Genomic DNA, 67,237 nt, shown 5'->3' on the forward strand with positions numbered 1-67,237 from the left:
ATGACGCATACTGCCAAAAAGTATTTATTTGTATTTAGGTTTATCAATGAAATCTGTCCGTTTTACCACAAAAGCGAACTGGGATTCAACAACCTTCGTTTCGTAATAGCAAAAAGGGGAAATTTAAAATCCTAGCCTCTTTAGGCTGTCGAATTGACATTTCAGGATTGTCCTGTCAAAACAGGGCTAAAAAGAAAAATATTTAATTCTTTTTACTGTCAAACATTTGTTTTCAAGTCTTGCTATGGTACTGAGGCAAAGAAATTGATATCAGTACTTTTTTTTTTATTTCTGTTTTGGTTTTTTTGGATTAGCTTATTTTGCGAAGCAGGGTGGTTTTTACAACATTGTTGTTTTTTAGGGGATTTGTATGATAAAAAGTAAATGTATGAGAAGTGCAAAAATTATTAATTTAAGTTTTGGATTTTGGTGAGCAATTGGTGGCCACTTTACTGCCTATTTTCATCTGATTAAAGCTCTACATTAAATGACAAATCACCTCTGTTCATCCTAAAACGTAAAAATAAAAGCCATACTCTTCAGAAACACAAAGTTTCGTATAAGTATATACTTAAAAGTAAGCATATGAGGCAAAATACTCCTTCAAAGGTTGGAATAATCATTTCAGAAAAATAGATTTTCGAAAAATTGTTTATAAAAGAAGGCAAAAAATTATATGTTTATTCTTTTTTATCTAGCTGGTATAAATCGGTCTCTGAATTCTCAGTTTGCATCAGTGGAATAGCATTGATTTTTTTTCAAACATTTAAAAATAAAAATAAAATGGTAAAAAGGGGAAATTCACACAACTTGAGTTAACCACGGAAACAGAATACAACTGCAATATTACTTCAAAATTTCTTATCTTCTCAATACCAACCAGTCAAAAAATACAGTTATGTTTTTGTATAGGGGTTGCAAATATTTGTCCATAAAATTGTCTAAACTACTATATGTACCACTGAGGATTTTTATACTTGTTTTGATACATGTCATCCAATCATATTTCGAGGATTAGTTGTTTAAATATCAACATTTTTACAGGAAAATTCTCTTATTTACTCAAATTTCAAATTTTTATTTTGGTGCTCAACAGACATATCGAGATTTAGACGTTTGAAATTGAATATATAAAAAATCAAGATTTAAAAAAAGAATAATTCGAAATCTCCACAGCTTGAAACCCTGAGAATTTTAATCACCAACCTATACCTATCAGATACAAAGATACCAAACACATATTTATTTTCTTTTCAAGGAGTATTTCGGCTCATATAGAGATTATGCAGAAATTATGCAGAGATTGAAAGACCAAGAGATACAAGAGTGGGGTTGATTAGTACGTTTGTCGGAAACACTGAAGGAATTTAATAAAGTAAAAGAAATTTTTGGGGAAGAATATTATTTTAAGGTAAATTTACCTTTTAGATATTTAAAATCATGGATCCAGTTGAGGGGAAATTGCCTTCCAGTACATAAGGGACAGAAATTTAAAAAAAAGGGGTCAAATGGTAAGTGTGGGTATTGCTGAAAAGAGGATAATAATTTAGCCCATTTCCTCATGGAGTGCCAGGAGCTTGAAGGTCTTAGGGATGAAATTTGGAGGGACCATCGGTTGGTGCTGCTTTCTGATATCCTGAGGTCTTCGATGCCTGGAACCATATGCAAAATGGTACGATATGTGGAAAAGGCGGGAGAGGCTCAGTCGAGCCCGAGTGAATAAATATTGTTTTATATTGAGTGTGTGTTCTGTGCAGTGTTGTATTATTAAATCATGTTGTGCATGGCCGTAGGGCTCAAATAAAATTTCTTTCTTTCTTTCTTTCTATACTTAGTTTCAAGCACATACATGCATGCATACCTACACTTTTTTTAGAGTTTCTAATTTTCTGATGATTTTGGTCTTTGTTCGAGTAATTTAGAATGAATAGAAGAGGAAATAATAACGAAGAGCTCTAAACTGAAAGGACTCTAGACTGACAGGAATAGCTATTATAAACATTCACCGAAATATTGAGGTAGAAATAGAGAAATAGACTTTTCTTAGAAGAGCGTGAATTCTGTAATTTAAGCGAAATATATCGAACTTTAAAAAACGGAAAGATACGCTACGTTTTTATGAAAAGTAGAATTTTAATTAGTAAATTTTGAGATATTTTTAAAATTGACACTGTCTATTAAAACACTATTTTAAAAAAGAAACATTGATTAGTTAACGCTTTATTGCCCATACTTAATACCCTTGTTTTAAATGTCTTCTATACATTTCTGTTTCTTTGTTCTGTTTTTCTTGCTACACCCCTAAAAGAACTAGTATTTAATGTTTAATATATCTTTTACGAATATACATGTTGTGTCTTTATCCTTATTTCCCACTCTTCATTACTACCATAGTTACTAAGCGATGCCAATAAGTTAGGCAACACACTAAATGGTTTGACCTATACAAATTGTCACAAAGAGTGTAAAACCCCAAAAGATGGTTCAAGACCATATCTTTTCTTTTTTTTACAATAGAAACCTTAACTCACTCGCTATAGTGGTCATAAGTGCAAAGGCAAAAAATTATGCGGAAAATATTAAATATTATATTTTCTTATAGATGGTGAACAGCTTTTAATTTTTTTTTATGGCGGGGTGTTTTTTATAGTTTACTATTTGTATCAATATTTTTATACCAAATTTAATTTCAACAGATTTATTAGAACTTAAATCCTAGCCAGATTTTAGATTAAATTTACGACCATTTCCACAACCTACCTACAAAACACAATTGCCCAGGTTCCCTTTTAATCACGGTATTTCTTTGTTCGCAAAGTTTATCGAAGCAACCTATTAAGCGCCCCCCCCCCTAAAGAATATCCTGGATCCACTTTTGGTTGCTAAGTGATGAATACGCTTTGTCAGCTGTATCCTGAGGACGGTTTCAGGGATAAAGTTAAAACTTTCTGAACTCCAAGTCTATGTAATTAATAATATGAAAAAAACTTTGTTTTCTTAAAGAGTTAAAGAGGCTGCGTCCCAAAGTCGAACCTTAAAACATACAGGAATTTGGAGAGGCAGATGGGGGGCTGCCGCCCCCCAAACCCCCCACTTTTAAAGACTCTTTTGTACAGGTTTTTTGTTGTGGGGGGACTTCATTGTTACTAATTACTAGTTTCGGCGCAATGGTTCTCCTGTCCTCTTCTGTTTAACATGTTTCGAAGTTATTCCATTATTCATTCATTTCAATTTTTTGTTAATTAAAAGAGGGCCTTTCCGAATCAAGAGCGGGGGGTTAGGGGGGTGGCAGCCCCCCACAACAAAAAACCTGTACAAAAGAGTCTTTAAGAGCGGGGGGTTTGGGGGCGGCAGCCCCCAACTGCCTCTCCTAATTCCTGTACGTTTTAAGGTTCGACTTTGGGACGCAGCGTCTTTAACTCTTTAAGAAATCGAAGTTTTTTTCATATTATTTCTGTACGTTTTTCTATAATCCATGGTGGATGTAATTTAATAATAATTTTCCATGTTTATTTTCTGGCTTTCTGTATCAATAAATTCAAACTGACAAAATTATCTAATTTTGATAATTTTAATAGTTTAGCAGCTTAATTAAAAATTTAGCAGCTAGTGGTTTTTACCCACCCGCCTCCGGTTTATGGGCCCAGCGCGCTTCCGCTGCGCCAAGCTGCTGTTATGCTTGTTATCAAATAAGTTATTACAATAGAAAATTTCACCAACGGCTTCAATTAGGAAATCAATTTAAATGGTTCTTTTAACTTGCTTCCATCAAGCCTTACCCCCGCTTCAGTATAAATCCTTGTGAACATTCCAGTATGTAATTCTGATCACATGTTTCCATGTTTATTTTCTCCCTTTCTGTATCAATAAATTCAAACTGACAAAATTACCTAATTTTACAAATTTTAAAAAATTAGCAGCTAGCGGTTTCGATCCACCGACATCTGGGTTATGGGCCCAGCACGCTTCCGCTGCGCCAAGCTGCTGTTAGTGTAAGAATTTTTCAAACAAGTGATGTTATTACATGAAAAAATTTTACCTTCAATGGGGAAATGGGTTTTTCTAAGCTAGAAAATCGGGGGGTTAAGATTTTCCGACGAAACTTTCCAGGAAAATTACTCGGAGAATTCCACGTCGAATGAGTCTTCGTACACCCAGATCCGATGTCGCCTGTAACCTGTAGGCGTCTCAGAAAAAAAAAGAGAATAAGAACATTAAGTGGCTATGCGTGGTTTCTGGAAAACAGGGAAGACGGGGTTGACGGGTCGAAACTTTCGGCCAGCTTTTCCCCATGAAGGAAAAGTCGGAGGGGGATGAAATTTGGCAGGTTTCTTAGTTGGAGCTCGGGCTACGAAATGCATCCCTCCCAATCCCTCTACGACCACTGGAACTTTAAAGAGGCACGAGTGTGCCTCCTTAATTCATGTTTTAATTAAATATAAACTGAACCGTTCACCATTGAACCAAAATCAAGTAAATTGAAAATTTTGATTTATATCTAGCTTTGATTTTAATGCAACAACGACGCCAAAGAACCAAGCCAAAGAAACAAATTGAGCTTAGACTTTGCAACCCTTTTTTTTTCAGCATTAACTTATCTTTTAGTGAAAAGAAAAAGTCAAAGAAAAAAAGGGAAAAGAGATGAATCTATTCAAGAAATAACAATTACCAAATTTGATTAGAAATGCCTCTACGAGTATACAGCCTATAGGGAGTAAAAACTGATTACCATTCACTTTTAAGACTAACCAATCAAATTGGCCGCAAGACGACTTTCTAATGCTAGCTTGATGACCAATCAAACAGTTCGTGGTAACGAACTGTAGTAAGGAGTGACACAGCTCAATAGTAAACGAAACTCTAAAAAACGGAATTTTGATGCTAAAAGATTTATAAAAAGAATCGGATTTTCATGCTGATTTTAAATATATTAAATACAAAAACAAGTTTTTTGAAATGAAAGTAAGGAGCGACATTAAAACTTAAAACGAACAGAAATTACTCCGTATATGAAAGGGGCTTTTCCTCCTCGACGCCCCGCTCTTTACGCTAAAGTTTTTTATTGTTTTAAAAAGTAAAGTTGCGAGAAAGAATCAAACTTTAGCGCAAGGAGCGGAGTTTCGAGGAGGAAAAGCCCCTTTCAAATACGGAGTAATTTCTATTCGTTTTAAGTTTTAATGTCGCTCCTTACTTTCATTTCAAAAAACTTGTTTTTTTTTATTTAATTCCTGAAAGTTTTTGAATTAATGCATGTCTGATTTTGGCTCTCCGCACATAAATTATTAAAATGAAATTTGCATATTAATTTTTTTTTCGCTAAATGGCTTTCTCTTAGTTTTGATCAGATGATTTTGAGAAATAAGGGGTGGGGAAGGAGGCCTAGTTGCCCTGCAATTTTTCGGTTACTTAAAAAGGTAACTAGAACTTTTAATTTTTAAAGAACGTTTTTATTAGTAAATATATACGTAACTTAAGAATTAACTTACGTAACAAACTTTTATATTCTTACATTTTTGATTATATATATGAGGGGTTTGTCCCCTCATTAATACCTCGCTCTTCACACTAAATCTTAAGTTTTGTCCCAATTCTTTAAGAATGACCCCTGAATCAGAAAGGCCGTAGAATAAATAGATGGAATTACTAAAAATAATTTAGCATAAAGAGCGAAGTATTTATCTCCTCCTAAATACCTCGCTCTTTATGCTAGAGTATTTCTAGAACCCCTTATATGCGTAATAATCTCTGTTCGTTTTAAGTTTTAATGCTTCTCCTTACTTTCAATTGAAAAAACTTTTTCATGTTTATATTTTCATTTTTTTTTAATAGTAATGCCAGAAAATCCTGCGCCCTTTTCATTGAATTTCTCTTCCCCCATGAAATATTCCTCCTAGGAAAGATCCTCCCATATAGCCCCCTCCCCTGAACCCCACACCAAAAAAAAATATCCCTGAAAACGTCGGTACCCGTCGGGTTTAAGTAACCAAAAAAATTGGAGGGCACCTAGGCCCCCTCCCACGCTCATTTTTTCCTAAAGTCAACGGATCAAAATTTTGAGATAGCCATTTTGTTCCGAATAGTCTAAAACCATAATAACTATGTCTTTGGGGATGACTTACTCCCCCACAGTCCCTGGGGGATGGGCTGCAAGTTACAAACTTTGACCAATGTTTACATACAGTAATGGTTATTGGGAAGTGTACAGATGTTTTCAGGTGGCTTTATTTGGTTTGGGGGATTGGGTGGAGGGGAAGGGGCTATGTGGGAGGATCTCTCCTTAGAGGAACATGTCATGGGAGAAGAAAAATTCAATGAAAATGGCGCGGGATTTTCTAGCACTACTATAAAAAAAAACAATGAAAAAATAAACTTGAAACAGTTTATTCAATTGAAAGTAAGGAGTAGCATTAAAACTTAAAACGAACAGAGATTATTACGCATATGAGGGGTTCTAAAAATACTTTAGCGCAAAGAGCGAGGTATTTAGGAGGAAATAAATACTTCGCTCTTTATGCTAAAGTATTTTTAGTTGTTTCAACTATTTATTCTACGGCCTTTCTGAATTAGGGGTCATTCTTAAACAATTGCGACATAACTTAAAATTTAGTGTAATGAGCGAGGTATTAACGAGGGTCTAACCCCCTCTTATACATAATAAAAAAATAAAATTATAAAAGTTTGTTACGTAAGTTAATTTTTAAGTTATGTATATTTTTTACTAATAAAAACGTTCGTTAAAAATTTAAAGTTCTACTTGCCTTTTTAAGTAACCAAAAAATTGGAGGACAACTAGGCCTCCTTCCCCACCCCTTGTTTCTCCGAATGGTCTGATCAAAACTAAGAGAAAGCCATTAGCCAAACAAAAAAAAAAAAAATATGCAAATTTCATTTTAATAATTTATGTGCGGAGAGCCAAAATCAAACATGTATTAATTCAAAAATATTCACAAATTAAATAAAAAAAACTAGTTTTTTTAACTGAATGTAAGGAGCAACATTCAAACTTAAAACGAACAGAAACTACTCCGTATATGAAATGGGTTGTGCCCTCCGCAATCCCTCGCTCTTTACTCTAAAGTTTTTTACTGTTTTTAAAAAGTAGAGTTGAAAGAAAGAGTCAAACTTTAGCGTAAAGAACGGGGCATTGAGGAGAGAACAGCCCCTTTCATATACGGAGTAATTTCTGTTCGTTTTAAGTTTTAATGTTGCTCCCAACTTTTAGTTGAAAAAACTTGACTCTGACTAACATACAGCTGAGTTTCATCAACATATATAAGCTATTGTCATTGACGGCTCATCCACCATATCTACCTTCAAATTACTTCCCCTCTAAGCAAGGAAGCTAACCCAAAGAAGCTCTCAATTCTCAAATTGTTGGTCCCTGGAATATTTAGCCAGCCACAGATACAGAACCAAGTAGTCGAATCATAAAAAGATAGACCCTTATCGTTCAGCCTATGAAATGAGCAGGTTTTCAGTATATATTTAAAAAAGTATGTTTATTGAATAAAATACTACCTACTAGAATAATAGACAACACTTTAAAATATCTCAATTTAGAAAAAACATTCACCGCTTATCACAAAAAGTTATTCTCAAGGTTTTTGGTAATTTTCATTAATTTTTAATTTCAAACTTATATTTTTCCTTTTATCTTCTCGACAGCTTCAGAAGTATATCAGAGCTCTCACTTTTCTTCAGAAATTAGTTTCTCCTTTTCGATCGATTTTCCATCATATCTCATTTTAAGCTCATCCATAATCTTGATGAATATGCACTGATCGTTAATATTTACTTTCAAAAAACTGAGTAGTAAATAATCACCATAATCAACGTTCATTTTTAATTCTGGTATACTTAGCCGCCTCAAACTCTGTGAAATGATCAAACTAAGTCTATACAGAAAATAAATGCTGGTTAAAATAAGTAAAAGGAAAAACCAAAAGAATAAAAATACGTATATTTTTTCATTAATTATATTAATTGCTAATAAGCATAAGGAATCATGAATCTGGAGTGTGCCACTTGGACCATATCTCCTGAATGTGCATTTTGTCATCCGAGGAAAGGTTATATATAATGGATCTGTACGAACCTCTGGATCCATGTTAAGGTAGTTTATGGCCCTAAATCCAAGTGTTAAGAAACCCCCACCCAAAAACAAATTATTAATCATAATTTGGAAAAATAAATTTATGAGATACAAAGATTCACAAATTATATATTTTATTCCCAAAAATTTGTGGCCTGATCGTGAATTGTATAAGTAATCCACAAGATGCGAAATTTTTTCCTCTGTTTTACTGTCAATGCTAGATATGGACAAAGAGGTTAATCCATTTACAAGACTTTTTACTTTTCCATTTTCAAAAATCTTCCAAAGATAGTGTGGCATATAAAAAAATGCAGCTTGAAACAACAACATAAATGGCACCCATTGATAATAATTATGGAATACTGGGTCAGCATCCTCCATAGTCCCAACTCCTAAGTGAGGTATGCTCTGTCCAACTTTTGATTGAAGGAAGTGATTGGGTAGCGAGAAGGTAGAAGAAACGTAGCAAAACTGGTCTAAGGCCTGCTGTCGGACTTCAAATTTATCTTGCATGCACTGAATTGCTTTACCTGGAATAACTCTTTTTTTAGTGAGGCAAGTCAAAATACAAACACATAAGAGATTAGTGACCACCTACTGGCCTATTTTTAAATTTGTATTTATATCTATTTGTTTATTTTTGTGAAGTCACTCGTTGCTTTTGTTTTTAGTTTGTCACAATATTTTTTTAGTGTATGTCATAAAGAAAAGCCGAATACCCCCCCCCCCCTCCATAAACGTTGTCGTATTCACCTTTCGCTGTTGTGCTAAATTTTAAGTCGTTACAAGACAATTTATTGCCTGATTAGCGCGCTCATATAGGACTTCTAGAAAGAAAAAGAGCTAAAAATTATTTAATGCGGGACTTGGAATTTGAAATGCAGACCCGGAAGAAAGTAGTAAAGGACATCTGCTTCCGGGGAAACCTATAGCCGCTACTGTTTTTTCCTTTAATGACTTAAGATGAAAACAAAGTATACCGGTGACCACCTCAGGGCAAGACGCTGGTGTTTATTACATAATAGGGTATTTTTTGCTTTGGGATTTCTTTGGTTGCTACGTAATAAGAAGTGTTCATCACACAAAGTTTTCTTCAAGACCTTCTTCAAGAGGTTTCAAGACATTTCAAGACATTTTTAAGACATGTTGTTCATGACGTTTTTCAAGAGATTTCAAGACGTTTTTTAAGACAATTTTCTTCAAGACGTTTTTAAGACACTTTCAACCCGTTTCAAGACATTCCAAGACGTTTTTGAAGACACTTTTCTTCTTCAAAAAAATTGTTCAAGAAGATTTGCAAGACGTTCCAAGATATTTCAAGACGTTTTTAAGATATTTCTCTTCAAGACATTTTTCAAGACGTTTGAAGACATTTTAAGACATTTTTTTAGACATTTTTCTTTAAGACGTTTTTCAAGACGTTTTAAGACGTTTTCGTGATTTGTCTGGTTGTTACGAGATAGGGTCTGTTTACTTATTTTAAGGATGATGCAATCTCGCGTGACAAGCCAGACTTTAGGGTCCCTGTGGAGGATCCCCACTTGTAACTAAGAAGGACACACATGTGGGATGCTACGTAATGACGACGTACACGTGGGTGTTACCTAATACCTTCGAAGATTGCTTTTCTTTCAAGCCATATTTTTCTTCGAGCTCTGGTTTTCTTTAAAGGCGTTTCTTTTCTCAGGGAACTTTTATAATCAAAAGATTTTTGTCTGTATTAAGATTTGAAATATATTTTCCCTCAGCAGAATGGAGCACTAGACAGCGGGACAATAAATACCTTCCTAATATTATTAATAGGATAATACTTTCAACATGATAACATATTCTACACAGGGAGTATTCCCTGTCTCACTTACTTACTATTTACTTACTATTGATTTCTCACTTACAGGGGAGAAATCAATTACTAAAAATTGGTTATATTTGATGTACACCTACTTCTCAAAATGTTGTTGGTTTTCTAACGTGACCTAAGCAGGGTAGGTTACATGGCAAATGTTACATAGTTTTGGCTTTAGATATTTCTTTGGGTAAATGATTATGTATTGAAGATTCCTTCAGAACAAAAAATCTACAGGACACAGACTTTTTTAGATATAAATTTTATAAATTAAAAATAATACAAAATCAGGAAGTCACAGAAAGATAATTAAAGCTCAACAAACGAAAAAAAATAAACGCGAAAAAATCTGATATAAGATAAAATAAAAGGAAAAAAATATGCGGGAATTAAAGAAAGACAGGAGTCATAGCAACCAGTTCCGGGGAGGAAGGGGTGGAGATTTTTATTAGAGGTGTATTTAACTCATATTAAGAGATATTTCTGGGAGATCTTAGAAAAAACACAAAGTTTCTATTTGCTCTATTAGATGCACTTGTCTGTTACATTCCATTGATTTAAATTTTGATATTAGCAAACTCACATTTTGAAAAAAGAAACTGCCAAACGAAGAAAAATGATACATGCTTTTATATTCAGTTATTTCTGAGAGGTATTATTGAAAATTTCGTTTTTCTTTGAGCCAAGACTACGTAAATTCAAACCACCGTGACAAACTATGGATAGCAAACGGCACCCTCTGATACCCTTAGTCATTCCAAAGGCATTTTTCACATATTTTCATGATAAAAATATGCTTTAAACCATTGATTCTTGGTTTAGCAATCCACATCCCCCAACGCAATAACAATCTAAACCACCATGGCACACTAAGACTGCCCCTCTGGCACCATCTGGCACCCCCATATTTCCTAAAGCATTTTACAGCTATTCTATTGTTCAAAATCATACTTTAAACCCATTGGTTTGTGTTTTTGCAAGCCATCCTAAACGTGATATACCATGTCAATTCACGCCACCATGCCACACTATGACAGATCGTTTGGCACCCTCTCCCACCCCTTTATCATTTCTAAGACAAGTTTTCGGATATTTTCTTTAAAAAATCATGCATCGAAACCATTGATTCATGTTTTCACAAACCAGCCCTCCGTCATATACTCTGTCAATTCACACTACCTTGCCACACTGTTACTAGCCCTCAGTCATCCTCTGTCACACTTTCATCATGCCTAAGATATTTTTGAAATATTTTCCCGTTAAAAATATGCTTCAAATTCAAGGGTTCATGTTTTTGCAAGCCACCTTCAACGTGATACATCACATCAATTTGCAACCTGTGCCAACCTGTACATTTTTGTGAATAAAGTGATATCCAATTCCACTTCCAACACTCCAGGCTCCGTCAATTCTAGCCCCAGTCCAAATTCCACCAATTCTGGTTCCGTCAGTTCCAGTTCCACCAATTCTACCCCCGATTCCACAGTTCCGATTTCACGAAGTCTACTCTAAGTCCCACCAATTCCAGGATTTTTTGTGCGGCTTCTTGCATTGCAATTTATGGTGGGTCATCGACAGTAGCTCATTTATTTTACGCTTTCGATCAGTATCACTTGTAAATTGGAAGGACAAACACTCAAATCCTATTTTAAAAGATGGTGATGAAAAATTCCAAGAAAGTTTGCGCATATGATAAAGTTATTATTGCGTTGAATGCTGACAATGAGGAATATTGGATCTATGAAAGAAGCATTAATGGGAATCTTATTGGAAATGTATGCGTGCACTGTCATAACAGTGAAGTTTTAAATTTCTTTGGTATACCGCAAAATTCATAATATGTGATGATGGATATGCTAGAGTGAAATTTCCAGATATGATAGTGCTCAAAGAGATTGCAAGTCCAAGACACTTAGTTGAAGACGAAGGTCAAATTCTAGCTACTGTTAGTGGTAACACAATACCAGTTGATGGATCCTATGATTATCTTTCTGCCACTATCATTTAAAAGAAAACAAGAAGAAGACAAGCCAACTATAACACCACCAATGTCAAAAGAATATCTTAGCCAAGTGACAAAATTACAAGCTATGAAAAAATAATGTCGTAATAGAGAGTGAAACTGCAAGTAAAATAAAAAGAGCAGTGACAGACAATATCACACAGGAATGCAAAGATGAATTGATGAAAAAAAGCACCGGCAAACGTTACGAGTACCATCATGGAAAAGGTAAAGGTAAAGTATTTTAAGAAAGTGCGTGTTCATGACTAAACTATCATATTTATAATGTCTAAACTATGAAACAAGCACTGATAGGGATCTCATTAAAAATGTATGCTTGCGTTGTCATGAAAGTGAGGTTTTAAATTCTTTTGGAGTGCCCAAGAATTTCTACCATCAAACTAGTGGGTATGCGAGATTAACGTTTTCAGAGATGATAATGCTCAAAGAGCACTTAAGTCTAAAACATTTAGTTGATGACCAAGGCCAAATTCTTGCTAGAATTGCTGGTAACGCATGGTCTGTTGATAGATCTTATCAGTAACCTTCTGCCATTACCATTAAAAAGTGGACAAGAAGAAGAAAAGATTATTACAGCACCAAAGTCACAATGCATGTCTGTTCCAGGTACCAAACTGCAACCTATGTAAAAATAATGTCGTAATAGACAGTGAAACCACAAGCGATATAAAAAGGGCACTGACAGCCAATATCACCAAGGAATACAAATACGAATGGATGGAAAACAAAGCACTGGCAAACGATACTTGTGACATCATGGGTTTACCAAGAGATACAGTCCATCAACCTGATAATATCAGTGATGAAATATGTGGTGAGGCTGTTAAAATTTGTGTATGACCCCAAAATGGAATATGTGACATCTCAAGAGAAACCAAAATGAAGTATTATACGAGATGGATCCAAAGCAATCATTTTTTTATGATGGTATTCCACATACCTTTATTTCAATAAAGATATTTTTGGTGAATTACTTCATTTTGTTTTCATTATTTATAGGTTGTGATAACAACTGCACCGTTTAGAATGTTTATTTAAAAGTCAGAGAGACAAGAAAATGAAATTTTGAGAGACATAGGTACTACTACTGGGCTTACAGGGAGTCTACTAGAGTCTGAGATGGACTAACAGGATTTTTTACCGAAGTCGGAGAGAGATAAGCTAGATTGTTTCAGAGTACACACAGATACGCACACACAAAAACACACACACGCACGCTCACATAAACACACACACGCACAAACACTCACACACACACACACACAACACACACACACACACACACATACACACACACACACATACACATATGCAAACATTGCACACAAACATACAAAATCCACACAGACACAAACACGCAAACACACATACTCACACATACACACTCATACACACATACACACAAGCACATACACCCAAGCGCACACACACACACACACGTACGCACGCCCGCGCGTACACGAACACACGCACACACACAAGTACAGAGGCACACAAAAACAAACACATATTTAGATTCAGTTTACTTCCTTTTATATCGTTTTGCTTAGTCTCTAGTCATAACCGATTACATCACTCAACTTTTAGCCCTTAAAAAGGTTCTTTGTTAATTTTTTGTCCAATGGTGAAGGGTAGATTCTCTTAAGCCTTCGCCACTTTTTTAGTCTTTTTTTATAGGAAGAGCTAAAGATTGTGTCTTCGGAAATCTGATGCATTTTTCTTTATCTGGTATCTTCTCAGGCACCTATTGAAAGAAATATCGAGCTTCATCTTAGGGTTTGTGAATATAATCTAGGTATTTCTCATATCTGAAGTTTTCCAAGTTGATTAATGAAATGTGCTTATCACATTTCATTATTAATTTTATATAATTGTCACATTATAGAGCTTATCAGTAGGGACGTTTCCCTTAAGATAAAGAGTTTGCACACGAAAAAAACTGCATATTTCTCGAATTTCCTCTTTAACCTTTTTTTTATCTTATACCCATTTTCATTGAATTGTCTTATGATATTACCGTAATAGCCATTTCTGTTTATAAATTTTAATATTGCACACCATCTTTGTTTATTATACTTAAAGATATTGTATTTGGTATTCCATTTATAGCTATAAACTTCACAACATTGTTCATCTAACCATAGGAATGCCGCTTTAAAAATGAAGTCACACGAAAAATATTTCTGTCCGACATATTTTGAGTCAATCTGCGTTATTATAACTTATGAAAAAATCAATATTGACACAGTGAACTCATTTTTAATACTGAAGCACGTGAATCGTAAAATCTATCAACTCACGTGTCGTTGATGTTCAAAACCTGTTTTGCGGGATTATAAAGGGCCCTGAATCGAAAGCAAGTCACACGAGGCTACCTCATCTTGACATGTAAATATTGAACCAAGATCAATTGTCCTTTTTTGCAACGGGGAAGGGGGGTCCTATTATCTATCAAGTCACGTGTCGTTGACCTTCAAACCTGTTTTGATAGATTATAAAGGTCAACCGAAAAAAAACAAATCATGCGAAGTTACGTTAACCACTTGTCAACTTCTTTTAAGTAAGGTTATCTTAGGTTAGGTTAGCGTTGCCGGCCACTCTTACCTAACCTAAGTGAACCTACCTTAAAAGTAGTTAAAGAGTGGTTAGCAAAATGTCAACTGAAGTTGATGGGAACTTCATCCTGAAGATGACCTTAAATATGTCGCTCAATAGTTGCTTGAGATAATACCAGATAAAGAAGAATGCATCAGATATCCAGAGAGCCAAACTATTGCTCCTTCTCTAAAAAAGACTGGAAAAGCCTTAAAGGCTTAAGTGAACCTAACCTGGACCATTGGATAAAAATTACTCAAGAATCCTTTTAAGGTGTCTTCACCTTTTCCATGGTGGTACTAGTAATGTTTGCCGGTGCTTTGTTTTTTATCAATTGATCTTTATATTCCTTGGTAATATTGTCCAATGCCTTTTTATTTTACTTCCAGTTTCACTGTCTATTAAGACATTACTTTTACATAGATCGCAGTCTAGGTCCTTGGATAAGATATATATTATGGTGTTTGTGCTTTAGTAGACTTGTCTTCTTCTTATATCCTTTTGAATGTGAATGGCAGAGATATGATGACAAGATCTATCAACGGGTAATGTGTTCCCACAAACAGAAGCAAGAATTCGGCATTTGTCATCATCTAAAAGTCTTGGACTTGCATTCTCTTTGAGCACTATCATCTCGGGAAATGCTACTCTCGCCTATCCACCATCACACATTTTGAATTTATCCAATATTCCAATAGAATTTAATTCTTCACTGCCAAGACAACGCACGCATTCACTTCCAATAAAATCCCATTAATGCTTGTTTCATAGTTCAAATAGTTCTCATTATGAGCATTAAACGCAACGAAAACCTTATCATGTGCATAAACTTGCCTGGAATGTTCCATCTTTACCTTTTAAATTATGTTGTGAGTGTTTATCCCTCCAATGTACAAGTTATATTAATCGAAAATGTAAAATATACTAGCTATTGTCGATAGCCAGCTACAGATTACCACGGAAACAGCCGCAGAACAGTTTCGGGAATCGGTGGAACTTAGATTGGACATATTAGAATCAGAACTGTGGAATTCGGGGCAGAAGTGGTGGAACCGGAAGTGACAAAACCAGAATCGGTAGAATGGGGGATGAGATCGAAACTGATGAAGCTTCGAGCGGTGGAACCGAAATTGTATATTACTCTTTTAAAAAATATGTAAAAAATGTCTCAAGAATGATGAGTGGTGTCATAAATGCCAGAGGGGCAGTCACAGTGTGGCACAGGTTGGGAATCGACATTGTGTATCACGTTGAGGCTGGTTTGCAAAAACTCGAACCATTGGATTTAAAGCATATTTTTAAAAAATCTGGCAAAAGCTTTAGGAATAACAAGAGGGAGCCAGAGGGTGGCAAAGAGCCAGTAATAGTGTGGCACGGTAGCATGAATTAACTTTGTGTATGATGGAGTGTTGGCTTGTGAAAACATGACCCATCGGATTTAATGTATGATTCTTAAGATTCAAATACCTGAATTTTTTTAGGAATTAAGAGGAGGTCAATCACAGTGTACCATGGTGGCGTGAATTGAAATAATGAATCATGGAGGGTTTGCTTATGAAAACTCGAACCAATGGATTTAATGCATAATTTTTAAGAATAAAATATTTGGAAAATGTCCTAGGAATGATGAGGTGGTACTAAAGGGGCCAGAGGGTCAGTCATAGTTTGGTAGGCTGGCATGAATAGACTCGGTGCATTACGTTTAGGATGGCTTGCAAAAACAGGAGCAAATGTCTTTAAACCATAATTTTTAGCAAGGAAATAGCTGTACAATTCCTCAGGAATGACAAGAGGTACCAGAGGGTGCCAGAGGTTCAGTCGTAGTGTACTAAGGTGTTGTGGATCGGCATCACACTCGGGGTGGATTGCTAAAACACTAATCAATTTATTTAAAGCGTATTTTATCATGAAAATAGCTGAAAAAGCCTTTTTTATAATGAAAGGTGTCAGAGGGTGCTTTTTTCTATCCATAGTTTGCTGCGGTGGTGTGAATATGCATATCTTGGCTCAAAAATGGTGAAAGTTTAATTTAGAACGTATCAGAAATAACTGAGTACAAAAAAATGTCTACTTTTTCTTGGTTGGCCAGTCTCATTATTCAAAATGTGGTTTTGCAAATATCAAGAATTAAATTACTGGAATGTAACAGGCAAGTGCATCTAATAGATAACAGAAACTTTATATTTTCATTCAGACCTCCCAGAAATATTTCTTGATATGAGTTAAGTTTACCCCTAATAACAATCCTCCGCCCCTCCCTCCCGGGAATTGGTTCCTACGGCCAACGCCTTTCTTTAATTCACGCGTGTTTTTCTTATACTATATCCATTATCAGGATATTTTTACGTTTTGTTTTTCTGTTTCTTCGGTTTTGATTGCTTTTTTTGGTTTCATGATCTTATACTTTTTTCTATTAATCTACAAAGTCCGTGTCGTTTAGATTTTTTGTCGAAATTTAATCTTCAATGCGCAATCATTTACACAATGAAATATCTAAAGATAGTGCTATGTAACATCTACTATGTTAATTAATCTGTGTACGTCATGTTAAAAAGTTAATAAAAATGTAAGAATCAGGTGCTCATCAAATATAATTAATTTCTAGTAATCGAATTTCCCCCCTGAATGTCAGTTATTGCAACTATATGGAAACACGCAATCCATTTAATCATTGTAATAAGTTGGAACGGAATTCTCCTTGCTTAGAATGGGCTATGACTTAGAAGGTATTATCTCAATAAAAATATTAGAGAGGCACTCACAGTCCAGCTGTCTAGTGCTTGACTCCTTTGAGAGGAAATATGTTTCAAATTATAATGCGGACATAATCCCTGGATCATAATGGTTCCCAGAGAAAAAATGACTTGAATTAAAATGAAGTCTCAATGGAAAAAAACACCTTGAAAGAAAAAATATCTTAAAGTATGTAATCCCAAGCCTACACCGTCAGTATGTAACATCTCCTTAGTTATAAGTGGGACTTATAACTTACAATATCTCCTTAGTTATAAGGAGGACCTAGGTATAAGTCCTCCTTAGTTTTAAGTGGGAGTCCTCCATGGAACCCCTGAAGTCTAGCTTGTCACGCCAGATTGCGTCTTCCTTAACATATGTAAACAGATACTTTTACGTAACAACCAAAGAAATTCTGAGAAATCTCTTTGGGAAAACTGTCCTAAAAACGTCTTGAAATGTCTTGAAAAAGGTCATGAAGGAAAGTGTCTTAAAAACGTCATGAATTGTCTCGAAACGTCTTGAAAGTCATTTTGAATAAAAATGTCTTAAGAACTTCTTCAAATGTCTTGAAACATCTTGAAAAGTGCCTTGAGGAAAAGTGTCTTAAAAACATCTTTAAGTGTCTTGAAACATCTTGAAATTTGTCTGCAAAAAAAATATCTTAAATACGTCTTGAAACGTCTGGAAGAAAATTGTCGTCTTTAAAAATCTCGAAAAATGTCTTGAAGTAAATGTATTAAAAAACGCCTTGAAATGTCATGAAACATCTTGAAAAATGTCTTAAGGAAAAGTTTGGTACAAAACGTCTTGAAGTGTATTTGAATGTCATGAAAAATGTCTGCAAGAAAAATTTCTTAAATACGTCTTGAAACGTCTTGACAAAAAAGTCTTTAAAAATGTCTTGGAATGTCTTGAAACATATTGAAAAACGCCTTGAAGAAAAATATCTTAAAAATGTCTTCAAATGTCTTGAAAAGTATCGAAAAATATCTTGAAGAAAATATCTTAAAAACATCTTGGAATGTCTTAAAACATTAAAAAACGTCTTGAAGAAAAATATCTTGGTTTAAACACTCCCTATTACGTAACAACCAAAGATATCCTGAAGTAAACAATAATCTATTACGTAACAAGCAACTGCATCTTGAAGTAAACAATACTCTATTACGTGAAAGACACCTCAATCTCTTAGAAAACATTCTCTATTATGTAATACCTGCGTCTTACCCTGAAGGGATCACTGTTAAACTTCTTACTCATTTTAAGTCATTAAAAGAAGAAAAGAATAGTAGCTATGGGTTCCCCTAGAAGCAGAGGGCTGTCACTACTGAAGATGAAAACAAAAATATTTGATTCGCAACACTTTCTTAGCAGAAAACTCCTCGTTTCTATCCAATATAAAATTCATATGTTTCAACTTCCACGAGCTTACCCGTTTTTTTTCGGCAGAGGAAACTTTCACGCATAGCTTACGATCTTTTATCTGCTTATCAATGTTTCGTCCGATTGTTTCGTTGATTATACATTTTATAAAGTTTTTTCTTATTGTTACTCTACCACCATACTTTTTTTTGTATATGTTCATTGCTTGTATATGTTGACATTAGAAATAAATAAATTAAATAGTGTAGGTTTTTGCCAGGTTTCATTTTTTATTGGTAACGGTTTCGGGTCATTTCAAATTAAATTATCACAGGAATTAATTTCTGCTAGTTTTCTAGGTTTTCATATAGCCCTTTACTTTTTTGAAAATGATCTTCGTCCAAAATTTTATTTTAAATTTTTTATTATTTTCAGAACATTGACCCTCAGTATTCAGTATTCCATTTTACCTTAAGTTTATAGTATTATTCCCAAGATGGGTTAGAGAAGACCCATTCCCACTACACTTTTTTCCTTTAATTATTTAGGTTGAACGGTGACCCCAACAAGACGCAGTTGTTATTAGTTTTCTATGAGATGTAGGTGTCTGTTATGTCATAGAGAATGTTTTTTAGGATTTCTTTGCTTTTTACGTAACAGGGTTTGTTTACTTTTGGTTGCTACGTAATAGAGTTTGGGGTGTTACGTGCTAGTGATTGTTAGAGTCTTCCAGTCAAGCGGGGGCATTTTTTAAAACATTTTTCTTCTAGACGTTTCAAGACATTCCAAAATGTTTTTAAGACATTTTATTCAAGACATTTTTCAAGACGTTAAAACAAACTGATTGCCATTGTTGGAACAGAGGTGGTTCAGAGAATCGTAGCGGAAGTTAATAAAGCTCACTTCTTTAGAGTGTTTGCAGACGGAACATTAGCCACGAAGAACGTTTAGCTGTATGTGTCTGATACTCGAAGGAGCCGCTAAAGAGTGCTTACTCACCGTCGTTGATTCTGAGTCCAAGAAAGGAGTAGATCTTTCCGAAGAAGTTCTGCAAGTTATGAGGAAGCTTGGTATCAATGGAGAAAAACTGGCATTTCAATGCTATGATTTTGCCAGCAGCATGAGTGGCCATTTTGAGGGAGCATAGGCTCACACTTCCAAAAAGCTCAGAAGAAATGTTCCATACCTCAGATGTATCACCCACAGAGGGATTATTATAGTGGAGTATTGCTGTAAATCAAGCTCCTTGACACGCAACATGTTTGGTGTCTTACAGCAAACCTATAATTTTTTCACCAGGGGATCCAAGCGCTTCAATCTGTACCAAAAGGCTGTAGAAGAAGTTGAAGGCAAGCTTCATCTAAAGGGATTGTCAGAAACAAGGTGGTCAGTGAGATCGGAGTCACATGAAACGTTTTTGAGTGTTCTGCCAGTAGTTGCTGGACTGCTGAGAGGAATCACCAATTCAGACACCCTTGATGCAGACACCAAGTCGAAGTTCAACGGGCCTCTCAGTGCCATTACTAGATTCAAATTCATAGCACAGCTGACGCTCATTAGAACATTACTTTCTCTACCAAACGTCCTGATTCGTGAACTTCAAGCAGTAGAGCTGGATATCGTCAGTGCATGCAACTTGATGAAAGCCACGGTGACTGTCATAAAACAGTACATGAGCAACGAGAGCGAACTCGCTTGTCAAATAACGGCATCTGTCAGTATGGCCAAGCAATCAATTTGCAGAGAAGAGGATGATGATTGTCCCTTGACTGACGAATAATTCCACTTTTGGTTGGAGGGGGAACATAGACGATACCATTGTCAGTGGCGGTTTCCTAGAAGATACGCTAATGGCAACAGAATAAGTGAAATGTTGCGGATGTCGCTCGCCACATTTTATGTTACTGAATTTAATAAATTTTTAACAGTCTTAGGGGAAAAGTTGTCACTAGCATTCGAAGAAACAAAGGAGCTGGTACTTCCTGTCTTTGATTTCCTCGTGAACCTTGGACTTTGTAGTGTCAAGCTTTCAGTGCAGTGTTCCCAATAGCAGATATGCCTGTCCAAGCCTTCCAGTCCGAAATGGAAATTTTTGCAGAAGTTTGCAAGCGTGAAAACGACAGAGTTTCTGGAAGTGTAGTTGAGTTTGCCCAGCTATTCTCTCTAGCGAAGAAGAATAGAAGAGGATTGCCCTTAGTGTACAGAGCATTCATATTCGTAAAAACAATTCCTGTAACATCAGCCGAAGGTGAGCGAATATTCAGTAAAATGAAGATCGTGAAGAACAGATTGAGGTCAACAATGGGAGACAAAAAAGACATGGTGACCAAGATTGACCTCAATCCTCTTTTAGGCAAGTGGAGAGTTGTAAAGCAGCGCTGCCTTAAAGTTTAGCTGATTCATTTGCACAGGTTTGATCATGTGTCTCGTCTTTTTTAATTGTTTTAAACTATAATATATGACACGTTTTTTTTTCGAGTTTATATTTCAACAAAGGGTACCGAGATTTGGAGATTTTTTTTCGTCGGCACTTGCATAAAATTCGTCAGCACATCTCAGGCGCCTTCCCCCAAAGGCGAAAGTTTAGCGATGCCCCTGACTAGGCCTCCTCCCCCGCTCCTTTTTCTCAAAATCATTCGATCAAAACTACGAGAAAGCCATTTAGCCAAAAAAATTATTATGCAAATTTCGTTTTAATTATTCATCTTCGGAGAGCCAAAATCAAAACATGCATTATTCAAAAAAAGTTCAGAAATTAAACAAAAAAAAGTCTGTTGAGGAGGGCTGCTCCCTCCTCAACACCCCGCTCTTTACGCTAAAGTTTTTTACTGTTTTAAAAAGTAGAGTTTAGAGAAAATTCAAACTTTAGCGTAAAGAAGGGGGCGTTGAGGAGGGAGCATCCCTTTCATATACGAAGGAATTTCTGTTCGTTTTAAGTTCTAATGTCGTTCCTTATTTTCAGTTTAAAAAAAACTTGTTTTTTTGTTTAATTATTAAAATATCTCAGAAATAGCCCTTAATAGGCCTTAAATTTACCTCTAACGAGACTATGTGAAATTTTAAGAGAAAATATGATTCAGATGCACGCTTGTCAGCACTGGGTGCATACTCTTGGCCCAATAAAACGCACCATTTTCGTTAAAATCTCTCAGAATAGCTCTTAATAGGGCTTAAATTCACCTCTGACGAAATTATGTAAAATTTGAAAAGAAAGAGTTTTTCCGACTGAGGAGGGATTGAAATTTAACGTTCAGTCGAATAAACGGGGAACTTTCAATAAAAGTCCTCAACACTATCTCAATTTGGCTTAAATGTACCAACGAGATTATGTGAAATTCGAGAGAGAAAATACTATTCGAATATGCCCTTGAAAACTGGGGGCACAAAGTCTTGGCTCTAAGGAACGAGTTATTTTCTTTAAAATCACTCAAAAATATCTTAATGTTTCTTAAATTTACCCCTAACGAAATTATGTGGAATTTGAAAACAAAATATTATTCAAGAGTGCGCTTGTCTACCCGGGGTGCATAGTCTTGGCTCAAAGAAACGCAGCATTTTTATTAAAAGCTACAGAAACGGCTCTTAGTAGCGCTTAAATTTACCTCTAATATCAACCTTCCTCTCCTAAATTGGTCACTAAGACCCCCACCTTTCATTAATTCATGGTTCTTTTTGTTTATATATTATCCTACGTCAGATTTTTTTCACATTTTGTTTTTTCCATTGTTGATTTTTAACTCCTTTTTTGCGTTTTAGTAATGCTATTGATTTTTCTTTGTCAATAAAATGTGCATGTAAAAAAGTTTGTATCCTTTAGATTTATTGATCCACGATAAAACTTATATACAATATATTTCACTAATGCAATTTCAAGAATGCCCTTAATATAAGTGTAAAATTCTGTGTAGTAAAGAGGATTAAATAAAAAAAAACAAATTTTTTTAACTGAAAGTAAGGAGCAAAATTAAAACTTAAAACGAACAGAAATTACTTCGTATATGAAAGGGGCTGCTTCCTCACCAACATCCCGCTCTTGACGCCAAAGTTTGACTCTTTCTCTCAACTCTTCTTTTTAAAACAGTAAAAAACTTTAACGTAAAGAGCGGGATGTTGGTGAGGAAGCAGCCCCTTTCATATACGAAGTAATTTCTGTTCGTTTTAAGTTTTAATTTTGCTCCTTACTTTCAGTTAAAAAAACTTGTTTTTTTATTTAATTTCTGAACGTTTTTCAATCAATGCATGTTTTGATTTTGGCTCTCCGCAGAGGAATAATTCAGCCTAACGAAAATATACCCTACGAACATATAGTTTCTGAGGTTCACTAAAAAACTGCCAAACCGGACAAAGAGAAAGGAGATGAGGTACAACTAGGCTATTATAAATTTTCGCAAGATTTAATTTATCAATGTGTTTAATATTAGATACTTTTTTGCTAAATGACTTTCTCATAATTTTGATTGAATGGTTTTGAGAAAAAAGAGCGGGGGAGGAAGCCTAGTTGCCCTTCGATTTTTTGGTTAATTAAGATAAAGGCAACTAGAACTTTTAATTTTTTACGAATCTTTTTTTTAGTAAAAGATATACGTAACTTATAAATTACCTTACGTAAAGAAGTTTTGTATTCTCATGTTTTTATTACATATATGAGGGGGTTCACCCCCTCGTCAGTACCTCGCTCTTTACATTAAAGCTTAGATTTTGCCCAATTCATTAAGAATGACCCCTGAATCACCAAAGCCGTAAAATAAATAGTTGAAACTACTAAAAATACTTTAGCGTAAAGATCGGGGTATTAGCAGGAGGTGAGCTCCTCATGTGGATAATAATTTCCGTTCGTTTTAAGTTTTAATGCTGCTCTTTACTTCCAGCTGAAAAAAAACTTTTTCATATTTCTTTTTTCATTGTTTTTTTTAATAATGCCAGTAAATCCTGCGCTCCCTTCATGGAAATTTTCTTCTACCATGACAAATTCCTCGATGGAAAGCTCCCCCAGCCTATCCCCCTATTCTCAACCCCTCCTCCCAACAAAAAAAAATCCTACTGAAAACGCCTACACACTTCCCAATAACCATTACTATATGTAAGCACTGGTCAAATTTTGTAACTTGTAGCCCCTCCCCCAGGGACTGTGGGGGAGTAAGTCATCCCAAAGACATAGTTTTTATGGTTTTTGACTATGCTGAACAAAATGGCTATCTCAAAATTTTGATCCGTTGACTTTAGGAAAAACATAAGCGTGGGAGGGGGCCTAGATTCCCTCCAATTTTTTTGGTCACTTAAAAAGGGCACTAGAACTTTTCATTTCCGTTAGAATGAGCCCTCTTGCGACATTCTAGGACCACTTGGTCGATACGATGACCCCTGGAAAAAAAAAACAAAACAAAACAAAACAAATAAACACGCACCCGTGATTTGTCTTCTGGCAAAAAATACGAAATTCCACATTTTTGTAGATAGGAGCTTAAACTTTTACAGTAGGGTTCTCTGAGACGCTGAAAATGATGGTGTCATTTTCTTTAAGATCGTACGACTTTTAGGGGGTGTTTCCCCTATTTTCCTAAATAAGACAAATTTTGTCAGGCTCGTAACTTTTGATGGGTAAGACTAAACTTGATGAAACTTATATATTTAAAATCAGCATCAAAATGCGATTCTTTTGATGTAGCTATTGATATCCAAATTCAATTTTTTAGAGTTTTGGTTACTATTGAGCCGGATCGCTCCTTACTACAGTTCGTTACCACGAACTGTTTGAAAAGGATGAACTTTTGATCATGTATGAAGGTATATATAATCAAGCCATAATGGTACTTTCGCTTTTATTTCATCTCTGATAGCAATAAACTTTAAAAAACAAATTTATTAAACTTAAAGTAAGGAGTGACATTAAAACTTAAAACAAACAGATATAAAAGGAGCTCTCCCCTCCTCAACGCCCCGCTCTTTACGCCGAAGTTTTTTATCGTTTTAGTTCCGAGAAAGAGTCAAACTTTAGCGTAAAGAGTGGAACGTTGAGGAGGGGACAGCCCCTTTCGCATAGAGAATAATTTCTCTTCGTTTTAAGTTTTAATGCTGCTCCTTACTTTCAGTTTTAAAAAAACTTAATTTTTACTTTATTTTTGAAGTTTTTGACTTAATGCAGGTTTTGATTTTGGCTCACCATGCATGAATAATTAAAAGAAATTTGCATAGTAATTTAAGTCTTTTTTGGCTAAAAGGCTTTCTCAAAGTTTGGACTGGATGACTTTGAGAAAAAAGGGTTGGGGAGGGGGTCTGATTGCCCTCTAACTTTTTTGGCTAGTTAAAAAACCACTAGAACTTTTAATTTTATTTGCGAGCGTTTTATTAGTAATAAATATACATAACTTAAAAATTAACTTATTTAACGAACTTTTATATTCGCATATTTTTATTACATGAAAGGGTTCACCCCCTCGGCAATGCCTCGCTCTTTACACTAAAGTTCGAATTATGTGCCAATTCTTTAAGAGTGAACCCTAAATCACAAAGGCTGTTTAATTAGAATAAATAGCTCTTTTACAGTTGGTAGAAATACTTTAACGTAAAGAGCTAGGTACTTAGAAGGTGAAGAACCTCCTCGTATACGTGTAATAATATTTGTTTACTTTAAGTTCTAATGTTGCTCCTTACATTCAGCTAAGACAACTGTTTGTTTTTTTTTCTCAAAGTTTTTGAATTAATGCAGGTTTTGATTTTGGCTCACCGTACATGAATAATTAAAACGAAATTTGCATATTAATATTATTTTTTGGCTAAATGGCTTTTTCAAAGTTTTGATCAGATGATTTTGAGAAAAAGGGATGAGGAAGGGGCCTAGTTGCCCTCCAATGTTTTTGGTTACTTAAAAAGGCCGCTAAAACTTTCGATTTTACTAACGAACGTTTTTGTGAGTAATAGAACACGTAACTTGTAAATTGTCTTACGTAGCAAATATGAAGGGGTTCGCCCCCTTGTCAATACCTTGCTCTTTACACTAAAGTTTAAATTTTGTTCCAATTCTTTAAGAATGACCCCTGAATCACAAAGGCCGTTTAATTAGAATAAGTAGATCTTTTGAAATTACTAAAAATACTTTAATATAAAGAGTAGGCTATTGAGGAGGACATGAACCTCCTCATATACGTAATAATTTCTGTTCGTTTTAAGTTTTAATGTTGCTCCTTACTTTCAGTAGAAAAAACTTGCTTTTTAAATTTTTTTTTTCTCATTGTTGTTTGAAATAACACTGGAAAACCCAGCGCTGCCTTCATGGAAATTCTGTTTCCCCACGATAAATTCCTCCATGGAAAGATTATTTCTGCATCTCAATTGCTGCAGTCATAGGAAACACGTGATCACTAGCTTAATCATTCTAGTAAGCGAACCAGGTATTCCTCCACGGGTCGTATAGGTTATTTCGTAGAATCTATTTGCTCAATCAAAATAATAGGAAAAGATTGCTGGCCCAGCTTTTTCTGGCTCCATTTCATTGGATATAGATGCTCTTTCGAATCCTAAGGGAACAACCCTCTTTATAACATTAAGTTTATCTGAGAAATACACATTGAAAGAAACTGAAATATCTATCCCATATGTGCACCGTCTTTACGTAACACCCATATGTGTGTTGTACTCAGTTATAATTGGGGTCCCCCATGGGGCCTTGAAGAAACAAATCACGTGTGAATGCTTCATTCTTAACATAAGTAACATTCCTTCATTACATAAGAATTAAAGATACCATGAAGAAAAACGTCTTGAAAAAAAATGCCACAGTAAACTTCTTGGGGTGTCTTGAAACGTCTCGAAAAACGTGTTGAAGAGAAATCTTTTAGAAAACGTCTTGGCAAGGCTTGAAATGTCTTGAATCTTTAAATGTCTTGAAGAAAATGTCTTTAAAAACGTCTTGGGATGTCTTGAAACGTCTTGAAGAGAAATGTCTTAAAGATATCTTGGGATGTCTTGAAACGTCTTGAAGAAAGATGTTTTAAAACCGTCATGAAATTTTTTGAGACGTCTTGAAGAAAAATGTCTAAAAATTCGTCTTGGAATGTCTTGAGACGTCTTGAAACAACATCTTGAAGAAAAATATCTTATAAAAACTTCTCTGCTTGACTATTGCACTCTAGAAATCCATATTACGTAACACCCCAATCCCTATTACGTAGAGTCCAAAAGTAAAAAAAAACAACTATCATGCAACAACCAAAAGTAAACAAACCCTTTTACGTTATAATCAAATAAATCCTGAAAAAAAATATTCCCTATGACGTAAGAGAACCTGCATCTCTTAGTAATTTAATAACAACTGCGCCTTTAGGGGGTCACCGTTCAACTTAAATGATTAAAGCAAGAAAGGAGTAGCAGGTATGGGTCTTCTCAAACCCATCTTGGGGATACTACTGTTTATGTAGTTCGTAGCTACGGTATTGTTAATCATAATGAATTTTCAAGTACTATTAGGAATAATAACTTTCTTCTAGATTAAATTTTCTTATTTTTGTTGGTAATTGACGATTATAGTTTAATGCTTAAATGAGTTTTTTCAATGTATTTCAACTGATATTTTAAAATGGATTATGTAGCTACAGGATTATTCATAATATAAACTATATAGCTAGCTGGTCCAGAACAGAAGTTACCTCTAGAACGTCGAAACTTCGGAAATTATTTCTTAGAGAACGAAGCAACTTGGTATATAGAACACTTCACTTCTTCTTGCATACTTTACATAGCACTACTCGATAAAAATATAAGAAACATCAAAATCGAAAATTTGAGAAAATTCAAAAAAAAATCGGAACGAGATGGACTTTTCCTGAATTATTTCCGGGAAATCTGTAAGAGCTACGGAATTTTGTGCTCAGGTTCTCGAAGAAACAAATGAAAGTTCTACATGAGTTCAGCATAACTGTATTTCTAACAAGTTTATTTCCGAAGCTAGGGTCGTCTTAACTTGACGCCAAACATCGAACGCACAGTTTCTAAGAAAAAAACCGTTTTATTTTTTTTATGGAAAACTATTAGAAATTTTAGGAACTTCTCTGGAACTTTTTTACTCTGTTTCACGTTTCCCTTCCCTCTGAAAAATCTCAAATTTTTAACTCTTACCACTTCGGAGCTACAGGTCGCTGATCACGGTGAAAAAAAAAAAAAAAAAAAAAAACTACGAAAGCAGTAGTGTTGCTCCGCAACACAAAAACTATCATGCAACAACCAAAAGTAAACAAACCCTTTTACGTTATAATCAAATAAATCCTGAAAAAAATATTCCCTATGACGCAAGAGAACCTGCATCTCTTAGGAATTTAATAACACCTGCGCCTTTAGGGAGTCATCATTCAACTTAAATTATTAAAGGAGAAAGGAGTAGTAGGTATGGGTCTGCTTAAACCCATCTTGGAGATACTACTGTTTATGTAGTTCGTAGCTACGGTATTGTTAATCATAGTGAATTTTCAAGTACTATTAGGAATAATAACTTTCTTCTAGATTAAATTTTTTTTATTTTTGTTGGTAGTTGAAGATTACAGTTTAATGCTTAAATGAGTTTTTTCAATGTACTTCAACTGACATTTTCAAATGGATTATGTAGCTACAGGATTATTCATAGTATAAACTATATAGCTAAAAGTTACCACAGCAAAACCATAGGAAGTCCTTGCTTTATAGAACAAACTAGACCTCCGTTGCCTGTGCAACGGGAAGTGCTGCAGCAACTGTGCCCTGTTCCTTAGGGCACAGTTGCGGAGCAACACGTGCAACTGTGCCCTACGGGACACAGTTGCTATTTCCGGGAAATCTGAAAGAGATACGGAAATAACGTCTTATAGTTTTCTGCTTAACTTTTGATGGTCTAAACTAGGAAAATATAAAACAAACCAAATTCACCAAAAAATTTAAATTGCCCCGAGGGCATGACAAAACTTCCAAATAGAAAAACCCAAAGAAGGAATTTTATTTCGGAGAAACTATTGTAAGCTCCAGTTGTTAGGAGATCGAGACCTGTCGAACCGCGTTGGAAAAAAAATTCTAGCTGGTCCAGAACAGAAGTTACCTCTAGAACGTCGAAACTTCGGAAATTATTTCTTAGAGAACGAAGTAACTTGGTATATAGAACACTTCACTTCTTCTTGCATACTTTTCATAGCACTACTCGATAAAAATATAAGAAACATCAAAATCGAAAATTTGAGAAAATTCCAAAAAAATCGGAATGAGATGGACTCTTCCGGAATTATTTCCGGGAAATCTGTAAGACCTACGGAATTTTGTGCTCCGGTTCTCGAAGAGACAAATGAAAGTTCTACATGAGTTCAGCATAACTGTATTTCTAACAAGTTTATTTCCGAAGCTAGGGTCGTCTTAACTTGACGCCAAACATCGAACGCACAGTTACTAAAAAAAAATCGTTTTATTTTTTTTTATGGAAAACTGTTAGAAATTTTAGGAACTTCTCTGGAACTTTTTTACTATGTTTCACGTTTCCCTTCCCTCTGAAAAATCTCAAATTTTTAACTCTTACCACTTCGGAGCTACAGGTCGCTGATCACGGTGAAAAAAAAAAAAAAAAAAAACTACGAAAGCAGTAGTGTTGCTCCGCAACACAAAAAAAACTACGAAAGCAGTAGTGTTGCTCCGCAACACAAATAATGTGAGATTAAACAAATTCTTAGTGTCATTCGATTGAATTTGACATTAGTGTTTTTGTGATTTGTATTTTCTTACTGTTTTCACCAGTTTAAGACAGTAGTCTAGTATTCAAATGATTTTTTTGTGTTTTTGCAACACGATTTTCGTTATAAAATTGGATATTTAAGAGTCATTTAAAAGATACCTTAGGGTCGTAATTTTTTGAATCATAAACTATCCATCGTAGTCTGGACTTACAGTTGTTAAACATTTGAAAACTAAGTGACTATTTACATCACTGTGGCCCGCAAAATCCTAGACAAGCCTCTAAGGAGTAAGCTTACCTTAAGTAGATGAATATACCCCTTAGGAAGTATTCTGAATCCTAAATAAGCATCACTTTACAAGGTACGAAAAAGGGCTGGGGATAGGATAGGGCACAAAAAGAACCTTATATCTAAAAGATATAGTAAAGAAGGTGGTGCCAGTTGGCTCCAACATTTTAGGTGGTGCCACATTTTTTATTTTAATTGTTTCAACTATTTTGTTTTCTTCAATATGATCAAGTAAGGAGGCATTAGTTTTTAATAAAACCCTGTCATCAGTAGGTTTCTTCAAACGAAGTTGGCCGAGCAAAAACACATTTCGTTCAACTTACAGTTTTCTCGAAAATAGCCACTTCAAAATGCATTTTAGCTTTTTCATCCTTACAAAAGCACTAATGCAGATTGAAACTTCCGAAAAAAGTTATAACTAAGAGTAACTTGGCCGGAAAAAAATATAATAGAGACACGGCTTAAATTTACTACAGCTACTTAAAACTCAGTGATATCAGGAAAATTATTTTTATCAGCACAAAAAGATTAGCCAAGACTCATGATGGAGCCAAAAGTATTGGCAAAACAAACACAATGGAGAAATAAGGGAAGCATCAAAAATCTTTCCAAAAATATTGGCTACAAATCAACGGTCACAAACAAATTTTATAAAACATCGAAAATAGTTGAATTGCATAGAAAACAGCTGACTTCTACCAGCTACCCTAAGTCATTATTCTTGAGTTGAGTTTGAAATTGGGAAACTGTATTATTCTATGAATCAAGTCACAAATTTCTAATTGACCCAAAGCTCAATAAAAACAAGAAGGTGAACCTTAATTTGAGACTGCTGGGATGGGAGCATTCGAATAGAATATTAAAAAAAATCTTTGTCCAAGAATTTGAACTGAGATCCTTGCCATCAGCCATTGGGCTCATTGCTGTCCTGCTTAATCAAAGTTGATAAACAGAATATTTCAATTTCCAGCTCCTGGTCTATAGAACATTACCAAAAATGTTCTCAATAAAAAGTTTTCTATTTCAAAATATATCCTACAAATAAAATCTATTTGATCGTTCAAGAGAGATAAATAACTCACCAAAAAATGATCCGCTTGAAACGAGAATGCAACTCATTAGTAAAAAACCGAAGGTGATTCGGTAGTGCAATTTTGCAATCGGTGAATCGACTGAAACTTTTTGGCGCTTTTTCTGCCAAAATGGCGATACTTTTTTAACTTCACTTAATACTGGCAACATTTTCTTGCTTCTGAAGAAAGAAATATAGTCAAGCATTAAAGTCAGTATACTAAATTGATATGAAAACAAATGCAATAATTGTGATACGCACCCCATGTATCTTTGTGAAAAGAGGGGGGAGCAGATGAAGTACAATTGTATACGGGTTTATGTTTGATTTTTTTTTTCAATCAACGGCTATCCTGTTTTTCCAGCATTTTTTAGGCGTTCAGATTTAGTAGAAGACTATTCTGCCCAAGATTGCAGTAAGATCTGCATTAGTGAAGAAAATTCTTAACTAATACTAAAATAGACCTACATACTTAACATATCTAGTGCAGGTGAAGTGGTGAGTCAGAAACAATTATATAAGTTGTTTTACCTGAAGATTGCTTTAGCAGGATAACGGATTTGCACTTGAAAAACTACTATTCGATTGATCGCGCATTTCGTATATTTTTTAAAATAATACTGGGAAAAGGACCCTGTCGATCAATCTTCAAAATATTCACCCATTTCCTCAACCTTGAAAGTGATAACATATTCTAACCCCCAAACTACTCAGAGGCTAGCTGCGTCTCTCGGGTGAGTCAATGGTTGAATAGGGCCTCCAGGTTCATTTGATCCTTTTGCGCCAGTGTTTTCTTCTTTTTTTTTTACAGTTGATACTGTTTTCCCGTCTCCTTATTATATTACGATAACTTTCCGGTAATCACGGCCGTAAGTCATGATCTACTCACGGCTAAAAATATTCAAGGTTATAGTAGGTTATAGGGACTATTTTATTGTTTAAATTTAAGTGGAAACTATCAAACCATACAAGTACCCCAGTGTAGGAGGCACTTAGTAAGGTATGATGTAGTTTCGATATGTTTTATTTCCCTGTTTTTCTTCTCATTTATACACATAGAAGAGGCAATCATGGGAGCCCAGGAAAGGGCTCTTTTAATTGGAAATCGTAAGTTCTAGTATCCTTTTTAGAGTCAAAAGTGATTTGTCTTAAATAAGATGCAATTAAAAAAAAATAACTTATTTTAGGCTATTTACGGGTACTTTAAAGGGGGCAACAGTATCGTAAAAAGGAAGTTCTAAGATAGCTAATGTATTTATTACTGTGTAAAGCCATATCCAGAAGGGTTGAAGCCCGCAAATTGAAAAACAGTTCCATTTTGGAACGAATATGAATTCCATGTAGGAGTGAATTGCATATTCATTCATAAATAGTCATAATGCCATGAATTCTTCAGTGATTATCCTTATTAGTCAGCAACGCAACTGAACTATCAACTGTACATGTCATGACAAAAAATTACTAGTTATATAAAATTGTGCTACTATCACAGCCTATTGAAACTAATGTCTTTAAAAATTCGTAACAACTTGAAAATACGACTTAAAAAGTCGTATTGATTTTACTATATGTAAGCTTACTGTTACTGTTACTGTTACTTGAATTTACTGTTTTAAAAAGGAGGAAGAGTCAAACTTTAGCTTAAAGAGCGGGGCGTTGATGAGGAAGCAGCCCCTTTCATATACGAAGTAATTTCTGTTCGTTTTAATTTTTAATGCCGCTCCTTACTTTCCGTTAAAAAAACTTCTTTTTTTTTATTTAATAGCTCTCTTGTGAAGGCCTAGTTGTCATTGGTATTCAGCATATTGTTAGTGCGTGAATTTTTGCAGGTAAAAACGCATTCAAATTTAACTAATATAGTTTCTTTTAATGATTTAGGGGATGTAACGGTTCTATCGCCTGTAAAAGCTGATAAACAAATGTATAATACATTTCTTTCCGACTTCCATCCCCATTTACTAAGGTAATGAGCCTCCAATTTTATCTGGTCACAGTCGATGGTGTAACATTGACTTATAATGAACGAAGTGATTCCCATGTAAAATATTTTTTTTCTCATTCAAATCATATAAATGAATGGGTGTTGAAACCTGGGGGAGGTCCCGTTCTATCAATAAAATGGATGATCGTTGAAACTTGGGAGAGATATCATTTAGTAAGATAAGATAAGATTTATTCATCACGAAACACACATACAATATTACATTTTACTATTTCCCCAAAGGCTCTTTGGCCTGTAAAAAAGGGGAAAATGAACGAGCCACTTACTCAGAGAAGAAAAAAAATAATCACTTACTCACAGAGAGAAGAGCAAAAAGAGAAGAGAGGAAAGTATAAATAAAATGAAAAACTATAGAAAACAAAACTAAATAGACTAATTGATTGAACAGACTAAATTAATTAAGTAGATCTGTAGATAAAATAGACTCCAATGAAATAATCAGGAAATATATATGCATACATACACGCATATACACATATAAAAAGGGATAAAATAATTTCTAAGAAGCCAATGAATTTTTAATAATTTTTTTGAACAAACTGAATGAGTGGCACCTTCGAGCTGATTCGGGCAACTTATTCCATACAATGTAACTCGCAATTAAAGGATTAAAGTCTGACCTTACACAAGGAGTAAAAGGAACTTGAATATGATTTTCGGTATTGCGAAGATTATAATTATTCTGATCAGAGGTGAAAGATGGCTGAACACTTAGGGGACGGGGTAGGTCACCATGAAGCTGAGAAAAAGTAAAACATGCACACGAAAGAATATACAGTGACTCGAGATCAAGTAATGGGATAACTCTTGAACGGTTAGTTTCCTTAATGAGGTTTCTAGCTTTATTATAAACCTTAGAAAGTGGTTTTAACAGTGAAGGAAAGGTTGACATCCATACTATTGGACAGTAGGAAACGTAAGATCGGATCAAGGAGTGAAAAAGGATTTCCAAAATTGATCCAGGGAAAATATGTTTGAGTTTCCTTAAAATACCGAGACTCCTGCATATCTTCATTTTAATCAAATCAATGTGACGCTTGAAAGACAAATTTTCATCAACAAGAATGCCCAAAAAACGAACATATCGATCTTTAGATCTGTGAATTATCCCATTTGGCTGATGAATTTCTGATAACTTGGGATAAATCTGAGAAACATGCGAAAATATCAAAAAATTGGATTTTGAATAATTTAGGGTAAGAAAATTAGCATCAAGCCATGAAATTACTCTCTCAAACAAGTATTCCAAGTTTAATCGAAGCTCGGATTCACAGTTCCCCGAAGTGCCGAGTGTGCTATCATCAGCAAAACAAACAAGGACATCAGAAGATGGTGAACTATAGCTGGCACTATGGGCAAGGGAAGGTTTAGGATGACAGAGTCTACAGCAATGAATAGGTTTCTGCTTTTTTACTGCGTAAAAAAGATCATTTATATAAATCAAAAATAGCACTGGCCCTAAAACTGATCCCTGAGGGACGCCAAAATTCACTTGTGATTGACAGAAATTAAATTGTGGATTGACAGAAATTAACCTATCATTCAAATAAGATTGAAACCAAGAAAATACATTACCCCTAATGCCAAAATGAGACATCTTCGATAGAAGAATTTTATGGGTTAAGGAATCGAATGCCTTGCGAATATCCAGGAATATAGCAGCCGGAACTAATCCTGAATCTAATGCATAACGTATAAAATTCAAAAGGGTCATACAGGCATGCTCAGTGGAGTGCCTCATTCGGAAACCAAATTGAAAATCATGAAGAAACTCTTTAGATTTTAGAAATTTAAGCAGACGAGAAAGCATAGCCTTTTCGAAGATTTTACTAAATACTGATAAAATTGAAATTGGTCGATAATTTGCTGGATCATTTCTTGGTCCACCTTTATACAGAACAATAATCCGAGCACGCTTGAGAGGATCTGGAAAAACCCCATATTTAAATGAAAGATTAACAAGTTTTGTAAGAGGCACAACTATTGAAGGAAGAATAGATTTAACTACCTTAGTAGGAATAGAATCTGGCCCAGATGAAGATGAGTCTTTCAAGCCATTAACAATTTTAGTAATTTCAATTTCTGTTACTGGCTCTAGAAACATAGACTTAACACAAGACGGCCTGAGGTAAGATCTAAAGTCCGACTTAGACCGAGAAAAAGTAGCTGTGGAAGCGATATTATTACCAATACTAGCGAAAAATGAAGTAAATGCTTCTTGGACATTAAGCTCACCCTCCACAGTCTCATCACCAATGACCAGACTCATAGGTAAAGAGCTATATTGAGAACCAGGTTTAAGCACAGAATTTATTACCTTCCAAGTTTTACGAATATCCTTATTACACGCAGCAAAATTATTTAGATAATAGAGAGATTTGGCTTTCCTACACAAGGAATTATATATATTCCGGTAAATCTTGAATTGACAAAGACGAATAGCACTCGTTGAAAGTGTAGCGCATTTATAATACCTCCAGAGATTATTTTTCCTTCTCCAGCTTTTGAGAAGTCCGGATGTCATCCATGGGTTTAGAGGAATAATCCTTTTAGACCTGCGATTAGAAGGTGGTACTTTACAAATGTTAAGAATAGCCTCTTTTATGGTTCCATAAAACGACTCAAATAAACAAGAAAAATCCTTGTTATTATCAAATAAGCTCCACGAATTTTTCGCTAATTTAGAACCAAGAAGAGATAACTCATTTTCACCAAACCTAATAGAATAGGAATCAAACACTTGAGCCCGGTTATTCCTTCCCCGATTAAAACTGAACCGAGAATATATGGGAAAATGATCGGAGATATCAGTAACTAAAATTGAGTTTTTCTTCAAGCAAAGCGTAGAGAAGATATTGTCAATCAAAGAAGCTGTAACATTAGTTACTCGTGTGGGGATGGATGTAGTTGGTAGAGTTCCTGCGGCAAGCATGGTTGAAAGAAAATCAACTGAAGCCGAAGAATTTGAATCCATCAAATTTATATTAAAGTCACCCATTATGATTAACTGACACGGACGTTTCAATATTAAGTCAAGTATTTCCTCAAGATTCCGAAGAAACAACGAAACCGCGCCACTAGGAGAACGATAAATATTACCTATGATTAGATCAATACCATTAACTCTAATTTCTATAAATTGTGACTCAAAAATACCTTCAAAATTCCTTGATAAGTCATCCCGTAAGCAATAATGCAAATTACTAGATATATACATGGCAAGACCTCCTTTAGCCATCTTGCAGCGGTTTATATGTTCCATTTTGTAGCCATGGATATCCAATAGCATTTCATTGCCAGAATCCAAAAATGTCTCGCACAAACCAACAACATCAGGCTGTCCATCCGAAACTATTTGTCTTAAATTATCTATTGACGAGGAAAGACCCTGAATGTTAAGCTGAAGTGCAGTCAGAGAATAATTTCCTTTGGTAACCTCCTCTCCCCCCAATTCTGAAACATATTTACTATTACAAACAGGGTTTATATTAGTCAGGTTTTGATTAACCTGACCCACAGAATTATTCACAATACTAATTAGATCAAAAGGATTATTTTCAAGCTCGCAAAGGCGTCTTTCACGACTTAAAATATTGACAAAAGCAGGTTTTACTTGGAGTCCATTTAAATCACCAGATGAACAAAAAAGAAATCTTTACCTAAATCTATTACGAAAGAAAAACCTGTCAAAGGATTATAAACACATAAATAATTAATAGCACAGAAGGTACTATCGGGATGAACCATGAGCATGAAAAAAAAATGAAACGAAATAAAAAGAAACTGTAAAAAAGAATGACTTAGGAAAGGATACGCATCAAGAAAATATTAACCAGTCACATACTAATACATTCATGCAAATAATTTATTTTGCGTATACGAGTTTCACCAGGAACTTTGGCTAGAATTTGACCGTGATCAGACCAAACACTTCTTGGGCCAAAGGTGCTACGAGCCGCGTTTAATAGATCCCGACGCTTTTTAGTTAGGTTTTCTAAAACAAATACACCTGACTTTGCCAACTTACTTTTTGCTGCAAACACTTTACGAGCAGTATCTAAGCTTGAAAATTTTACTAGAACTGGGGCGATTTTCACATTCTCAGTTTGATTAGCAGGCATGCGGAATCGATTAACCTTTAAGAGGTCCATTTCTTTAAAATCTTGCAAGCCCATTATTTGTGTTATCACTCCATTAAGATTTTCTCTCAGTTCCACATTGGGGTTTGGTTTCACACCGTAGAAAATTAGGCTATCAAGTAAGGCATCCTGCTCTAGTTGGTCAAACTTGTCTTCTAAGTTAGAGATTTTATTTTCAAGCAAGTTCACGGCATTATAAAGTTTTCGAAGGGTTGTTTCAATTTTTTCAAATTTGGCATTATATTCAAGGGAAATCGAATTATAAACCTCGTTCACAATATCTTCACTTATAATTTCCGAAGCTCGGCGATCTTTCATTGTATTTGATACGACACGAGAAATATCATTCATTAGGTTAGACTTAGTGCTCATTAGTTCCTCTTGAGTTTCATTTATTATTTCTTTTAAATTTGATGCTGCTGCAGAAGTTGGAGTTAATGGTGCTAGGCTGGATTTTCCTTTAGTTTTAGCGGGTAGTGATAAGTAGGACTTACTTAGAGTCTTGAAAATATCAGGGAATAAGCGCTGCTCTTCAAAAGCCTTATTTACATCTTTATCTGTCCTCGCACAAGCTTCTTTAAAATGGTCATTCCAGTTGCGGATGTGTGCTTCAGCTATATTATGCTCCGAGTGGGTGCCATAGCAAAAGACTAGATATCTCGCTTGATTTTTCTGGTCTTTGGTGGTTTTAATAACTACTGATGGCCATAAGGGATATCCTTGAAATGAAGCTAGGACAAGATCAAACGGTTTATATTTTGCCATTTTACAATCTTCAGTCACAATGGGGGGGTGAACACTACAGGTAACAAATTTCAAGAACAGAATGTTTCAATTTGCCGCCCCAAAAGTACTCACGTTTGTAATATGTGCTTGGTTATTCACGCAAGTTCATCAAATTCTTAGCAAGGACTATATCCAATTCAATTGAAAACTGGTTTAGCTCTTCACTCTTTGAACTCTCATAGTCTCTTTCGATAACTCCTACTAATAACTCACTTAAGCACCAAGAGGCCAACACAGGTCCACACGCTCTTCCTCAGTCCCAATTTATTTAAACCTTCGCTTCTTGGCCCTTCCTATGACGTTTTAATTACATATTCACCTCAAAACAGTACCCAAATGGCGTGAATGCACCCCATGTGGCGAAACCGCCTTAAAGGAATCAATTGCAAGTCCGTCTTTGATGGTAATAAGGGGTGCACCACCAAATGATCCAAAAATTCAAATTTCTATCATAAGATAATTAGCTTTCACATAAGCTAAGAAATACAACCAGATTTTTGGGTGGTCATCGGGCAAAAACTTTTAAAAAATGACGTTAAGTTAAAGTTTATGAGATGTTTATTCCAAAAAATGTATTAAAAAATAATGAAAAGGAAGAAAACTAGCGACCTTGCATTTTCTCTACCTTTTGTATAAAAGAGATAAGAGTTTGCAGATTTAAATTTTTAAATATCTTTCAATTTCAATGACGATGTTTACCTTATCAAACAGTTCGTGGTAACGAACTGTAGTAATGAGCGACCCGGCTCAATAGTAACCAAAACTCTAAAAAATAGAATTTTGATGCCAATACATACATCAAAAGAATCGCATTTTAATGCTGATTTTAAATATATAAGTTTCATCAAGTTTAGTCTTACCCATCAAAAGTTACGAGCCTGAGAAAATTTGTGTTATTTTAGAAAATAGGGGGAAACGCCCCCTAGAAGTCATAGAATCTTTACGAAAATCACACCATCTGATTCACCGTATCAGAGAACCCTACTGTAGAAGTTTCAAGCTCCTATCTATAAAAATGTGGAATTTTGTATTTTTTGCCAGAAGGCAGATCACGGATGCGTGTTTATTTGTTTTTTTGTTTTTTTTTCTTTTTCCCAGGGGTGATCGTATCGACCCAGTTGTCCTAGAATGTTGCAAGAGGGCTCATTTTAACGGAAATGAAAAGTTCTAGTGCCCTTTTTAAGTGACCAAAAAAATTGGAGGGCACCTAGGCCCCCTCCCAAGCTAATTATTTTACCAAAGTCAACAAATCAAAATTCTGAGATAGCCATTTTATTCAGCGTAGTCGAAAAACCTTATAACTATGTCTTTGGGGACGACTTACTCCCCCACAGTCCCCGTGGGAGGGGCAACAAGTTACAAACTTTGACCAGTGCTTACATATAGTAATGGTTATTGGGAAGTGTACAGGCGTTTTCAGGAGGATTTTTCTGGTTGGGGGAGGGGTTGAGAAGAGGGGGATATTCTGGGGGAACTTTCCATCGATAGTTTGTCATGGCAGAAGAAAATCTCCATGAAGGGAGCGCAGGATTTACTAGCATTATTTAAAAAAAATGAAAAAATAAATATGAAAAAGTTCTTTCAGCTGGAAGTAAGGAGCAGCATTAAAACTTAAAACAAACAGAAATTATTACCCATTTGAGGGGCTCACCTCCTCCTAATACCTCGCTCTTTACGCTAAAGTATTTTTAGTAATTTCAACTATTTATTCTACAGCTTGTGTGATTCTGGGGTCATTCTTAATGAATTGGGACAAAATTTAAGCTTTAATGTAAAGAGCGAGGATCTGACAAGGGGGGAACCCCCTCATATAAGTAATAAAAATATGAGAATACAAAAATTCTTTACTTAAGCTAATTTATAAGCTACGTAAATCTTTTACTAATAAAAATATTCGTAAAAAATCAAAAATTCTAGTTGCCTTTTTAATTAACCAAAAAACCGGAGGGCAACTAGGCTTCCTCCCCCGCTCTTTTTTTCTCAAAATCATTCGATCAAAATTATGAGAAAGCCATTTAGCCAAAAAAAAAATGCAAATTTTGTTTTAATTATTCCTCTGCGGAGAGCCAAAATCAAAACATGCATTGATTCAAAAACGTCCAGAAATTAAATAAAAAAAACAAGTTTTTTTAACTGAAAGTAAGGAGCGACATTAAAACTTAAAACGACCAGAAATTACTTCGCATATGAAAGAGGCTGCTTCCTCAACAACACCCCGCTCTTTACGCTAAAGTTTTTTACTGTTTTAAAAAGAAGAATTGAGAGAAAGAGTCAAACCTTAGCGTAAAGAGCGAGGCGTTAATGAGGAAGCAGCCTCTTTCATATACGAAGTAATTTCTGGTCGTTTTAAGTTTTAATGTCGCTCCTTACTTTCAGTTAAAAAAACTTGTTTTTTTTATTTAATTTGTTACAAGTCAACTTTTATCTTTTAGAATAGATTCGAACTCCTTCCTTATCAGAACTACTGCCGTATTTGCACACTTTATTTGTATCCAAATGATTTTCAAATTTAACGAAATTACACCCTGTAGTTGCTTTATCTTTTATATTTAAAGTATTAGTACCTTGAAGGAAGAGAGGAAGAAGAAGGAAGATTGAAGTCTGATTAATTTGGGTGAAACCATTTCGACAAACAAATTTGTAAGAATCAAGTGCCAATGATGTTTCGAATTAAGTGAACTTTAAGTTGTGAATCTAAGTTTTAAATATTTTTAAGTGGAATCTAATTTAAATTACGAACTATGACTAAAATAATAATAAAACAAGCTTGGTGAGTAGACTGATGTGGAGTTAAAGTGGGATTCGGCAGTTTTACAGCTGCAGCTAACTTGTGAAAAAAAATATCTAATCCCCAGTCAAATTGATTTGAATTTTGATAAGCAAGAAATTATTGCTAAATAGGTCAGTAAGGGTTTGTCTAACGCCAAAATTAACTGATGACCTAACATAAGGAAATCCATAAATGCGTATTTTTGTGTAACATTTAACCCAATAGTATAAAGAAAATTATTTTCTCCTTTAGGAAATAAGAGTAAGCCATACTCCCTTGCTTTTCTTTTGTGGTGTACTGCTACCCTCAAGTAGTATTGCCATATGCTTGGTATGACAATGCGTGGCCATTAAAGCAAGGGCGCCCAGAAAACACAATTTTTTGAGCAAAAATGTGCCCATCTGTAGAACATATTGACTTTGAAAAGTGCGGATTTAAAGTATTCATTACAAAACTCACTTCACTTCATGTTGTAATACTGCCTAAGAAAATATCAATTACAAGTTGGTCTTAGATGGTGATAAAGGGTGCGTCGCCTTATTATCCGGAGATATGTACTTCTGTTGTAAGATAGCCCAGTATAACATAAGCTTTTAAGTACAACCAGCTTTTAAGTATTTTTCAGGTGAAAACTTATCAAAAGTAACATTAAATGAAAATTTTTTTAATTTTTAGCCCAAAGGATAATTAAGAAAAAAGAAAACTAGTAACATACCTGTGTTTTGAGAGACACAAATACTAGCACTATTAGTAAGATTACAGAAGTCAACGTCTTAAATGTTATCTATCTTTTGTAAAGATATGAGAGTTTGTGCCTTTTAATATTTAAGCGTCTTTCAATCCAAATGACGAAATTATGCCTTATCTGTTGCGAGTCGACTTTTATCTTCCAGATTAAATTCATACTCCTTACTTACCAAAATTATCGCCATATTTGCATAATTTTATGTGTATAAAAAAATCTTAAAATTTGCTGAAATTATACCCATGTAGTTGCTTTGTCTTTTATACTAAAGCATTAGTAGAACGCATAGAAGGGGGGGAAAGAGAGAGGGGGGGATTGAAGTCTGGTGTCCAAAAATTCGTGATTCTTATGATTTTACCCACAATCTATCCGTTACTCTAATTCTGGATATTATTTACCTCTCTTCCCTTCAAAAACAATTTTTTGCATCTGTTAGTATCACGGCCAGATCAAGGATATTTTTGGGGGGAGGGGGATTTACAAACTTTTTTTCTGGGAGAGGTTACAAGAAAACTTTAAAAAATGAATCAAAACTACTTTATATCATTTTTGTTACATTTCTTACGAGTCGTAAAAGCATTTCAGGGGGGGGGGAGCTCAAATCCCTTTCCCCTTGATGCTGCTTTGGCTATTATCATTGATCACATAGCCAAGTTATGACCACAACCATTATTGAAGTAAGTGCTTCAAATGTTAAGTATCACCATAGACATGAGAAAAGAGGTTCAATTCCTGTTGTCGCAACGAAAGGAATGGCGGAAAAAGAATTATTTAACAACTTAATTATGTATAAGAAAGGTGATGGGAGTGAGTGTGGTAATTATCGAGGCATTAGTCTCGTCACTGTATGTAGCAAATTAGTTTGGAATATGATATTTTCTAGGCTGAGAGATGCCGTAGACAAAGTTATAAGAGAAGAAAAGTGCGGTTTTAGAAAAGGAAGAGGATGTGCCGACCAAATTTGTACTCTTATTTAATAATTAAGAAGTGCCTGAGTTATCGAACACCTTCGGTCCTCAGTTTTATAAATTATAAGCAAGCGTTCGACTCTGTTGATGGAAGAGCTTTAGCAAAGATCTTATCCTTGTATAGTATCCGCTTGTCATGCAGGTGACCGGGGTTCGATTCCACGTTAGAGAGAATTTTTAAGATATTGACTTTAAATATTACTGTACAAGCCTAAACTACAGTTAATTTGCACATACAAGTTAGTAGAGTCAAGAGTTCGTTCTTGATTATGACTAGCTACCGCTGCAGCCCGAATTACAAACAGGAACAAGCCTACGGCTTTTTATGGCACTGGGTATTTACAAAGTGACATATAGCGATCGCAATTTCTGTCAGTCTGTCGGTCCCAGTTTTGCTAGTTCGGGCACTTACAGATAAGCTAGGAAGATGAAAATTGGCAGGCGCATCAGGGACCAGACCAGATTAAATTAGAAATAGTCTTTCCATAATTCCACCAACTGGGGGAGGGGAGGGACGGTTAATTCGAAAAATTAGAAAAAATCAGCTATTTTTAACTTACGAACGGGTGATCGTATCTTAATGAAATTTGAAATTTCGAAGGATCTCGTGCTTCAAAGCTCTTATTTTAAATCCCGACAAGATCCAGTGACATTGGGGGGAGTTGGAGAGAGAAGCCATAAATCTTAGAAAACGCTTAGAGTATAGAGATTGGGATGCAAACTGGTGGGAAGAATAAGCACAAGTCCTGGATAAGTGATTGAAATAATCCACCAGATCCACTCTATTTGGGGGAGTTGGGGGGGGTCAGTGCTTTGGCAAGTTCAGTGCTTCTGAACGTGCTAGGACGATGAAAAATCGTAGGCGTGTCAGGAACCTTTACAAATTGACTTGATAAAAGTCATTTCCCCGATTAGACCATCTGGGGAGGGGGCTGGAGGGATGCAAAATCTTGAAAATTGAGGTATCTTCATCTTAAATTACGACGAAGACCACACTGCCTTTCCATCACAAATACCAAAAACAAGAAGAACAATAGGGAATTTTTTAAGACAGTGGGAAACAAATTAGAATGAATATTTCGGCCCTATGTCGAAGGGCCGTCCTCAGCAATACAAATAAAAAAAAAAACAACTTACAGGATAAAATCAATAAAACTAAAATGGACAGTTTTTCAAAACAATCCTAGCATCCTTATCTCAGCAACGTTTAACCAGGACTGATAAATAAATTGTTATGAAACGAGGCAATTCATTGAAATGAAAGAAAATGATTTAAAACGGGGCTTTAATGCCAGCCTAGCTTTTTTCGCTGCTGATCTTATAGGTATAATTGTTACAGGTTCTGGGTTAATATCTATTGGTTTTTTATGATATTTCGTAAGGTAATTTTTAATTAAATTTGTGTAAAAAGCATTCAGTGAATAGTCTCCTAAATCCCTATTTAAGGAAATATTATTATTAATCTTAAGTCTGATTTCAATTGCTTCTCGAACTACTTGCTTTATGCCTAGATCATTGCTAATAATGGCGGATTCTTCAAAAAGTATTTTGTGGCTAGGATTTTCGAAAACATGGCTGCTTAAAGCAGAATCAAAAGAAACAGAAGTAATGTTAGAATTCAGAGCTTTGGTGATGTCATCTTTGAGTTGTTGTAGGCGTTTCTCGAAATTCTGGCGGGTTCTCCTTAAATAGAATCTGCCGCAGTCGCATGGTATTTGATAGATACCTCTTTGGCGAGTAACTGGAGTCTTATCTTTACCAGAATTTAGGAGATTTATGATTTTCAAATTATTGGTAAATACAACATACAGATTATTTTGTGTGCATACTTTTTTAAGGTTTCTAGTGATTTTAGGGATATACGGGAGGTAAATTATGTTTTGGAGCTTATCGGATTTTCACATGGTAGATTATTGTTGATTTTATGGGAGTGTCTTTTCACCCTACGGTTAATGTTATTAATAAATAAAAGAGGATATCCATTTCAAAAAGTATGTCCCTGATAAGGTCTAGCTCAGCTGTGATGTAGGAATCAGAACAAATATTCAGGGCACGATCTACGAGAGATATTACGACACCTCTTTTAACTTGTGGGGGGTGGTTTGATTCAAAATGTAAATATCTATTGTTTTGTGTTGGTTTTCTGTAAGTAGTAAAATTGAGTTCATCTAAGTTACGAATAATTAGAACATCTAGGAATGAGATTTTATTTGCAATTTCAATTTCTAAGGTAAACTGTAAATTCCTATCATATGTATTAAGTTGATCTAAAAAAAACCCTAAGTTCATTTTCCCATAGTTCCAAAGTGAAATTACTTCATCCATGTAACGTCCCTAAAGGTATGTTTCAAAAAATATGAATTTGATGCTCAATTTTCAATATGCTCTACATAAATATTCGCCAGTAACCCGGAAAGAGGCGCACCCATGGGTAAGCCATTTATTTGTTGGTAGAAACAATTACGGAATTGGAAATACATTGAATACTTGTTACAAAGTTTAACCAAGGTCAATAAAACGTCGCAATCTAATCCTGTTGCTGAAGCTTCTATTAAGTCATAATTTTCATTTATTTTATTTTCTAATAATTTCTCTTATTCTGCTACATTAATATTTGTCTTTTTTTCAAGTTTGTTAAAAAAGTTTTAAAAACATTATTTAGTTTTAATGCTCACAATTTAATGTAAGTTTTATTTATATATACATATTTTCTCTCTTGTTCTCATATTGTGCTGAAGACGGCCCTTGGATATAGGGCCGAAATATTCACAGAACTGATTTCCACTGTCTTGAAAAGATTTTCCCTATTGTTTCTACTTTGTAGTTGTTTAGAAGGGCCTTGGGTCCAGAGCTCTTATTTTAGATCTCGAACGTATCTGGTGATCGGTGATATTGGGGGGAGTTGGAGGGAAAACGGGAAATCTTGGAAAACACTTAGAGCGGAGATATCGGGATGAAACTTGGTGGGAAGAACAAGTCCTAGATACGTGATTTACATAACCAGATTGAATCTGCTCTCTTCGGAGGAGTTGGGGGGGTCGGTGAAAATTCAGAAAAATAGAAAATTGCGGTACTTTTGACTTACGAAAGGGTGACCGGATCTTAATGAAATTTTATATCTAGAAGAAACTCATATCTCAGAGCTCTTATTTTAAATCCTGACAATATCAGGTGACATTGGGGGGAGTTGGAGGGGGAAACCGGAAATCTTGGAAAACACTGGAGAGAGCGGGATGAAACTTGGTGGGAAGAATAAGCACATGTCGTATATATGTGATTGACGTAACCGGACTGGATACGATCTCTTTGGGATATTTAGGGGGGTCCAGTGCTTTGGCGAGTTCAGTGCTATGACGTGCTATGACGATAAAAATTGGTAGGCGTGTCAGGGACCTGCACAAATTGACTTGATAACAGTCGTTTTCCTCGATTTGACCATCTGGGGGGCTGAAGGGAGAGGAAAAATTAGAAAAATGAGGTGTATTAAACTTACGAATGGGTGATCGGATCTTAATGAATTTTGATATTTAGAAGGACCTCGTGTCTCAGAGCTCTTATTTTAAATCCCGACCGGCATTAAGCCTCTGATTTTCCTTTTAAATCAATTTATTCATTCTTAGAATTTTGCTAGAGCTCATGCCATATGAGCTCTTGGTTCTTCCGACCTCGTCACAAGTGCCATATGAGCTCTTAGGTCTTATTCTTATTTGGAATAGTAACCGACGATCTCCAGAGAACGAGGCATCAAACTAAGCCCAACATGTAACATGCTTTGTTCTTTACTAGGTTTCAGCCATCTCTATAGCTATGATACCGATGAAACTTACTAATCGTCATTTTTAATTAACCATGCCGATTCCTTATATAAATTTTTTAGTGTATTAACGAATTCATTATCATGTCTTATAGGTAACTTATATTTCATAAGTCTCCAATGGTACAATGGTAGGCTACCCACTTGTCATGAGGGGTTTCATTCCTCGTCGGGAAGAACTTTAAATATATTGAATTTTAAAGCAATATCTTTCAGATTTAAAATTTAAAAAAGAAACTCATTTTGGTTACCACCTAGCTAAAATACTGAAAATTATATGAAAGAACCATAGGGTTCGGTTCCTTTGGGCTTCAGTTCGTTCTTTACAATAAAACCTTAGTAAAATATTTAAGTTACAATTGGCTAGAGCTCTTTCTTTATTATAACTTGCTACTATAACTTGACTTTCTACTTGAATTCTTAGCAGGGTGGCTGCAGTATGTCCAGATTGACTCAAAGCGTTCATTAAACTTTCCTATTACCTGTGGAGCTCCACAGGGCTATGTTCTTGGACCACTATTATTCTTAATTTTGCAAATTATTTAAGTCAAACCATGTCTAATATCAAAAAGAATTTCAGTAAATTATTCCATGATCCACAAGAAGTGACAGTACCAATGTTTATTGACGACACGTCGCTGGTTTGTCTTGCAAGAACTGAGAAGGGATTACTTCAATTTAGTAAACAATCGTTAGACAGAGTTTCAACTTGGATGTGCTTAAATAAACTACAAGTTCACCTCCTAAGAGTAGTTTTACTATATTCTCGAGAGCATCTATATATTATCCATGGATTTCTCGATTAAAATACAGTTATGGCGAGATTGAAAGGAAGTCTTGTGTCAAGTTTTTAGGTATTACACTTGATGAAACTTTGTCGTTTAAGAAACATGTTGGGATTATGTCATCAACTTTATCACGGAACATGAGAATCCTTTGAAAGCTCGCACACTTTGTCCCGCATCACATTTTAAGATTGTTGTATTTCTCTATAATACGTCCGTATATTTTATATTGTTCTTTAGCATGGTTAGGGACATTTTCGTCGCTAGTGAATTCAATTCGAGTTCTCCAAAATAATGCGATCCGTTTACTCTACAATAAATCTTAAAGTGAATCTGTGAGATTAAAGTATGGAAGACTAAAAATTTTACCAGCTGCTGGCTTGCGGAATTTTTATCACCAGTAATTTATGTTCATAGTATAATAATAACAATTTACCTTTACCCTTTTCAGGCATGTTTCAGGTTAGGTGTGATTGCCACAATTATAATGCTCGAACAAGCAGGGTGCTGTCTGCTCCAATCGCCATCACCACAATGTCTCCTTTATGTATCGAGAAATAAAATCATGGAGTAGTAATGATAAGAAAATCAATGACATAACAAGGTTTGAAGAATTTAAAAATAAATTTAAGGAAAAAATGTATTCTAATTACGAGTTTCAAGTTATTGTTTGTCATTTTTATTTATATTTTATTTACAAATCTATGGACTAGTAATAGTATGATAATTAATGATATACAAAGATTTGAAAAATTTTGAAATAAAGTCAAGGTAAAAATATATATTATTAAAGAGTCCTAAGCTATTATTCTTCATTTTTTCTTCTCTTGTTGTTTCGAGCGTGTGCTTCTCGAAAGATAAGCGTGTATAGATATTGCAGTCACTTATTACATCATATATGGTTATTGTCTATACGGTTATAACGTCATTCATCAAGCTTGTACGCGGAAATCCAAAGGCGCCAGATGTAGCAATTTGAAATGAACCATTACACAACTCTCTATGATTTTCCAGTGCACAGCTAGCTGAGGAGAAAAGAAAAGAGGAAAAAAAGATGCCATATACGCAGAGAATTGTGACTGTAGCCACTTTTCTTGATTTTCAAGCCAATATGATAACCTTGTTGTTTAATCAAAGAGACAGTAAGTTTACTATGTTGGAGTTTCGGACAAGGCGGAACTAATACTGTATTTCTTGTTTTAATCTGATTCTATTTTTGGGAGTTATGGGTTATATTAGTTTTTACTATAGGGCATGATCGTCTCTTACTAGGTTGCTAGCTACCGCTGCAACCCGGATACCAAATATAGTAAAGTGATTAGTGCTATGTAAGAGAATAAAACTGCTGCGGTCAAGGTAGGCAATTAGGTTAACGGGTGGTTTCGTATTAAATCAGAAGCTAAGCAGTGTTGTGTTCTATCCCCCTTTATATGGATCATTAGTAGTGATCCCTCGCTTGTACTTGTGAGAGCCCTATTCCTGGATCCTGCGAGAGCCCTATCCTCTCATTCCCGTGAGAGCGCTATCCCGTAATTCCATGACAGCCAACAGGTGTTTCTTACGTCATAAATAAAGTTTTCTAAGAGACGCAGGTGTCTGTTACGCAATAGGAAGGGCTTTTCTACGTTGAGGACAACGTAATATTGGATGACTTAATGGATTTATTGGAATTGACACAATATCGCCTGCCGTGCTAGACTTTAGCGGCCAGTGTGGGAAATCCCCGCTTGCAACTGAGAAGGGGATACAAGTTGTAACTGAGAAGGGGAAACAATTTTATATCATTTTCTAAGAAAACATATCTAGAAATTCTCTAAGAAGGACCCTCCAAAAATGCTAGGACCTTATCGCTAAGAAGTGAAAAATGACTTTGTTTGGGTTTATAATATCCTTCTAAAGCACTACTTAGCAAGCAGGTGCACTTAAGATATAACCAAACTCTAGTAATCGATTTTTCCCTCTGCATCTCAGTTGGTGCAGTCATAGGAAACAAGTAATCAATAGCTTAATCATTCTAGTAAGCGGGATTCTGTGCGCGTGGAACTGGTTATTTCGTAAAATCTATTTACTGAAACATAATATTTTAAATAGATTGCTGGTCCAACTGTCTAGGGCAAAGTTCTATTGGACGCAAATGGCCCTTTCGAATCTTAATAGGGACAAAATCATTAGAATATAAAGACTTTTTGAAAAAAATGCCTTGAAAGAAAAAGAAATCCAGAAGAAATATACTCTTAATTATTATCTAATACCGATGTGTAACGTCATTACATAACATCCCACGTGTGCGCTGTCACTACGTAACATTCCACGTGTTCGTTGTCGTTACGTAACACCTATGTAAGAGCGAGTCATATCCCACGTGCACACCATCATTACGTAGCACCAAACATGTGTGCTGCCATAACGTGAGATCTCACGTGCGCCGCCATTACGTAAAAACCTATGTATGCACCGACATTACGTAACACCCATGTGTGCATCATCATTACGTAACACCCGCGTGTTTCTACTCCTCACTTACAAGCGGGAATTTCTTACAAGGGCCCATGAAGTCTAAAACGTCACTCAAGATTGCGTAACTCCTAATAAATCCATTAAGTCACGAAAGATTACGTCATCCTAAACGTAGAAAAACCGTCCCTATTACGTAACAGACACCTCCGTCTCTTAGAGAACATTCCCTATGACGTAACAAACACCTGCTGGCTGTCAAGGAATGACGAGATAGGGCTTTAGATTTAAGCATCCTAGAGGAAAGTGTGAGCAAAATGAATGAACTTCTAGAGGTTTGGCGAGTTCAGGAAACTGGAACAGATTTAAAAATTAAAGTTAAGAAGACAAAGTCACTCAGTCTAATAATAAGTAAAGATGAAAAGGTGATTCTGGGTCACTTGGACAGATTCATTTACCTTGGTAGTATTATTAGTGAAGACGATGGGAGCGGTGACAATGTTAAAAGTAGAATAGCCAAGGATCAGGGTGTTTTTCCACAGTTCAAAAAAGTTCGGAAGAATAGGAAGATAGCCTGCAAACCAAGATTAGAATTTCGGAAGCTACAGTGATGAGAGGGGTCAGATATGGCTCTGAAGCATGGGCGCTCCGTAAAGCGGATTAAGATTTACTAGATGTTGTCCAGAGTAATTGCCTACGGATTGTTCTGGGTAACCGGCTGTCTGACCGTATTTCAAACACTAGGCTGTACGAAAAGTGTGGTTCAATCCCGCTTTCTAGGGCTATAATGAGAGAAAGGTTGAGATGGCTAGGGTACTTTCTGCGGGTGACAGATTGCTGAAGATTGTTCTTTTCGACTACCCGTCTAGGGCTAAACGGAAAACAGGTCGTCCGCGGTTGGGGTGGCAGGATGTCATAAAGAAAGAGCTAAAGGAAATGAGAACTTCCTGGGAGGGCGGATAGAGGGAAGCTTTGAATAGATTGGGTGGATGAGGAGCGTGCGTAACTGCATTGGCCTCAGGCTGCTACGGTGAATTGTTAATAGTTGTAGTAGTAGATAAATTCTTGCTAGTTGCTTGTTTATTCCATTCTTTTATTACAAAAACTCCATTCTAAATATATAGCATTCCTTCCTGTTTAAGACGAAACTTGACATCTAATTCCTGCAGAATCTGACCTTATTCTGAATTCTTATCCGTATCCCTGTTGAAAAAAAAAAAACAGAGAAAGGTTTTCCAATTTCTCTCTTTTATTGAAGACTAGATTCTACGAACCATGAGACCAGATTTTAACCTAGTCTTTAAACTTGAGCCGCGTTAATTTTTGGACTGGGACATTTATCCATGGACGAAAGGAATAAATGTACACTAACTAGGGAGCATATTTTCTTTTATTCAGTACAAAATATTAATCGTTTAGGCGAAGTCAACGGTTGTATAATTTTGGCACAGGGAAGGCTTTTATTTCATGCTCAATGAATTCATATATATTTAAATAAAACTGCAAAAAAAATTCGAGACTGCAAAAACCCTTTTCTGATGTATTTGTACTTGAAAACAGGGAATAGAGCACCAATATCCGTTAGTGTTGGGAGGTCTTAAAATTATTCATCCAAGGCTTCAGAATATGTTCTTGCTGAAAAAAAAGGATAAACTAAATTGCGTATTTTCACGGTGTAAGATTCCCAGAGGGGTTAAGATGTGAAAAATAAAAATTGCCACGAAGTTTACAATATTCTTTAGAATTTCATTAAATTCCGTGCTTTTAACAATTTTGCTCTACTTTCCAGTGGGAGGAGAGGGGGGGGGTGGTTGAAGTACGCAGAGATTTTTCAGAGGGTCTAAGGTTTCAATAGTTTTTTTTACCAGAAACTCATGAATATTTTTCCAAGTTTTTCACTTTATGGTCTTGCACAGGACGAAGACTGATGCCACCTATCCTCTCTTTCTGACACTCCTGACAAAACTGAGGCCCAGGGACCCTTGCGCACAGGTTCCAAGAGAGAGAAAAAAATGGTGATGTCTTCAGTTCTATGGCGCAAGTACGGGAAATTTTTCTGAAAAGGGTATCAAATTTGTTGAAAGAGTAAAAAAAAAAGATAAGATTCTTGGACAAGGATAGGCTCAGAAATCTTACTCATACTAAAAAAAAAAAAAATTGGTGTTGCTTTGATGTCAAAACATAGTCAAATCAAAGGACCAGAATTTATTCTTTCCAAAAAAAGGAGATCAAGTCAAACTGAGTGTTTTTAGCTCCTTTATGATTTCTTCTTCCTTCTGAATTTTTTGTAGTTGATTCAGTTCCAAATTCTTGCCAGCAGCCACTTGCTCTTTGAGTTTCACAATTTGATCTAATTTCTGAAAAAAATTGCATTTTCTCATAAAAACAAGACTATAAAACAGATATGAGATTAAACAATAGCGCATTAAAACAAAATACGGCAAATATATTGCCTATGAATATTCTGCAGCCTTTTTAAGGGGTATCATATTGCACTGTCTATAAATGAAACATTCCCCCAGTTTTTGGCACTTCAGGTTTCACAAGGAAACCTAAAGTTAATAATGTACAAAAATCTCTATTTTCTTTTTGTTATCACTATTTCTTTAGTTATTAACTGTCTGTTATCTAAAGAGCATAAAAATTGGAAATTGGAATTTTACGATGTTAAAAAATAAATGTCGAGTCGACATTTTGACTGACGAATTCAGACGGTTCGAACTGGACTTATTTGGAGTTTCAGAGACTCATATCCCTGGGGTAGGAAGCATGAAATTAGGTGATATAAAATTTGTTTACTCATGCAGGAAAGATGGGGTACAAAGACAGGGAATAGGACTCACGATGAATACGGAATTTTCTAAGTCTTATTTAGGCTGGGAAGGTAGTAATAATACAACACTAATAGCTCATCTAATGACTAAAAAGTTCAAGATATCAGTAACAGTACTATATGCCCCCGTACATGTCAGTTACAAAACAGCAATGGCTACAGACTGTTGCAATTTTGTAGGTATGAAAATCTAGATAATGACAAATACGGTGTTTGGTCATAAAATGGCCCATAACTGAACATGTTGTTCACGTGACGGTAAGAGAGCAAGCCTTCTTGATTCTGTTATTGTAAACCAAAAACTGTCAGGATTAATCCAAGATACTACGGTATATAGGAGTGATGTTATTGACGCTAAAAGGAAAGATCACCGTCTGGTAATGTCTAGGGTTAATTTAAAGTTTAAATTTCGGAAGGTTTAAATACCTCTCGGGAAATTATGATGTTAGTAGCCTCCAGGAAGAGAACTTGAGAGAAACTTTCCAGGAACAGTAGAATACTAAAGTGGAGAGTTTAAAATTTGACATTGTGGAAGATGGATGGAATAATTCTAGAAAAAATTTCATAAAGTTGCTGATGGTGTTTAAGGGAAGAAAGTTAGTACTGTAGCTAAGAATAGCTAAGAAAAGGCTTTATGTTTAATAGAGAAGAGAAGGGGTTTGGGCAAGAATTATCTGAGTGATAGGTCATAGGAAAACAAAACGAATGTAAAGAAAGTGGAGAAAGCATTGAAATATACACTAAGGAGGTGTGTAGTGGAAGCCCTGGATAAAATTGCCTAAGATCTGGAGGATACTGCTAGACAGCATAATAGTAGAATATTGTACTGGCATGTTAATAAATTGAGAGGGAGTAGTCAATCTGGACTTGTCCCGGTTAAATCTAGGAACGGAGCCACAGTAAGTGATAAGGAAAGAGTTAAATTGAGATACGTATTGAGTATGTGCTGAACCGAGATAGAGTTGCAGGAAAGATATAGAGGAAAAAGAAAAAGTTTGTGATACCTTGGATGCTAAGGAAGATTTTGTGAGGAAGAGTTAGCGACTGTACTAAAAGGATTAAAAAATAATAAGGCTTAAGGTGCTAATAGTGTGGTAAATGAGTTTCTTAACTATGGCGGCTGTGAGGTTAGAAATAAGTTACTGGAGATTATGAATATGATTTTTGAATAAGGGGAAGTACCTAGCGATTATAGGAAAGCCTTAATTAAACTACCGCATAAGAAAGGTGATAAGAGTGAGTGTGGTAATTATCGATGCATTAGTTTGGATTAGGTAGCAAATTAATTAGTAACATGATACTTTTTAAACTGAGAGACGCTATAGACAATTTTAAAAGACAAACAGTGCAGTTTTAGAAAAGGTAGAAGATGTGTCGACCGAATTTTCACTCTTATGTTAATAATTGAGAAGTGCCTGAGTAATCAAACACCTTTGGCCCTCAGTTTTATAGATTATGAGCATGCTTTCGACTCTGTTGATAGAAGCCCCTCCCAAGCCCCACCGCACACGTAAGTCGTTACGCGCCATATTAGTTACGCACCATTGTAGTTGTGTCCCTGTGTCCCATCTGTGAATATAGATAGATTTATATATGTGTTTCAAACTACGTAAAAATTGCGAATATACAACATTCTTGGCTTTCCCATTGTCTGTGCATATACAAAGCCGTATGTACTAATAATGACGCCATATGCAAACGCTCTTTTTACAAACAAACGAACATGCATACACACAACTCGTTTTTATATAGATAGATAGATAGATACAATACAAATTAACTATGTAAAACTTGCGAATATACAACATTCTTCGCTGTCCAATTGTCGCTGCATATAAATAGATTGTCAGGTTTACCGACCCTCGAACATGCAACGTACACTTGTCCATGGGAAAAACAATCAGTATTAAGATCTATACCACATTTTTCTAATGATTGACCTTGAGCTTGTTTTGGTGATTGCAAATGCTAATCGAATTGGGAATTACAATCTTTTAAATTGAAAAGGCAGATCCGTTGGAATCATGGGAATGCGAGGAATAAGAACAGCCTCACCCTCAAAAGGCCCTGTCAATATTGTGGCCTCTATTAGGTTTTCCATTGTTTTTTTTTTTTTACGGCAAGTCGCGTGCCATTGCAAAGCTTTGGTGGGTTGATATTTCTTAAAAGTATTATTGGTACGCCTATTCTTAGTTGTAGCACGTGTGGTGGAAACCCTGAAAGATCCACGGAATTTAAAAATTCAGATGGATAATTAACCGCTTCATTTGATTCCAAAACTGTGTCGACTGACTTGTAAAGGACTGCCTGGTCTCGAATCAAAAATGACGACAACAGACTTCATGACGTCAGTCAACACACAAACATGACGTCACCTGACAGACACATCCACAGACAACTTATTTTTATATATATAGATGGTATACCAGTTAGTGATTAGTGCTATGTACCAGAATAACACTGCTGCGGTTAAGGTAGAAAATGAGGTTAGCAGCTGGTTTCGCATTAAATCAGAAGTTGAGCAGGGTGTGTTCTATCCCCCTTTATATTGACCTTTTTGATGGATTTAGTCTTAAGAAGCACAGGAAAGGCAATAGGAAACCACGGAATCATATGGAGAGGCTCTCCTGGACTTAGACTTCACTGATGGTTTAAGCATCCTAGATGTAAGTGTGAGAAAAATGAATGAACTTTTAGATGTTTTGCGAGTTCAGGGTGTTAGATTAGGTGTGAAAATAAATGTTGAGAAGACTGGTTTTGCGAGTTCCGGGTGCTAGAATAGGTTTGAAAATAAATGTTAGAAGACTAAGTTACTAAGGCTAGAAATAAGTGAAGATGAAAAGATAACGCTGGGTAACGAATAACGAAAAGATGGATCAGGTGGACAGCTTCACTTACCTTGGTAGTATTATTAGTAAAGACGGCGGGAGCAGTTAAGATGTCAAAAGTAGAATAGCCAAGGCTCAGGATGTTTTATAACAGTTAGAAAAAAAGTTTGAAAGAATAGGGAGATAAGTCTGCAAACCAAGATTAGAATGTTGGAAGCAACAGTGATGACGGTGGTCAAATAAAATGGCTCTGAAGCATGGGTGCTCGAAAAGCGGATGAAGATTTGCTAGATGTTTTCCAGAGAAATTGCTTACGGATTATTCTAGGTAACCGTCTGACTGACTGTATTTCAAACAATAGGCTATACGAAAAGTGTGGTTCAATCCCGCTTTCTAGGGCTATAATAAGTGAAAGGTTGAGATGGCAAGGGCACGTTCTTCGGATGAAGAATAACAGATTCTCAAATATTGTCCTTTTCGACCAGTAATAGCACTAAAGTTGGAAGATTACCTATTTTACCTTATGTCATATTGCTGGCAATATTTAGTCATATGCTGGCAGTCCCCGTCATATGCATGAATATGCTCAAGATGCTATTGCGTATGTTCGTCTCTATGGTCGTCCAGATTTATTTATTACATTTACATGTAATCAATCTTGGGACGAGATACAGCAGCCTTTACTTCAAGGACAATCGGCGGTTCCTAGACATGACATTACGGCCCGTTTCTTCCGGCAAAAGTTGAAATCACTGATAAACTACATAGTAAAACTTAAAGTGTTTGGGTCAGTGCGATGCTGGATGTACTCAGTGGAATGGCAAAAACGAGGATTGCATCACACACATATACTAATCTGGCAACATGATAAAATTACTTCTAATGAAATTGACGATGTGATTTCCGCTGAAATACCTGATGAAAATGTCGATATGGGCTTATATGGTATTGTGGTAATAAATATGATACATGGACCTTGCGGTGCACTGAATGAAAAATCACCATGCATGGCCGAAGGAAGGTGCACAAAGCAATATCCTCGACTTTTAGTACCCAATACAATTACTGGCAATGATGGTTACCCACAGTATAGAAAAAGATCTACTGAAGACGGTGGTAAAACAGAAATAATAAAGAAGCGTAACGGTACCACCATCGAAGTAGATAACCAGTGGGTTGTTCCATATTCCCCTTTATTATCAAAAACTTTTAATGCACACATAAACGTTGAATATTGTAACTCCGTGAAGGCAATCATATACATATGTAAATACGTCAACAAAGGCAGTGACATGGCAGTTTTTGGCTTGCAGTCCGAAACCAGTGATATCGATGAAATCGTACAATATCAGGCTGGAAGATACATAAGCAGTAATGAAGCGGTTTGGCGAATTCTTTCATTTCCGATACATGAACGAAGTTCAGCTGTTGTTCACTTAGCGGTACATTTACAGAATGGTCAACGTGTTTATTTTTTGGAATCCAACGTGCAACAAAGAGCCCTGCTTCCACCGGATGCAACGTTAACTGCTTTCTTTTCGTTATGCCAAAATGATTCTTTGGCAAAAAAAACTGCTGTATACTGAAGTGCCTTCGTATTATACGTGAAATGCTAAAAATAAATCATTTGAACGTCGAAAACAGGGTAAGTCAGTCGACGGCCAACCTACCATCTTCAAAGATACCACGATAGGAAGACTCTACATCATTCACCCCAATCATTATGAAAACTTCTTTCTACGCCTGCTTTAGGTGAATGTACCCGGTCCGACGTCTTTTGAGTATTTGAGAACTGTAAACGGTACTATACATGACACTTACCGTAGTGCATGCCAAGCTCTGAATTTATTGGAGAACGACCAACACTGGGATAACTGCATCAATGACGCGTGCGAAAACGTCAACTCCAAGTCAAATTTATGCATTGTTTGGAATCATACTAACAACTTCCTCTCCTTCAGCTCCTACAGAGTTATGGGAGAAATATAAATCGAAAATGGCCGAAGATATACTCCATCGAAAACGGTTAGAGACGTCAGATATAACTTCTGATTTTACATCAGATATTTATAACTAGATATTTATAACTACACTTTAGTTATTATTGAATATTTGTGCTTATGTATGGCAAACAAACCTCTTCAGGATTTGGGAATGCCTTCACCTAATCGTACCGCTGCTGTTTCGACATGTGTAGAATTGGATCGTGAACAAAGTTACAACACGAGTGATCTATTATCGTATATACAAAATAATATTTCTAAGTTAACGTCACAGCAAAAAGACATTTATGATACGATAATGCATTGTGTCGATAACAACGTTGGAGAAATCTTCTTTTTGGATGCACCATGTGGTACTGGTAAAACGTTTGTGATAAAACTGATTCTGGCATCAATTCGATCAGAAGATGATATAGCGTTGGCAATTGCGTCGTCCGGAATACCCGCAACGTTGCTACCTGGTGGAAGAACTGCTCAGTCCGCTTTGAAATTGCCTCTGAATTTGCATTCTACAGATACTTCCACGTGCAATATTTCCAAATCATCTGGGATGGGTAAAGTATTGCAGCAATGCAAACTTATTATTTGGGACGAGTGCAAAATGGCACACAAAAACCGCTCGAGGCTCTGGAGCAATCATTGCGACATTTGCGAGGAAATTCGAAACCCTTTGGAAGCACATTGATATTGCTTGCGGGAGATTTCAGGCAAACATTACCTATAATACCTAGATAAACCCCTGCAGACAAAATGAATGCTTGCCTGAAAAATTCTAATTTATGGGCACACGCAAATACATTAAGATTAACTACAAATATACGTGTCTGATTGCAAAACGATGACTCTGGTCAAACATTTTCAGATCAATTGCTGACAATTGGAAACGGAAAGCTCCCAGTAGACTCAATTTCAGGACGTATGCAACTGCCTGCTGAATTCTGTAATTTAGTGACGTCCAAAAATGAATTGGTTGAAAAAGTATTTCCGAATATTCTAACCAATTATAAAAATAATAAATGGCTAAGTGAAGGAGCGATTCAGGTAGCCAAGAATAAAGACGTCCACGAAATCAACAATATTGTTTTGACAAAGATTCGAGACCAGGCAGTCCTTTACAAGTCAGTCGACACAGTTCTGGAACCAAATAAAGCGGTTAATTATCCATCTGAATTTTCAAATTCCCTGGATCTCCTGGGGGTTTCCAAAACAAGTGCTACAACTAAAAATAGGCGTACCAATAATATTGTTACGAAATATCAACCCACCAAAGCTTTGCAATGGCACGCGACTTGCCGTAAAAAAACAATGGAAAGCGTAATAGAGGCAACAATCTTGACAGGGCCTTTTAAGGGTGAGACTGTTCTTATTCCCCGCATTCCCATGATTCCAACGGATCTGCCTTTCAATTTAAAAGATTGCAATTCCCAATTCTATTAGCATTTGCAATCACCATCAACAAAAGCTCAAGGGCAATCATTAGAAAAATGCGGTATAGATCTTAATACTGATTGTTTTTCCCATGGACAATTGTACGTTGCATGTTCGAGGGTCGGTAAACCTGACTATCTATTTATATGCACTGACAATGGGACAGCGAAGAATGTTGTATATTCGCAAGTTTTACGTAGTTAATTTATATTGTATATTTATATCTATCTATCTATCTATATAAAAATAAGTTGTATTTATGCATGTTTGTTTGTTTGTACAAAGAGTGTTTGCATATGACGTCATTATAAGTATATAAGACTTTGTATATGCACAGACAATGGGACAGCCAAGAATGTTGTATATTCGCAAGTTTTACGTAGTTAAAAACATATATATATATATATATATATATATATATATATATATATATATATATATATATATATATATATATATATATATATATATATATATATATATATATTTACAGGTGGGACACAGGGACACAACTACAATGGCGCGTAAATAATATGGCGCGTAACGACATACGCGCGCGGGGGGCTTGCGGGGGGGGGGCGCGAAGCGCCCCCACCAACAAGGTGTTAGTGTATATATCTATATATATAAAAATAAGTTGTCTGTGTGTCTGTGTGTCGAGTGACGTCATGTCATCATGTCGTCATGAAGTTAGTTGCCGTCATGTTTGTTATGAAGATGACGTCATTAAAAGTATTTAAGAAAATCATTCAAAGACAAATTTTTATTTGTAAGAAGATCGTGGACGGAAAAATGTTTAATTGTAAAATGACTGAAGAACCTACAATGGCAACAGCCGAAGATGCTGCTCAAAGAGTCTATGCCAAAAAACTTGCGGCTGATAGAGAAAGTAAGAAAAGAAAGCGTGCCGAGGAATCACAAGAACAGCAAGAAAACAGGCTTGCGGCTAAAGAACGCAAAACCGCGCAGTTAGATGAAAATCCACCTGGACAGCGAGAGTCAAAACATATCAAAACTGAAAATGATAGCGATGATGATTGGGTTTGGGATTTTGACTTGGATACGGTCATCAATGCCTAACAGATTTTAGTTAAAAAAAAAACAAAGGTTCGGCGATATGTATTTCATAGTGACGCTGAAAAATAAAGAAGAAAAAAAAACTGAAAAAAGAAAAAAGGTAAAAAACTAAAAAGAAAAAACACTCAAAGACAAATTACAGACCGGGACAGAGGGAATATAAATGACGACTGGGACACTCAAAGAGAAATTACAGACTGGAATATCGGGACACAAATGACGACCGGGACACAGGGAATATAAATGACGACCAGGACACAGGTATTTAAGAATATCGCTCAAAGACAAATTTTTAATTGTAAGAAGATCGTTGAAAGAGAAATTTCTAATTGTAAAATGACTGAAGAACCTACAATGGCAACACCCGAGGAAGCTGCTCAAAACGAATGTATTCAAGCCAAAGTAGCTGAGTTGGTAAAGCGTTATGTTTCAGGTTCTAGGTCCGAGAGACTCCAGGTTTGAATCTTGGCTTTAGCATTAATACAAAAGAAGAAAAAAACTAAAATGAAAATACTAAAAAAAAACTAAAAAAGCTAAAAAACTAAAAAAAAAGGTAAAAAACTAAAAACTAAAAAGAAAAAAACTAAAAAAACTAAAAAAAGGTAAAAACTACAAAAAAAAATAAAAAGAAAAAAAAAACTAAAACTAATAAAAAACTAAAAAACTGAAAAATAAAGGAGAAAAAGAAGAAAAAAACTGAAAAAATAAAAGAAAAAAACTAAAAAATAAAGGAGAAAAAGAAAACTAAAAACCGAGACTCAGGGAATATAAATGACGACCGGGACACTCAAAGAGAAATTACAGCTTGGGACACTGGGACACAAATAACGACCGGGAGATATAAATGACGACTGGGACACTCAAAGATAAATTACAGACCGGGACACCGGGACACAAATGACGACCGGGACACAGGGAATATAAATGACGACCGAGACACTCAAAGAGAAATTACAAAATGGGACACTGGGACACAAATAACGACCGGGAGATATAAATGACGACCGGGACACTCAAAGATAAATTACAGACCGAGACATTGGGACACAGGGAATATAAATGACGAACGGGACGCTAAAAGAGAAATTTCAGACAGGGACACTGGGACACAAATGACGACCGGGATACTGGGGATATAAATGACGACCGGGACACAGGGAATGTTCGATTAGCAGTCACCATCAACAAAGCTCAAGGGCAATCATTAGAATAATGAGGTATAGATCTGATTGCGGATTGTTTTTCCCATGGACAATTTTATGTTGCATGTTCAAGAGTCGGTAAACCTGACAATCTATTTATATGCACAGACAATGGTACATCGAAGAATGTTGTATATTCGCAAGTTTTACGTAGTTAAAAACATATATATATCTATCACGAAAAGAGAAATTTTTTCTCTTTATCTATATTCACAGGTGGAACACAGGAACACAACTACAATGGCGCGTAACGACTTACACGCGCGGGGGGTCTTGGGGGGCGAAGCGCCCCCACCAACTAGGTGTAGTATATATATATATATATATATATATATATATATATATATATATATATATATATATATATATATATATATATATATATATATATATATATATATATATATATATATATATATATATATATATATATATATATTTTAGATTTTTTAATTTTTTTTAGATTTAATTTATTTTTAGATTTTTTAGTTTTTTTATTAGTTTTTCTTTTTTTTTCTTTTTAGTTTTTTTGTAGTTTTTACCTTTTTTTTAGTTTTTTTTACTTATATCCTGGTCGTCATTTATACTCCCTGTGTCCCGGTCGTCATTTGTGTCCCGGTGCTTTGTTGATTGCTAATCGAACATTCCTTTTGTCCCGGTCGCTTTCTCTTTGAGTTTCGTCATTCATATTCCCTATGTGCCGGTGTCCCGGTCGTCATTTGTGTCCCGATGTCCCGGTCTGTAATTTCGTCAGTTGAAAACTTATGATGAAATAAATTTTTAATTTTTTCCCTTTTTTTGTTTTTAGTTTTTTTTTATTGGTTTTTACCTTTTTTTAGGTTTTTTAGGTTTTTTCTTTTTTCTTTTTAGTTTTTTTTGAAGTTTTTATCTTTTTAGTTTTTTTATTTTTATTTTTTTAGTTTTCTTTTTCTCCTTTATTTTTCAGTTTTTTCCTTTTTTAGTTTTTTTTCTTTTTTAGTTCTTTTAGTTTTTACCTTTTTTAGTTTTTTTTAGTTTTTTTAGTTTTTTAGCTTTTTTTATTTTTTTTTATTAGTTTTTAGTTTATTTTATGGTTTTTTCCTTTTTTTAGTTTTTTTTTAGTTTTTTATCTTTTTTTAATTTTTTTTTAGTTTTCAAGCTTTTTTAGATTTTTTTATTTTGTTTTCTTTTTTTTTCGTAGTTTTTACCTTCTTTAGATTTTTGCTTCTTTTATTTTTTTAGCTTTTTTAGTTTTTTTTTTTCGTTTTTTCTTTTTAGTTTTTTTGTAGTTTTTATTTTTTTATTTTTTTGTATTTTTATTCATATTTTTTTAGTTTTCTTTTTCTCTTTTATTTTTCAGTCTCTTCCTTTTTTCAGTTTTTTTCTTTTTTAGTTTTTAGTTTTTTTTAGTTTTTTACCTTTTTTTAGTTTTTTTAAGTTTTTTTAGTTTTTTTAGTTTTTTAGATTTTTTAGTTTTTTTATTAGTTTTTAGTTTTTTTGTAGTTTTTGCCTTTTTTAGTTTTTTCAGTTTTTTTTAGTTTTTAGTTTTTTACCTTTTTTTAGTTTTTTTTAGTTTTTTTAGTTTTTTTTTCTTTTTAGTTTTTTTTATAGTTTTTTCCTTTTTTAGTTTTTTTTCTTATTTTGTATTAGTGTGAAATAATTCAGACGTCATATGCGGACAAACATGACGTCACCTGATCCACAGATCCACAGATCCACACACAGACAACTTATTTATATATATATATAGACTAGCTGTTGGGATGGCGCTTCGCGCCACCCCAACACCTAGTTGGTGGGGGCGCTTCGCGCCCCCCAAACCCCAAGCCCCCCGCGCGCGTAAGTCGTTACGCGCCATATTAGTTACGCGCCATTGTAGTTGTGTCCCTATGTCCCACCTGTGAATATATATATATATATATATATATATATATATATATATATATATATATATATATATATATATATATATATATATATATATATATATATGTTTTTAACTACGTAAAACTTGCGAATATACAACATTCTTTGCTGTCCCACTGTCTGTGCATATAAATAGATTTTCAGGTTTACCGACTCTTGAACATGCAACATATAATGGTCCATGGGAAAACAATCCGTATTCAGATCTATACCTCATGACTCTAATGATTGCCCTTGAGCTTTGTTGATGGTGATTGCTAATCGACCATTCCCTGAGTCGCCATCGTCATTTATATATCCCCCTGTGCACCCCGGCGTCCCCTTTGTAGTTATGTCCCTGTGTCCCGGTCGTCATTTATATTCCCTGTGTCCCGGTCGTCATTTGTGTCCCGGTGTTCCAGTCTGTGATTTCTCTTTGAGTGTCCCGGGCGTCATTTATATTCCTTGTGTCCCGGTGTCCCGGTCGTCATTTATATCCCCCTGTGCCCCCCGGCGTCCCCATTGTAGTTGTGTCCCTGTGTCCCGGTCGTCATTTATATTCCCTGTGTCCCGGTCGTCATTTGTATCCCGGTGTCCCGGTCTGTATATACATTCGTTTTTTAGTTTTGTTTTTCTCCTTTATTTTTTTCCTTTTTTCTTTTTTTCTTTTTTAGTTTATTTAGATTTTTAGATTTTTTAGTTTTTTTATTAGTTTTTAGTTTTTTTGTAGTTTTTACCATTTTTTTAGTTTTTTTAGTTTGTTTTTTTTTACTTATGTCCTGGTCGTCATTTATACTCCCTGTGTCCCGGTCGTCATTTGTGTCTCGGTGCTTTGTTGATTGCTAATTTATATTATATTTATATTTATATTTTTTATATTTATTAATATTTTTTTAGTTTTCTTTTTCTCTTATTTTTCAGTTTTTTCCTTTTTTTTAGTTTTTTCTTTTTTAGTTTTTAGTTTTTTTTTGTTTTTTACCTTTTTTTAGTTTTTTTAGTTTTTTTAGTTTTTTAGCTTTTTTAGTTTTTTTACTAGTTTTTAGTTTTTTTTTTAATTTTTGCCTTTTTTTAGTTTTTCAGTTTTTTTTTAGTTGTTAGTTTTTTACCTTTTTTTAGTTTTTTTTAGTTTTTTAGCTTTTTTAGTTTTTTTTCTTTTTAGTTTTTTTTGTAGTTTTTACCTTTTTTAGTTTTTCTTCTTCTTTTGTATTAGTGTGAAATAATTCAGACGTCATATGCGGACAAACACGACGTCACTCGACAGACAGACAGACAGACATAACCCACAAACAACTTATTTTTATACATATTTATTCATATTTTTTTAGTTTTCTTTTTCTCTTTTATTTTTCAGTTTTTTCCTTTTTTTTAGTTTTTTTCTTTTTTAGTTTTTAGTTTATTTTAGTTTTTTACCTTTTTTTTAGTTTTTTTTAGTTTTTTAGCTTTTTTAGTTTTTTTTATTAGTTTTTATTTTTTGTAGTTTTTGCCTTTTTTTTATTTTTTTCAGTTTTTTTTTAGTTATTAGATTTTTACCTTTTTTTAGTTTTTTTTTTAGTTTTTTAGCTTTTTTAGTTTTTTTTTCTTTTTAGTTTTTTTTTGTAGTTTTTACCTTTTTTAGTTTTTTTCTTCTTTTGTATTAGTGTGAAATAATTCAGACGTCATATGCGGACAAACATGACGTCACCTGATCCACAGATCCACACACAGACAACTTATTTTTATATATATAGATATATATATATATATATATATATATATATATATATATATATATATATATATATATATATATATATATATATATATATATATATATATATATATATATATATATATATATCTATATATATAAAAATAAGTTGTCTGTGGATGGATGGATGGATGTGTCAGGTGACGTCACCTGAAAAAACTGGATCAGGTGACGTCAAAACTGAAAAAACTAAAAAAAGGCAAAAACTACAAAAAAAAACTAAAAACTAATAAAAAAAATAAAAAAGCTAAAAAACTAAAAAAACTATAAAGGTAAAAACCAATAAAAAACTAACAAAAAAAACTGAAAAAACTAAAAAAGGCAAAAACTACAAAAAAAAACTAAAAACTAATAAAAAAAGTAAAAAAGCTAAAAAACTAAAAAAACTAAAAAAACTAAAAAAAGGTAAAAAACTAAAAAAAATAAAAAATAAAAAAAAAAACTAAAAAAAAGGAAAAAACTGAAAAATAAGCTAAAATAAAGGTAAAAACCAATAAAAAACTAAAAAGAAAAAAAGGAAAAAACTAATAAATGACGACACTCAAAGAGAAAGCGACCAGGACAAAAGGAATGTTCGATTAGCAATCAACAAAGCACCGGGACACAGGGAGTATAAATGACGACCAGGACATAAGTAAAAAAAAAACTATCTATATATATAAAAATAAGTTGTCAAACTAAAAAAAGGCAAAAACTACAAAAAAAACTAAAAACTAATAAAAAAGCTAAAAAACTAAAAAAACTAAAAAAAAAGGCAAAAACTACAAAAAAAACTAAAAACTAATAAAAAAAATAAAAAAGCTAAAAAACTAAAAAAACTAAAAAAAGGTAAAAAACTAAAAAAACTAAAAAAACTAAAAACTAAAAAAAACTAAAAAAAAGGAAAAAACTGAAAAATAAGCTAAAATAAAGGTAAAAACCAATAAAAAACTAAAAAAAAAACTGAAAAAACTAAAAAAAGGCAAAAACTACAAAAAAACTAAAAACTAATAAAAAAGTAAAAAAGCTAAAAAACTAAAAAAACTAAAAAAACTAAAAAAACTAAAAAAAGGTAAAAAACTAAAAAAAATAAAAAATAAAAAAAAACTAAAAAAAAAGGAAAAAACTGAAAAATAAGCTAACATAAAGGTAAAAACCAATAAAAACTAAAAAGAAAAAAGGAAAAAACTAAAAAAAATTTTCATCTAAAAAACTAAAAAAAACTAAAAAAGGTAAAAACTAAAAGAACTAAAAAAGAAAAAAATAAATGACGACACTCAAAGAGAAAGCGACCAGGACAAAAGGAATGTTCGATTAGCAATCAACAAAGCACCGGGACATAGGGAGTATAAATGACGACCAGGACATAAGTAAAAAAAATTAACAAAACTAAAAAGAAGGTAAAAACTACAAAAAAAACTAAAAAGAAAAAAAAAATAAAAACTAATAAAAAAACTAAAAAAACTAAAAAATCTAAAAATCTAAATAAACTAAAAAAGAAAAAAAAAGGAAAAAAATAAAGGAGAAAAACAAAACTAAAAAACGAATGTATATACAGACCGGTACACCGGGATACAAATGACGACCGGGACACAGGGAATATAAATGACGACCGGGACACAGGGACACAACTACAACGGGGACACCGGGGGAAACAGGGGGATATAAATGACGACCGGGACAAAAAAACTAAAAGAAAAAAAAACTAAAAACTAATAAAAAAACTAAAAAATCTAAAAATCTAAATAAGCTAAAAAAGAAAAAAAAAGGAAAAAAATAAAGGAGAAAAACAAAACTAAAAAACGAATGTATATACAGACCGGGACACCGGGATACAAATGACGACCGGGACACAGGGAATATAAATGACGACCGGGACACAGGGACACAACTACAACGGGGACACCGGGGGAAACAGGGGGATATAAATGACGACCGGGACAAAAAAACTAAAAAGAAAAAAAAAACTAAAAACTAATAAAAAAACTAAAAAATCTAAAAATCTAAATAAGCTAAAAAAGAAAAAAAAAGGAAAAAAATAAAGGAGAAAAACAAAACTAAAAAACGAATGTATATACAGACCGGGACACCGGGATACAAATGACGACCGGGACACAGGGAATATAAATGACGACCGGGACACAGGGACACAACTACAACGGGGACACCGGAGGAAACAGGGGGATGTAAATGACGACCGGGACACCGGGACAGGGAATGGTCGATTAGCAATCACCATCAACAAAGCTCAAGGGCAATCATTAGAATCATGAGGTATAGATCTGAATACAGATTGTTTTCCCATGGACCATTATATGTTGCATGTTCAAGAGTCGGTAAACCTGACAATCTATTTATATGCAAAGACAATGGGACAGCAAAGAATGTTGTATATTCGCAAGTTTTACGTAGTTAAAACCATATATATATATCTATCTATATTCACAGGTGGGACATAGGGACACAACTACAATGGCGCGTAACTATTATGGCGCGTAACGACTTACGCGCGCGGGGGGGCTTGGGGGGGCGCGAAGCGCCCCCACCAACTAGGTGTTGGGGTGGCGCGAAGCGCCACCCCAACAGCTAGTATATATATATATATATATATATATATATATATACTAGCTAAAACCAGCTAGCTAAATATATATATATATATATATATATATAATATATATATATATATATATATATATATATATATATATATATATATATATATACTAGCTGTTGGGGTGGCGCTTCGCGCCACCCCAACACCTAGTTGGTGGGGGCGCTTTGCGCCCCCCCAAGCCCCCCCGCGCGCGTATGTCGTTATGCGCCATATTAGTTACGCGCCATTGTAGTTGTGTCCCTATGTCCCACCTGTGAATATATATATATATATATAATATATATATATATATATATATATATATATATATATATATATATATATATATATATATATATATATATGTTTTTAACTACGTAAAACTTGCGAATATACAACATTCTTTGCTGTCCCATTGTCTTTGCATATAAATAGATTGTCAGGTTTACCGACTCTTGAACATGCAACATATAATGGTCCATGGGAAAACAATCTGTATTC

General features: G+C 34.8%; 1 protein-coding gene across 1 annotated transcript; it reads right to left on the minus strand.

The window, feature by feature from the left end:
* Positions 1–7,471: 7,471 nt before the first annotated feature.
* On the minus strand, positions 7,472–41,238 carry LOC136041837 (innexin inx2-like). The gene is made up of 3 exons (XM_065726616.1): positions 41,109–41,238; positions 30,707–30,876; positions 7,472–8,625 (listed from the first exon to the last, which is right to left on the minus strand). The coding sequence occupies exons 2-3, from the start codon at positions 30,864–30,866 to the stop codon at positions 7,688–7,690; spliced, it is 1,098 nt and encodes a 365-aa protein (XP_065582688.1). The 5' UTR covers positions 30,867–30,876; positions 41,109–41,238; the 3' UTR covers positions 7,472–7,687.
* Positions 41,239–67,237: the final 25,999 nt, after the last annotated feature.

This window comes from Artemia franciscana, unplaced genomic scaffold (genome assembly GCF_032884065.1).
Source record: "Artemia franciscana unplaced genomic scaffold, ASM3288406v1 PGA_scaffold_412, whole genome shotgun sequence".
In the NCBI taxonomy this organism is placed as follows: domain Eukaryota; kingdom Metazoa; phylum Arthropoda; class Branchiopoda; order Anostraca; family Artemiidae; genus Artemia; species Artemia franciscana.

What these genes read in the sequence shown, in the direction of transcription:
- LOC136041837 (XM_065726616.1), bottom strand. Translation starts at nt 30,866, where the DNA reads ATGTTGCCAGTATTAAGTGAAGTTAAAAAAGTATCGCCATTTTGGCAG. An exon ending in TTCAAGCGGATCATTTTTTG is followed by an intron (nt 8,626 to 30,706) that starts GTGAGTTATTTA and finishes GAGTTATTCCAG; the next exon opens with GTAAAGCAATTCAGTGCATG.